This window comes from Rhipicephalus sanguineus, chromosome 1 (assembly GCF_013339695.2).
Source record: "Rhipicephalus sanguineus isolate Rsan-2018 chromosome 1, BIME_Rsan_1.4, whole genome shotgun sequence".
NCBI lineage: Eukaryota > Metazoa > Arthropoda > Arachnida > Ixodida > Ixodidae > Rhipicephalus > Rhipicephalus sanguineus.
Genome location: NC_051176.1, coordinates 130,141,476 through 130,213,564, shown reverse-complemented (window position 1 = coordinate 130,213,564; position 72,089 = coordinate 130,141,476). Strand labels below are relative to the sequence as shown.

Sequence of the window (72,089 nt, the reverse complement as noted above, 5' to 3'; positions counted from 1 at the left end):
AAGCGAGCGTGCCTTTTCAGTGGCGGTGGGGGGGGTGTCTGTGTTAGAAGGGAGCGCCTTCTGCCTGATCATGTGGAGCAACTCATATTTCTTCATGATAACATCTAGTCATTACTTTCATTGTGCCGTGATATTTGCTTCTGTTGTGATGTGCATTGTGCTAGCCTGGACATTGTGTTCTGGAGATAGCAGTGTATGTTGTGTTGCCGGTCAGGCTGTTAATGTTTTTTTTTTTCAAATAGCTACATGTTAAATAAAATATTGCTACTGTGGAGGCATTTTTCCTTTGATATTCGATATTCGATTCGATATTCGAAGGTGGATATTCGTATTCGATTCGTATTCGAAAATTTTGATATTCGCACACCCCTAATTATTTGCAAAAGTAATTGTGATACCTGAAGTAGTTTGTGTAGGCAACGTCGAGTCTGATCCGGTGAATGCAAGTTTCGTCTTGTCTGCTGAGTCCTCGAGGCATACAGCAGTTACAAGACATTGGACAGTCGGGCTCTCCAATGTGCTCAGCATGCAATACTCGGGAAGACTTAAAACACGTCCTGTGTGATTATTCTCGGTATCACACATAGCGACAGATTCTGAAGACAGCCATATTGCCGCGAGTCTTATATTTCATGAGTTGAAGCTTCACCCGCAAAGACTGTGGGCAACGCGCTGCGCAGGCCTCGCCGTGATGTGTAGGAAGCTTCGCGATTGTTTTGGAACAATCTGTTAAGATTGCGCGCCGCACGAGAATGTTCCAGCTTTGTCGAGAGATAACGCCGCCAACAGCGATATCGCTGGAAAGTTCGATAGCGCCTGTATAAAAGCCGACGCGCTTGACTGCTTGTCAGTTGATCGACGAACGACGCCCTGTTCGCCGCTATCATTGTACAGCGTATATTGCTGTAGGTCCAGTTCTCATTTTCCGGCCACAAGTTCGGCCAAATAAACAGTTTCATCCTGCAAACGCCGACTGCTGTCTTCGTGGAGGTGCTGGTGGATCTGGTGGAGGTGCTGGTGCTATCTGGTGGAGGTGCTGCTTCATGATTCGGACGCCACCGCGGAGCGCTGACCCAAGCCCAAGCCGCGAAGAAGACGACTCTAAGGACAACCCCGATCCTCGAACCAGCCGCCGGCAGAAGGGACTGCAATCAGAGTACGGTCTCCTTCCCGAAAACGCCAGGCAGCCGAAGACCGTCACATTGACCGCCGAGACGATGACAGACCCCCTGCCACCTACAACGGTCGTGATGCAGCCATCCAGGGAGCCGCCGACGTTTTGTGGTTCGCCATGTGAAGACCCCGAGACGTGGCTCGAGACCTTCGAAAGGGTCTCAACATTTAATAACTGGAACTGCGAGGACAAGCTGCGCCACGTATACTTCTACCTTGAAGACGCCGCGAGGACGTGGTTCGAGAACCGAGAATCCGCCCTACAAACATGGGATCTCTTTCGGACGACGTTCCTAAGCACGTTCACGAGCGTGGTCCGCAAGGAACGGGCCGCGGCTATGCTGGAGACCCGTGTGCAGCTTCCCAACGAAAATATTGCCATCTACACGAAAGAGATGAATCGCCTGTTTCGACACGCCGACCCAAGTATGCCCGAAGAGAAGAAAGTGAGGTTCCTCATGCGGGGTGTCAAACAGGAACTCTTCGCTGGATTGATAAGGAACCCGCCAAAGACGGTCACTGAATTTGTATCGGAGCCTTCCACGATCGAGAAAACGCTTGAGATGCGAACGCGGCAATACAACCGCAGCTTCTCGGCTACAAGCTACGCCGACGTTCAAGCCCTAGGACCCGCCGACCTGCGTGAGACGATTCGAGCAATCGTGCAAGAAGAGTTGCGAAAAATTCTACCTTCGTGGCAACCTCAAGTAGAGTCCATCGCCGACGTCGTGCGCCAGGAGATCCAGCATTCACTCGGCGCGCCTCAGCTAGCAGAGCCGCAGCCGCAAGCTATGAGCTATGCTGCTGCAGCCCGCCGTCATGCTCCTCCTCCGCGCCCCCGCCAACACGCCACACCGCCGCAGTACCGTCGCCAGACGCCGCCGCCGCCACCGACACCCTACCGACCACCTGTCGGCCAGCGCAACACCCCGAGGAAGACCGATGTCTGGCGTGCCCCCGACAACCGCCCGCTCTGCTACCACTGCGGAGAGGCCGGCCACACGTACCGCCGCTGCCAGTACCGACAGATGGGACTACGCGGATTCGCCATCAACGCGCCGCGCCCGCAGCCAGGCGAACGGCCGCGCGACATTGACGACTACCTCACCGGAACACAGTGGCAAGAACGACGACCTTCCCGCTCTCCGTCGCCCGGCCGCTACATGTCACCGCACCGCCGACCGTACACTGGCCCAAGCCGGGGCCGGTCGCCTAGCCCGTATCCGGAAAACTAAGGGCAGCAACCGATGGAGGTGCGGTTGCTGTACGACGAACTACCGAAGATCCTCCGCCGCCGACGACGACGCCGCGACGAAACCTTCAGAACACGACGCGAACCAGACAGACCCCTGACGACGAGATCTCGCGGACTGAAGAAGACCCGACGACGCAAAATGGAAGCAGCGGAACACACCGACGCAGCCGTGACCCCACGCCACGACCTTACTGCAGCGCGAGACGACGAACTAGCGACCTCGACGTTCTTATCGACGGCCACAGCGTCACAGCTCTCGTCGACACCGGAGCCGACTATTCTGTCTTCAGTGGACCGTTCGCCACCAAGCTGAAGAAAGTAAAGAGCGCTTGGAGTGGACCCGAAATCCGGACAGCTGGAGGCCACCTGATAACGCCGATTGGCGTCTACACGGCGAGAGTCACCATCAATAACCGGACTTATCCTGCGAGCTTTGTAATCCTACAAAATTGCTCTAGGGATGTGATACTTGGAATGGACTTTCTAAGTGACCATGGCGCCGTCATCGACCTGAGGTCTGAGTCGATGACGCTAACCTCAGACAAAGCGCTCCCGCCCCACGCGACGCCAGGGAACCATGCATTGAACGTGATAGAAGAGCAGGTAACCGTTCCGCCGCGCTCCAGCGTCATTATTTCCGTCGGCACCGAAAAACCTGCTAACCTTGAAGGCGTCATCGAGGGCGATCAGCAACTACTCTTGAACCGTCAAATTTGCGTCGCAAGAGGTATAGCCGAACTGCGTGACGGTAAAGCAAAGGTAGTGCTGACAAATTTCAGCCACGAATATAGGCACCTCAACATTGGTACGACGGTCGCCTACATCGACGAATGTGTGGCCGCCAGCAATGCTTTCGCCCTCTTCGATGCTGCCGAACCTGCTTCAACGAATCGAGGTCCCGAACCAGATTTCGACGTCAACCGGAGCCTTCCGAAGGTCAATCAAGACCAGCCGAAAACCCTGCTCCTGCAATACAAGGACTGCTTCTCGTCGTCATCACGAATTCGACAAAGTCCGGTGGCGAAACACCGAATTATAACGGAGGCAAGTGCGAGGCCCCTCCGTCAGAGCCCCTACAGAGTTTCGACTCGAGAGCGCGACGCGATAAAAAAACAAGTCGACGAGATGCTACGCGACAACATCATCCAGCCGTCCAAGAGTCCGTGGGCGTCACCCGTGGTGTTAGTGAAGAAGAAGGACGGGACACTGCGCTTCTGCGTTGATTATCGGCGCCTGAACAAAATCTCGAAGAAGGACGTGTACCCTCTTACCATGGGTAGACGACACCCTGGATCGACTACACAACGCCACGTACTTTTCGTCGATGGACCTCAAGACCGGCTATTGGCAGATCGAAGTAGACGAAAGAGACCGAGAAAAGACCGCTTTTATAACACCCGACGGCCTCTTTGAGTTCAAGGTCATGCCTTTCGGTCTTTGCTCGGCACCTGCGACGTTCCAGCGCGTCATGGACACCGTGCTGGCTGGCTTGAAGTGGCAGACTTGCCTTGTTTACTTGGACGACGTCGTTGTGTATTCCTCGAACTTCGACGAACACCATCACGCCTTGTGTTGGCTAGCTAACTTGAAGGACCCTTCAGGTCGCCTCGCACGGTGGAGCTTAAGACTTCAACAATTTGACATTACTGTCGTGTACAAGCCCGCAAGGAAACACTCCGACGCCGACTGCTTGTCTCGTGCCCCCGTCGACCCACCACCGCCCGACGACCAGGATGATGACAGCTTCTTGGGAGCCATAAATGCCGAAGACTTCGCCGAACGACAGCGAGCCGACCCGGAACTGAAGGGTCTAGTGGATTACCTGGAGGGCAGGACCATCGCTGTCCCAAAAGTATTCAGGCGAGGATTGGCATCATTTTCCTTGAAAAACAACGTCCTCGTAAAGAAGAACTTCTCTCCGGCCCGAGCCAGCTACCTTACCGTTGTACCTTCGGGACTGCGACCAGAAATTCTGCATGCCCTGCACGACGACCCGACGGCTGGACACCTCGGACTTTCCCGAACGCTCGCACGAGTACAGGAAAAGTACTACTGGCCGCGCCTTGCAGCCGACGTCACTCGCTACGTAAGGACGTGCCGAGACTGTCAGCGACGGAAGACACCGCCCACAAGACCAGCAGACTTCCTTCAGCCGATCGAGCCTCCTCGGCGACCATTCCAGCAGATCGGGATGGACCTCCTGGGGCCGTTCCCAACGTCGACTTGCGGAAATAAATGGATCGTCGTGGCTACCGACTACCTCACCCGCTACGCCGAAACAAAAGCCCTGCCCAAAGGCAGTGCCGCTGAGGTAGCCAAGTTCTTCGTTGAGAGCATCGTCCTTCGACACGACGCCCCGGAGGTTCTCATCACCGACAGAGGTACGGCGTTTACGGCTGACCTAACTCAGGCGATCCCGGAATACAGCCACACAAGCCACCGCCGCACCACCGCGTACCACCCACAGACCAACGGCCTCACCGAGCGTCTAAATAAGACCATCGCAGACATGCTGGCAATGTACGTCGACGTCGAACACAAGACGTGGGACGCCATCCTTCCGTACGTGACCTTCGCGTACAACACGGCCGTACAGGAAACGACGCAGATGACGCCATACAAGTTGGTCTACGGACGGAGCCCGGCAACGACGCTCGACGCCATGTTACCAAACATGGCCGACGAGGAAAACATCGACGTGACCACCTACCTACAGCGCGCCGAAGAAGCACGACAGCTCGCCCGCGTACGGATCCAGAACCAGTAGACGACTGACAGCCGCCGCTACAACCTTCGACGACGCCACATGGAATACCAACCCGGTGACCGTGTCTGGGTCTGGACGCCAATACGACGACGCGGACTGAGCGAGAAGCTTCTTCGACGATACTTCGGACCGTACAGGGTACTTCGACGTCTCGGCGCACTCGACTACGAGGTTGTCCCCGACGGCATCGCGAACTCTCAGAGGCACCGAGCTCGACCCGAGGTCGTGCATGTGGTGCGCCTTAAGCCGTACTATGCTCGTTAGCGCACCTGAGGACTCTAATGTTTGCTTTCTTTATTAGTTTCATTTAGTATTGCATGTGTTCATATTCTGTTTTTAAGCATCGGGACGATGCTTTTTTTTCAGAGGGGGGCATTGCCGCGAGTCTTATATTTCATGAGTTGAAGCTTCACCCACAAAGACTGTGGGCAACGCGCTGCGCAGGCCTCGCCGTGATGTGTAGGAAGCTTCGCGATTGTTTTGGAACAATCTGTTAAGATTGCGCGCCGCACGAGAATGTTCCAGCTTTGTCGAGAGATAACGCCGCCAACAGCGATATCGCTGGAAAGTTCGATAGCGCCTGTATAAAAGCCGACGCGCTTGACTGCTTGTCAGTTGATCGACGAACGACGCCCTGTTCGCCGCTATCATTGTACAGCGTATATTGCTGTAGGTCCAGTTCTCATTTTCCGGCCACAAGTTCGGCCAAATAAACAGTTTCATCCTGCAAACGCCGACTGCTGTCTTCGTCGACGTCACGACCACGTGACAATATCGACGCGGCTTGAGGTTGGAGCTGCGGCACCTCCTCGGCCCATGGCAAAGCAGCGAATTTGCTATACGCGACAAGAAGGCGCTGTTGATGTTTCTAAGGGCTACGCACCGAACGGAAGGCCATCCTTTGATCCAAAGCACTCAGCCATATTTCTAGTCCGAAGTTAACAGGGTAACATTAAGTTCGAATCCCCGCCCTTTATTTTTTCGAACTTTGACTATTAAAACATGAAAGGGTGCAATAGATTGTTAACGCCCCCTTGTAAGTGTCTCTTGGTCACCGGCGAGGCACTTGGCTGGTATTTTTACTCCTTGTGTTGTGTCACTACGACTCACTCTCTCGCCAGAACAGGAATTGGCCTCCCTGGTGCTGTATCCAGCCAACACCTCCCGAATGAATCTCTCAACAACAAATGAATGCTAGTTGACAAATGATGTCAGTGGGAAAGCAATTACTCTAGTATTGGTCACAGTATGCTGCTCAGTTACACGCCGCATAACAGAGTCCTTTGATTTATAGAGTTTACCAGTGCTCTTCTATTTGCGCGCGCGCGTGTGTGTGTGTGTGTGTGTGTGTGTGTGTGTGTGTGTGTGTGTGTGTGTGTGTGTGTGTGTGTGTGTGTGTGTGTGTGTGTGCGTGCGTGCGTGTGTGCGTGCGTGCGTGCGTGCGTGCGTGCGTGCGTGCGCTACGTGCAAGTGTGCTCTGTGAGCGCGAGCGTGCTTGCATGTTTTATAATGCTCGCTTATAATCTCTTCAGTGTTTTACCTTTGGAACGAAATTTCGTATTGGGTAACTGTTTCTTCCCATTTGAATGTGAAACCAGACATCTCCAAATGCCAGCTGATTGGGTGGCGCCATCTACACCGGCGAGCGTGAGTTGCGACGGCTTTATCCAACTGCAACACGCGAGAGCGCGGAATTCGTGCGTTTTGACACTGCCGCCAAGTATGAATAAAGCAAGCTAACAGACGATCAAGCGTTCCCCTGCGATTCGATATTTCATGCACCATGTAATTAGTAACTTGCGCATTATATCTTAATGAATTATATATTGTGAAGTACGTAGTACCAAACGCTTAAATACGCTGGTTATGATTAAATGCAAACTAAAATACGTTCTGCCAAGAAGATGCAGACTTGATCAGCAATTGACACACACGCGCGCACGCACGCACGCAGGCGCACACACAGACAGCCTCAATCTACATGCAGCCGAAGACAAGAACCCGTGTCGAAACGTTTGTTCCGAGCTGAGGATTCCCTCGTTATTTCACTTTTCACCACACCTCTTACAATGGTGATGATCATGGGAACGAACTTTCATATGCATATCTCGAAATGAATCCTCGTGAAAGCCGCCGTTAATAACAAAATACAGGTTCCTTGAAGATAAAGTAAGAGTAACTTTAACGACTACACGACGCTTGTTAGACACCAAAAGTCTGTTTTGTGCAAGCCGTTTTGTTCACTTCGATGAACAGTTAGACTCACGATGATGATGATGAAATAAACCTTTAATTTGCCGCAACAGTGTTCCCGAGCTCGTAAGCTTGGGATCACCCTAGGTGGGAGGGTCCCTTAGTCCAGGAAACGCAGAATTGAGAGACTTCCCAACGAGTTCCTTGCTACCGGCCACATTGTTGCAGTTAATAGCGCACCAGATACATTACCTTTTTGCAATAACTTACTCAACAGGCGTACTGCTTTCATTTTACAGCAAAGCAGCATATAGCTAGGCGAAACAGAAATTCGTCCGTCCTACGTACGCAAAAACTCCTACAGCGTCTGCGCCACAGAAATTGGGCGAAAAATCCCACTACTCCCTGCTGGTCCACTAAATATGAAGAAGGAAACATGCGGGCGTCAAACACCAATTCAGATTTCTGGACAGACTTGACCAATAATTTAGAAAGACTTTAATGAACCGTTGGAATTAACCCAGTGATAAGCACACGCCCGTTTCAGCTTCGTTGATTAACCATCTGTATGGAGTGCTTCGGCAGTGATCTCGCTTATAAAAGCTTCTGAGAACATCCACCTTGAGCCTTAAAAACTTTGGAGAGCAGAAGAAACATGTGTACGGTCGCCATTTACGAACCTGCAGCTAAAGTTAAGAAACAAAAAAATAATATCAAGAGCAAGACGTTGAATAGCAGTTCCAGCAGTCATCGTGTCGGCGGCAACCTCAAAGCATCCACGGTGTTCAAGTTACGATTTCGCAAAAGCCGACCGGACGCTCGGCTCTGTCTGCTGACTCCTTGGAAACACTCGCGCTATCTCTTTTAGACCGCTGAACAGGCGGAGCCGTTTGTGACTGTGCGCCCTCAGGCCCGAATAATCTTACTCGCCTTCAGCGTGATTTTAGATCCGCTATGAACGCCCCGTGCGATAAAAACAAATGAAGAGACAAACCGGATCAGCGGCGACAATGCTTCAAGTAAGGTGCCCTCTGCAGAAGATTCCGTCGGCGCCGTGGCTTAGGTGGTTAAAGCGCCTGTCTAGTAAACAGGAGATCGTGAGTACGAATCTCGCCGGTGCCTTTCTTCTTTTTATTACGCGTTCATTTTAACATTACTGATCGGCCGCCATATGCTGAGTGTACAAGCTACGTTTCTTGCTGAAGCCCCAAATAAATTGTTGTATCCTGTTGAAGGTTGTTGTTTCTTAATTTATATATTAAATGTATCCTCGAATATAATTAATATTTAGTTCCATCAAAGGTGGCGGTCAGGCCATTACTATTACACATACTTTTTGTTCTACGGCTGTCAGCTCATACCTAAACCCCATAATCTCACCAATTTTTAATCTCTGCTCATTTATTAATTACAGGTGGCACCAGCAATCTATCAGCGCACGTGCTATTCCGAACGTTGCTATTCCCGTAGAAGTGGTTTACGGCTATATCTTCCGCAGATTTCCTGTATAATGATGAAGCAGACGTCATGACCCTTATGGCTGGGCCCAATCTTCCCACTTCAGTTCGAACTCCTACCATTCTCTGTCCCTTTTGCCCCAGGCACGGAGTGAATGATTGTAGACATTGGATCCTCGAAAGCGAGCCTGTCGCGTTACCGTGGCAAATTCCACCGAGTGAATGGCATCGTGTGGTGGTGAGTTCAAGTGACCAGCCTGGATACCTCCCGTGAAAAAATAATTTCCTGATTCCCTTTCGTTCAATAGAGTTGCCTTATCATCTCCTACCAGTTTTGCTCTAGTGCTGTTTGTTCAGAATACACAGCTGCCGGATGCTAAATAAATAAAAATTTTATCGTCCGGCAGATGACAGATTTTGATCACAGTTACGCATTGTCCTTTCAAACAATGACTTCCATGACGAGAATAGGCCCTGGCTCCTTCGTTACCTGCATTTAAGAGTCCGTGGTTACAGGCATTAAAACCAAGCGCCTGTTTGTTGTATAGGCTGTTCTAAAAGAAAAAAAAAAAGAAAGTCAATATGTAGGGGGTGAGCATAGTTTATTAATTTTCCCTTAACAAAAAGTTTAGCAAAAAAAGGATATCATTACAAAAAAAAAAAGTCCCGAAAAAAAAAAATGAAGAGGCACCGGCGAGATTCGAACTCACGATCTCCTGTTTACTAGACAGGCGCTTTAACCAACTAAGCCACGGCGCCGACGGCCTCTGTCTCGAGGAGCACCATCCTTGCAATATCGCGTCCCGTTATCTCTAAGCCCACCGTAGCGTCCACAGAAACGACAGCAAATGAGGTGTGCTGTCCGAAACACCTTTTGCGGTTTCGCAAACGACATCACTAAACACGAACTACAATTATGTCATCTTCAGGGGCGTAGCCAGAAATTTTTTTCGGGGGGGGGGGGGTTCAACCATACTTTATGTATGTTCGTGCGTGCGTTTGTATGTGTCCGTGTATATATACGCAAGCAAAACTGAAAAATTTCGGGGGGGGGGGTTGAACCCCCCAACCCCCCCCCCCCCCCGTGGCTACGCCCCTGGTCATCTTACACTACAAAGAAATTGCACTTACTGAAAAAGAAAGCTTTTCAATTAAGTTTCTAACTTATTGTCTTATTAAATAAGGCCCATGCCAAAATTTACAAACTGTACAGGGTGAGTTTACAAAGGATATCTATATATGGAAATAATTTTCTTGATGACAAAGGAGTTTCTACATATTAATTGCCAAACATGTATTGCGAAGAGGCACTTTATCGGTCCAGTCACTTAATTGTATGCTTCATTGCATAAAATACTGGAACGACAATGCATCTTTACCGCAAGTGCGATGGCGCGTATCTCCATGCAAGAATGTCATCCGTACGCAGAATTGTTTCCACAGAATTGTCGTGTCACAGATTTGCCACAGAACTGTTTCCAGCTGTTTCCCTGCAGTCGCGCTAGTTACAATTTGCAGGTTACAATATGTGCCGCAAGGTCATCAGTTCAGCTCAATTTTCAGTAATTAGTCTGACATGCATTTTAATTTCTCGTGCAAATAATGTCCGCTATGAGTAGTCCCGCTCAAGGATACTGTGTTTTCTGCCAGCGGTAGACCTTAAAAATGCCTTCCTTGAAGAAAAAATGAATTAATCATCCTGAGATGTAGAACATGCCATCATCGATTACACAGCCATCATACGAAAGATTGCTCATCGCATCATTGTCGCCAATCATCTCCAAAGGATAGATGCGCTGCCATTTTGGCGAAGATTTGCGGCATGGCATATGGGGAAGGAAGTAAAAGCTTCCTTTTTCCCGTTGCTATACGCCTTTGAGGTGCAGTTTTGCCAGTCATATTTTTTCCTCCGTATTTCTGAGTATTTCATTAAAATTTATTTTTATGGAGTGCTTCTACGACTTCAAGGAGGCAGTGAACATTGACATAACATCAGTGTCGTGGCGACGAGATTTACATGTCAAACGGAATCACTTAGAAATACTTAGAAGCACAAATGATGGTACAGTTGAACCTCGTTATAACGAACACTGATGAATTATCGGTTATAGCGAACTAAATGAGAACTTTGGTTGGTGACGTTTCATTTCGGTGACAGTTATCCGTTTTATAAGGAAACGAAACGCAAGAGTCTCCGCGATATTGGCTGTAACATAAAAATATTTGCTAAGTAATCTATAGCCTCTGTAAAAGCAAGTGCAACTCCTTTCACGTAGCGCCGCTCAAAAATGTTACGCGATAACGAAGCGGTTATTACGCGCGCCACTCGGAACTACACGTTGTCGCGGCGTTATGCGTATATGCATATTGTGGGTGATACACATGCAATATTTGATTGTTCAGCGCGCACGGGTTTGGCTACCCTCCCCATCGTTTGCCTACATCTGCATGGATGTGTCAGGTGTCACGTGCTACTCTATTAGCGCGCGTATGTGCATTCTGATCGAAACTTTGTTTCCGGCATCATGAACGTACAATTAGTACAACTCGACCCAGGAAAAGAAAACAAAAAGTGCCTATTTATGGTTTTACTTTTTCTCATAGTTTTACGTGCGATTACCACGATGTGATGATTGTTAGGCGCGCCGTGGTAGGACACTCTCGATTATTTTCGAAAACCGGTGATTACGTAAAGCGCCCCTAAGCCTAAATAACAAGTTTTTGTAGCGGCACGAGCACCGAGTGAAGCTCTTGTTTCTCTTCCAAGCATATCCGGTCGAGCACTTACTTCCGGTTTTAATAACATTAAAAAATGTCTTCTAAAAAATAGAAATCTATGGTTCTGGTTCAAGGTAAGAGTTATGTTGGATATACGTGATATCTGAGCGTAATTTTACTTAGGGTAAAGGCCAATCAACTGTCAGTATAATTAATTAGTTTAATTACTTGAGTTCATTTAAAGATTGGGAGCAACTGGAATAGTTGCGGCCCCTGGCGGCGCAGATCTCAACCACGTACTTCTTTCGACGTGGCCACTGAGATCCGCTTCGGCAGCGCACTAAACACAATGTTAAGACAAGAAAAACGCCAGGGCACGCGAACGCCGACATGCGAATGCCGCTACCGGACACCTAATCCTAAACCACGGCCTCCGAGATTGCGCGCCGGCGGGTAAGCCGTGGTCTAGGATTAGAGTCGCCTCCAGTTTCTTTCTCTCTTTTTTTTGCATTTTGCCACCATTTAAATGCGAGTGCCACAGTCGCGATCGAACCCGCGACTTGGAGCTCAACAGCACAACGCCATCAGCAGTGAGTTGACGCGGTGGAACTTTCTTTATCATTATTTTATTTTATTTATTATATTATTATTATTATATTATTATTATTATTATTATTATTATTATTATTATTATTATTATTATTATTATTATTATTATTATTATTATTACTTTAATTTTTGTGTGTGTGTGTGTGATTTCGACATATACTGATGTCAAGCTTTGCAAAGGCTAGGCAGCTGTGCCAAGTCACACCTCAAAATATGTACAGTCTTTAAAATGCCAGAATTGTGGGGACAATAAATATTTAGAGGCTGTTTGCATGTCTACGTCATACAGCCAGGCATAAGGTGGTAGGCTCTGGAGGGGTGACACATACGGGTAATTGCCCTATACCACAACACATGACCATTAAAGAAATATCAGCAAAAGTCAATTCTTCGTGGCATCATGCCTCGATAAATTACGCAATCAGAGCTGCTGAAACTGCGATTACTCTCGTGGTCTTCATGTCGCATTTAAACTCTCTCTACAAAGGCATCGATGCAAGACTGTGAAACCGGCATCTCTGAACACGAAAGTGCATTTATTTGCACCCTACTGCCTATTATCGTGATTACAATCGGCGTAGCCCTTTCTTCTTCCTTTCCCTCTAAGCGGAGTATTTCCTTTGTAATTAGGGCTGCGTGTATTCGGATACATCCGAAAAAATCCGATAAACACTCGCCGGTAAAATTTTTGACAATTTGAATTTATCCGATAAGCTCCGATTCTAAAAGGGCATTTTCAACGTTCAAAGGGCATTTTCAAAGCTGACAATCATCATTCCAAAGGAGCGCACCTCCAACAGCGGCAACAACCTCGTAAAGTATGCTTGCGTCTATTACAACAAGCTTTAAGCTTGTAATACGAACAAACGTACGTGTTTTGTATTCAAGTATTTGTGCTTGCATGTGTATGTGTTCGCGCGTTCAAATTTTCAAGACATCTAAAATATACTTATAGTGTGTTCACGTGTTTTCACGTTCAGATATCATTCCATCTAAGATTTCGGAGTATTGATAATAATAATAATAATAATAATAATAATAATAATAATAATAATAATAATAATAATAATAATAATAATAATAATAATAATAATAATAATAATAACAGGTCATTTAGTTTTCATCAAGAAGATGGGGAAGGCTGGGAGAAAAATCTGAGAAGCAGCTTGACTAGCTCCTGCTCCCCCCAAAAGCACACTTTGGCGAGTTTACAGCAGTGCACATCAACAGCCGTATTAACCGGGTAAATGAACAAGAAATGAGAAAGATATTAAAGGATGGAAAAACAGTATTATCAGCAACAGTGCAACGTATTTTCATTGTAAGTAAAATTAATAGGAAGACGTTGCAACAACTTATAATGCAAAATTAAACACCGAATTTCGGAGAATTGGAGATTTACGAGAAAAAAACTCCGATAAACGCCGAAGTTCCTTTTAAAAACTAAAGTCCGAAAAACACCCTCCGAATTTCGAGAAAAATAAACGCCGAAAACGCGGAGCCCTATCTATAATGTATCCTCACACTCTTTTCCACCGCTCAGGCACACGTTGTGAAGCACTGTTATTCCCACTCAAGTTATCAAACCAGAAATGGTTAAAAGACGTCTATAATGCAAATTAATATTCAGAGCTATTTTGTCGTGATTTATTGTTTGATTACGCAGAAGAGAGATGCGCTATTTCGAGGCTCAAAACGCCGTTATACCGGGTGATAAAAATTAAGCTTTATGGTTTTCTTCGAATTCAGCACTGGCAGGTACGTGAAGACTACCTTTGCCGATAAGTCATCTATCCAGGGGAACACAAAGTGAGATGGTCATTATCGCTCTCAGTCACCCAATTATTCAGATTGATCGAATTATGAAATTGTTTTACTGACTGCATAAGTGGGCGTGTTTGTATTGAAAAGTTAGAAGCATGCACTCGTGCTTGTACATAATTCCACTTCGGAAGAATTCTTCTAGCACGTCCGTGCTTTGAGATATCCGGCTACAAATTCTAATTTGCTGTTCCCACGTGCGCACGCACGCGTGCAGACACAAACATACACACACACAAGCGCGCACTGGAACTATGTTTCGGATTCAGGGACAATAATGCTTACGCACACAACTTCCGTGCAATTTTTGTTCACCTAAGGCATGTACCACTGCGTGTCCTATACATGTGAATTAGCTAATAAGACGGATACTACTTGGACGTCGCATCGCACTGGGACATGATATCTATAATTAATAACGTTTACCTAAGTACATTTTCAATATCTTAAAGCAGCGAGGGCTGGCCTTCATAATATTAAGATTTACTGCACTAAAACGATTGTAGACCATATTCTTAATGTCCTCTCCGCTATGACTAACCTCATTTTTAAAGCCGCTGTTTTTTTTTATTTATGGCAACAGTCTTTTTACAATCGCAAATTTGACATGTTTTCATTGCTGTTTGATTCAATAATTATTGTCATCATAATACCAATAAAACTTCTAACTACGGGACCTCCTCCTGTATATACATATCTTGTAATTCGCACCGTTTTATTATCATGAACAAACTGATTTTGATTCTAAATCTTATCGCACGCAAAACACTTCTGGTGTTGAAATGAAGCAATAATTCTCACCAAATTAACAGCTATCAGAGTGGCAGAGTCGCCATCATGCTATACTTGAGAACAGGACAAAACTTCGCTTCGCGTTTGGGGGAACTTGCAACTCTCACCTTGGCGAGGTGTCCTTGAATATTGACCTTTGAACTAGACCACCAAAACACATGTGCTCTCAGACTCCATATGCGGCAACTGTATGCTTGCTTACCTTTGCTCGATGGGACGCCAATGTAGCAGGGTTATGCGCGAACACCTGCATGCAGTTTCAGAGAGTCGACTGAACATTTATTGAGTTAGTTAGTTAGTTAGTTAGTTAGTTAGTTAGTTAGTTAGTTAGTTAGTTAGTTAGTTAGTTAGTTAGTTAGTTAGTTAGTTAGTTAGTTAGTTAGTTAGTTAGTTAGTTAGTTAGTTAGTTAGTTAGTTAGTTAGTTAGTTAGTTAGTTAGTTAGTTAGTTAGTTAGTTAGTTAGTTAGTTAGTTAGTTAGTTAGTTAGTTAGTTAGTTAGTTAAAGGCATACTGCGGTCGGAAGACCAAGCAGGGGGAACCACAAAAGTAATTTACAAAATATAATCATACAATAAACGGAAAATGAAAACTATGAAAACACGGTGCAGTAGTAGAGCACGCGCTAAGAAATAAGTACAGTTAGAAGTCAGAGAACATAGCAAACTAGCCAAGTACATTTGTGTGCATTATGAACTGGGCAACCCATATAGTCTGAATCATGTGGTCATGAGCAGAAAGAGACATAATATTCAAAGTCAGGGCCATCCTTTTGATAAAATTATTCCAGCGGTAACGTTCCATTCATTGACATTCCGAGGGAACAGAGAGTACATGCAAATATTAGTACGTGCGAAGTAACATTCAAGGTGGAAAGCATGTGTATGTCCACTTTATTTAGAAATTCGTCGTCTTGAGCAAATATCTGGACTAATGTTAAATTTACGAGGATAAAGCGAGTGGAGAAGTTTCAGCCTAGCAATTTCTCTTCAATATTATAAATCAGAGATGTCATTAGTGGACATGAGCATTGATGAGTCACCCATCTGGTAAGCATTAAAGATAAAACAGTTTCGTCGCTTAGTTTGCTTTAAGTTCTTGCCTCAAGCATCCTAATTTTTTTTGTAAGCAGATAAGTATGCTTTATTAATATGACTTGGCCAAGTTGGCCGCTTTGTAATTCTAAAACCTAAATATTCATGCTCATCAACTTCATTCAGAGCGCAGTTGCTGAGAGAATACATATGATTAAGAGGACATTCATTGTAATACGCATGAAGATGGATTTATCACTGTTTAATTTTCATAGACCAACGTCCACAATACTTCGAAACGGCATGCAGGTTGGATTGCAAGAATTCCTGGTCGTTCGGAGTAAGACTGGTTTTTTTTAAAAATATGCAGTCATCTGCAAAAAGTATTACATTTATCTCTGACGTATCTATCGAAGTAACAATGTAAGTTATGCGCACAAAATATAAGGACAGGTCCCAGAATGCTGTCCTGGGGGACTCCTTATGGGACTAGTAGCAGTATGCGAAAATGCAGTCATAGTTTTCGATTGGAAATGTAAGAACGAATCCCTGTAATCAGTTTAACGTGTAGGCCTACGCTATGTAACTTAGGAAGGAGTTTGCTATGCGTGACAAGGTCAAAGGCCATACAGAAATCTCAGAAAATCGCAAAGAGCGCACGCCTGCGGCATCGAGGAGAACTTGCAGCATATCTTCTGCGACTGTCCTCGCTACTCTGCGCAGAGACGATCCCTCTCATTCGCTCTCGCTCGTCTTCACAACAGAACGGTGACACTAGAAACAATTCTCCAATGTCATCCTGAAAAGTCATCGAGAATGGACCTTTTTCACGACAGGTAGAGCGCCCCTATCGGCGAGAGCCAAAAGCAAATATGGTGGCTCACGGCCACCTGGATCGGGGCTCGCCGCGCGCCCCGATCCAGGTGGCCGTGGGTGGCTTTCCGGTCGACGTGACAGCGTGGGACCTTGTGCGTTCCTTCGTTACCATGGCCTCCAAGACTGCGCGCCGGCAGGTTTCGGAGGCCGTGCGCCACCAAAAATGTTTCGGGGTGGCGCCGTCGAAGTATTTCCGGTGCGCATGCGCAGAAAGCGCCCGTGAAAAAGGTCCATTCAAGCAACCAAGGCATTGCTCAAATTCCTAAGGGCAACAGACTTGCACGAGCGGCTATTCGCAACTTCCAGGTACCGTGGCGCCCCCGAGTGGTGGCCGCCGGAAGCTCTGTTGAGATTATTGAAATGTTGGACCCGCTTGAGTCAGCGAATGTTGCCACTTGTTTTGTCTCGTTTGGGGTCGTTTTGCGACGGTGTGCACAGTCTCGATACGTGACACTCTCGGTTCCTCAATGTGAACGGAAAATAAAAGAAAAAAGGCAACTGATTTTACTGCGGGCCTCGGTGCTCACAGCGGGAGGCAAAGCAAAAGCCTCCCCTTCAGATTAGCGCCTCGAAAAGCCGTCATTGGTTAAGCGGGTTAAACTTCGCAAGCAAATAACCAAGGCCCATGAATGTATGCAGAATCCCATTTTTGTGTTTGAGTATATGTCTACTACCTCATATCACCTTTCTCGCGCTTCGTTCCTCCGCTCGAGACAGTCGCTGTGCAGACAGTACCAGAACTGATAAGGAATGCGTTCCGCCTCAAGAATATAATGAAAAGTCCGCTTTCAAAGCGTCCATTGCACCATTCCACGTCTGAAGTGGCTGTGAAGTGCCTCCGTGACCTTCACATCTCCAGCTCTTTTTGTTCTGTATTACTTGCTGATGGCGCTGTTTTTTCGTCCCTGTCCCGTACGATGTTACTTATTGCACTTCTCATAAACACTGACAGCGCAGGATGGTAACAGAAACGTCCCTTCTTAAACGTGAAAATTGTGTCTTGCGCTGGTTTCATTCGCTGCTTGTCAACCTATTGTGGCATTCCGCTGGTTTTTTTTTTCTCTTTTTTACCCAGAAAGCTCAATAAAATCGTATTTCCGATAATCGCACATGCCTCAAGTGGTTCTTGTGCTTCGGTCTCGAAGGGCAACACATTATTTTTTTTTCGTTTATTTACATTACTTCGTGGTTTGAAGGGAGCTGAGCAAGCTACGCGGCAGAATGCAATGCAAGCAAAAATGAGATAAAGCATGTCTCCGAGAATGTCTCTGATATTACTGAGACATCCTTACTCAGTCTCCTACTACCATATCGTGCTAACAACACAGCGGGGATTGCAACGCGCGGTTAAGCGCCGCAAGCAACGCGACTAGTGTGTTTGCTTTATTTACAATTGTGTGCATATTTATCTTCCTAGTGAGGTTCCAATCACGTACCCGACATTCGTTTACTTATTATAATATGTCACCGCAACCCTGCTTTCACTAAAACATAAATCGGAGTGGAGCCGAAGCGCAAAGAACTGAACTCTTCGCCAAACATGTACGTTCCTAAATCGTCTGCAGCGGGCCGATAATCTCAACGACCGCCATGTTGGATGTACAGTCGCGCCAAAGTTGCGAATAGGATGCGCATACCGCACAAGACTGCCGCTCTGCGCTGTGAAGTTATGTGTGTTCGTGTGTGTCCCCCTCTCTTTCCCTCTTTCTTTACTCTTCTTTCAATCTCCCCCATCCCTTGCCCCTGTGCAGGGTAGCATACCGGTTATGCCAAACTGTTTAACATCCGTGTCTTTCCTCTCTCTCGTTTTCCTTCCTTCAGAAAATCGCAACGCTAGAGTTTGTAGTGGAAGAACCTTCACAAGCAAGGTCCATCTTGTCTGACTCCAAGGCAGCCTTTCAGTGTCTTATGTCACCACTTCGTTATGGATCTAATGAGCAGTTAGTTGCTGATATAAGATTTCCTCACCACCATGCAATCGAGAAACAACACAGAATAGCGTATCGGCGGATACCACGCCCACGGAGAAAGAAGTATTTGAGGAGGAGAAAATGCTCGGCCGCCGCAGCGTGCGACGGCGGCGCAATAGCGTCACGGAGGAAATGGGGTTTTCGCCGCAGCACGATAGATGTCGCTTCCGGCGTGTTGCCATTTAGTGCCCGATTCCGTGACTTTATTAGGACGCCCGATCGAGCGCAGTTTCTCTTCCTCAAGAATTCTTGCTCCATGACCAGGCCATATTGCAGTATATTCAGTAACGACCGTGCAGATGAAGCCGCCCGATCAGCACATAATGGTGTCCGCTCTACAGCTATACCATTCTACCATACCAGCGCACCCCCTCCCTACTAAGTCAATGTATGGGGAAGACTTTGCGCTCCCCCCTTTAGGTAACTAGGGGGGGGGGAGGCTGTCATACACTGGGCAGCTTCACAGCGGTCAAACAGAAGCACATGGTATGCATACTACATGAACTAAATAAATGAGTGAACTACCTCGGTCGGAATTAATAAACAAGGTTATCGTGGAAACAATTCGCACAGTTGAAGTGAAAAAAAAAAAAAAAATAAGGCGTAGTGATGAAGACAGAGGAAAAGAAAAGGCAGATGAACTCATGGCAGCAGAAGCAATCACATAAATATGTCGCGTAGCTTTTTTAGCGACAGAACAGATACACTGAGACCATTTTCTTTGTGTAATCGATTTAGAACAGTCGGCAAACAAAACTGTAGCATTTGGTCACCGTATTTAGTTCTGTTTTGGTTAACAATCCAAGGTTCTAATTGACGAAATTTATAAAAAAAAATTATGTTGCTTTAAGGATGCCAGTTGTGTCAAAGCGTCAGCTTTCTTAACTTTTCAAATTCTATACATGCGACAAAGCCTATATGTGTACAAAGATTGAATTCTTACAGTTCTAAGCTTTGTAGACAAAGGAGCAGTATGGCAAAGACATGGTGCCCTGGAGACAAGGTGTATTGCTCTTTTGCAGTACCAGCAGTTTGTGAAGGTTTTCAGCTGGAGTCGTCCCTCAGATAGAATACCGTATTGAACTTAAAAAAAAAAGAAACATTGAATTATATAAAAGCATATTAATGCATGTAGTAAGATAGTTACAATGGCGACGCATGATGCGTCTATTAGCGAAAGCCTTCCCAATTTTCTGCTCGCTGCTGCGAACCCCTCCCACTCGCCGTTAGTGAGCGTGCACTGGCCACTAACGGCGCTGTGCCGTTAGTGGCGAACTAGCACTAAAAACTGTGCAGTCACCTTCAGTTTGCCAATGTTTAACGTTCTTTTGGTCACGTTTTTTTGTGGCACCTCGTCCTTTGACAACCCTCTACCTCAGCGCTCTCATGCAAACTTTATTTTTCTTACCTTGAAGCTAAACGAGGACAGTTCGTCGAGGTATAGACTGGGTCGATCCCTTAACTGACGTCACAGGCGCTGTACTGCGGCTTTTGCGCACTCCGTGGAGCTGCTAGTCTGGGTGTTCACCCTTTTCAAGCGTTTTTATTTTATTCTAATACATACATATCCGCACAGCGAAGCAGATGTTTCGCTTTGCACATGCGGGTGAAAACGCGGCAGAAGGACAAGCCGGGTTTGACAGAACTCGCGCTACATGCAGTCAGACTGAGCACAGGTGTCACGCCCGAAAGGTACGTGCGCTTTTTTGCTGGATGCTTGCAATAGCAGCACGGCGCCCACTGAGCGGTATAATTGTGAGACTCTAGGCGATACTGAAACGAAGATCAGTTTTCATGCATGATTCAACAAGTGACAATCGTTACGCACACCTGCCGTGGTAGCTTAGCACGTTAGGTGTCGCGCTGTTGAGCTCGAGGACGTGTGTTCGATTTCCAGCCACGGCGGCCGCATTTCGATGGGGGTAAAATGCAAGGACACCTATGTACGCTTAGATTCAGGTGCACCTTAAAGAACCCCAGGTGGTCAAAATTAGTACGCAGTCATCCACTAAGACGTGTCTCGCAATCATACGATGGTTTTGGCACGTAAAACTGCAGATATTACCCACCCCCAGGCCCGTAGCCAAGGGGGAGGGGTGTCGTGCCCCCCCCCCCCTAAATTTTGGTGAAGTAGGTGTTTTTACCAGAAATAAATAATGAAAATAGGTGTTTTTCTCAAATAGTCAAGGTTTTCAGCAAGTGCCCCCCCCCCCCCCGAAAACAATTCCTGGCTACGGGCCTGCCCCCCCCCCCCCCCCACACACACACACACAGAGACAAATATTTTTTGTTCATTGTGAAGACGTGGCAATTGAGGAAAAAGACACATGTGCGCTGAATGTTTCGGGCGCGGAGTACCTTAAACACGGTGAGGATTTAAAATCCTCCCGGATCTCGTTTCTGTACCCACGGCGTTGTAATGACTGACAGGCACCCCCTTCTCATAAGTCGTTGAACTGCCACTCTTTCACGTGAGATCTTGCATGCGCAGCCTTGTTCATCTAATTCCACTGATAGCGTCACTTCAATTGATGTGAACACGTGTCAAGCAGCCTGCCGTCAGAATGCCATAAAAAAAATTGGCCGCGCATCTGCGTGCTTCGCTGCAAATGTCGTCTAAAGACGATAGAAGAGGCGCTGCGTGAGATATGGACGCCATCTGGCAATACGTCGGGAAACATGAGTGCTGTGTTGCGGGCTGGTAGTCCCGGCGCAGCAGCAGGCGAAGACTGGCGGTGACCAACGCGACCGGCGGGGACGCCAGCCAGCCCGAACACGTGGTTTGGCGCGAAGCGCTGAAGCAGAAGAAACGTCCGCACTCAACGAGTACTCTCCACACACTCTTTTATTTACACGTCGCCTGTGTAAAACAGGAATGTCAGAGCGGCGCCCCATGGCATTCGTACAGTGAAATACAGAACCGAAACCGAAACACAACAATGAGCTCGTGCAGAGGGCACGGAGGAAGGCAAGTTTCAGCGCAGTCGCATTTTCAGCAGGCAGGCAGGCAGGCAGGCAGGCAGGCAAGCAAAGAACTTTATTATCCGGAGGCGGCGCTCGACCCCCTTTAGCGCAGCTTAAGAAACTAGGGTCTTTAGAATTACGTATGTATGCATTTTCTGTTAAAGGAACACACCACCTAATACTTACCTAGTGATGTTGTGCCTCAGATATGCGTGATATTTACTTCTTGACCGACGACGTTCACAAGTATGAACAGCCGTACCAGTTCAAGATTGCTGGCCCTTGGGCAAGTGGTTCAACTTTGGCGGAGTGGCTGAATCGAGTGACGTGCCGACAAACAGAAAGACAGACAGACCAAAATTTCTCCGATTAAGTATCCCAAGAAAGACTATCGTCTTTAAAATTGTCACCAGTCTCTGTCAAATGCGAATGAGTTGCCGTTGTGAGGTTCCTATCAGTATAGTAGCCGTGCAATATAATAACATATGCTTTCTACTTCTTTACTATATCCGCGGTCCTGCCAGCTATTAGTCCACTGTGCACTGCAGTGACACGTATTTCTACTGATTTGGAAGCTCCATGGGGCCTGGGTGACATACACCCTCTGCGCCTTTTTTTTTTACGACTCGACGAATCAACTGTTTTGCACTCTGCGACGCTAGAGTAACATCTCACACGGGAAATGGTCTGAAACTTCCCACCGAGCACGCACGCTGCGTCCGGATGTATTTCAAGCGACGTCCGGCGATGATGTCGCCACCCCGTCTCCCGCCAGCTGGCATGTTCCAGTCTCATTCTGCCTACTGTGTGCGTGCCTTCTTTCTACACTGTTGATTGTCCTCGCACCTATACTCGTACCCTGTGACTCCCGTACAGAAAAAACAGCGCATCCGTTCAGGTGTGTTGCGCAAACAGACGACGAACAAATGGCCTCAACGGTAACAGACGGTAGAAATGGGTAAATTGATACAAGGAGTTTCCTCTGTCGTATGCAAGCAGTACGTAAGAACCGACACGTGCAGTGCTCACGGAATGAAATGCGTCATTTTAGGGCACAGTAATTCATGAACTTTCGCTTCCACAGTCTTTAGTTCGGGTCATATCGGCGTACTACTGGCTCGTACCCTTGCACCAGAGCCAAAATCGTCTTTAGTGGCCAGATTCGTAGCGACATGACGTGGTCATCTCAAGCAAGTTCGCATAGCAGTTGCTATATAGGCTTGATGTCTTGATGTCGCGTTTCATTCCTTGACCGCTGTACAAACATTATACAGGACCCAGGAAACAAAAGCAGTCGCCCCCTAAAGGCCAAATATTCGCAGTGATAGAAAGGTCTAGCGTTGCGCTCGAGCTCCTCAGACAGTGCTGTCGTAACGCTGGCGTGATGAGACATAGGCGTTTACAACCCTCCGCGTACGGGCAGCACGTACGCGCAGCACGTACGCATTTTAATAAAAACATTCAGTGCTTGTCGACATCGTCTCGCCTAACCTAAAAAAACAGGGTACTTTTTTTCAGACAATACGGAATTTTCATAAAAATGCTACGACAGTGAGGCGCATGTCGTCTTCGTTGACGAAATCTGCGTGGAGACGGACCAAATTTGCCGCTACTAAAGTTGAAACAGAAAATGAACAAACTTTTGTATATTGCATTTTTTTGGTAAACTTCAGCATAATTGTTCATATGAAAAATTTATAGAATGCCGCAACTAATGGTACACCCATCCTTTTAGAAATGCAGGCTACGAAACCGAGCGCGCTGGCAGCGCATGCAGAAGAGGCGGCAAGTCTGTTACGTCAGACGCGTAAGCACCGTGTGTTGAAGTTTGAATGAAGACGCTCCGCAGCAGAATTTGGTCGGGAAAAAACGGCAAGTCTTATAAAATGGAGAAATAGACCGTTTATTAAGTTGAAAGTCATAAGTGCCTTGAAAAACGCGGCGTGCGGTACAAAAACCAGCGTGCATGCTGGTTTTTACGATTTTTACGGGGCCATGGCCTCGTAAAAATTAGATGAAAATCAGGGTTCGAACCGAAATCGAGCCCAAGTATTCTACCACAAAGCCATGCCAGCGCTTGAGACTGTTTTGTAAAAAGACCCTATGCATTGTCGTGCCGGGCGAGCAGTTAACAGACGTAATATTGCGTGCCAAAAGCGTATAGAATCCACCAGGCGTCACACCACGTGAATCGCGTAGCGACTGATTAGTGTACAGCTTCCCCATTACAAAGGGCTCAGCAATAATTCATCATCATCATCAATCAGAGCATCAACATAGTGTGTAGCTACGAAGGTGCGCATATGTCCCTACAGACGCGCAGAGGGCACTTCGCTACGGTCGGCACACCTTTGCAAAAAAACATACAAAGACTAAAGGGTGCTCGTGACGCGTTCAAAGGGTTGCTAGATAATACAAAACATATCTAACTTGGTCGTTGCGGCTTATTTGTCTTGCATGAGTGCAGCCAGGCTTTCGCCTTCTAGCGTTACAAGAGTGTAACACCTGCTGAATTTTTCCTCTGGGTGTGATCTGGGGTGCTGTGTAGTAACTAGTTCTATTCTACAGTTATAAATAGGCGCAAATCGCCATTTCCCCTGTCGCACTGTCAGCAAGAAGAAGCGCCCCAATGGCTTTCCTAAGTCACGGTGTAGAAGAAGAAGAAGAACCTTTTTTTTATGGGGAAGGGAGTAAACGGGAATTCAGGAAGTAATCGGGTGGTGACCCAGGTCCACTGCTGCACTGGCTTTCGCCGCCCGGTGGACGTCATCTAGGGGCGCGAATTGTGTTTCCGGGTCCGGGCTGGCGAGATGAGCCGCCCACTCATCCTTTTTAAAGTCTATGCTGTGGTTTAGAAATTTATCTAAACCTACTGTTTTTAGTTCCCACCCCCATGAGATGTGGAAGAGCGTTGGCCTGCCGCCACAGACGTCCTCGCACAGCGTAGGATGGATTTTATGCAATCTCGATAGATTTGTATAGACGTTCATTTAGATCTTTGTACGGTCTGCGGCATTCTCGCTTTCTAAGGACTTGTGAGTCATGGTGGAAGATATTATCTGTCTGGAATTTCGGTTTAGCGGAGGCAAGAAATACGCGTGTTGGCAGCTTGAGAACAGAAAATACTGTCGTTTATTCACAAGCCGCGTGGCAGCTCGGGTGTTTCGGTGTTTGGACGGTTGTCTCCTTACAAGGGGATAGCTTCGCGAGTTGACGTACGGCGACCCCTATACAGCCGTAGAACCGTCGAGGTGATGGCCACGGGCACTTGATTCATAGAAGAGAGTGACCAAGAAGCGACGGACGGTCGCTACATATGTTACGCCGTGCCCTGAGTTTTACGTTGTACAGTGAAAGAAAATGTGGAAATCGCTGTATTACAGCATGAAAGAAACATAAGCTTCAAACAATACGCGCAATGGTAAAGCAATACGCTGGAACAAGTGAGATAGATGACTTGCCGCTTTTCCCGACAACATAATGCGGCGACGCGCCTTCATTCAAATATCATCACCTATCGTCACGTGGAGTTCCAGTCTGACGTTACACATCGGCGCGCAGGGGGCCTTGAAGTTCGGTTGTGAATTACGAATCTCAAATTACGTGAGACATTTTGCACGCCATGAAAAATATCTATCTATCTATCTATCTATCTATCTATCTATCTATCTATCTATCTATCTATCTATCTATCTATCTATCTATCTATCTATCTATCTATCTATCTATCTATCTATCTATCTATCTATCTATCGCGCGCGCGCGTGTGTGCGTGCGTGTGTGTGTGTGTGTGTGTGTGTGTGTGTGTGTGTGTGTGTGTGTGTGTGTGTGTGTGTGTGTGTGTGTGTGTGTGTGTGTGTGTGCGCGCGCGCGTGTGTGTGTGTGTGTGTGTGTGTTTCGTATTCAATGTGACCGGGTTTAACGAGTAAAACTAGCGCTCGCGTTATTTCACGGCGGTCTAGTGGTTACGGTGCTCCACTGCTGACCCGATGGTCGCGGGATCTTATCCCGGCCGCGGCGGCCGCATTTTCGATGGAGGCGGGAATGCTTGAGACCCGTGTACTTAGATTTAGCTGCACTTTAAAGAACCCCAGGTGATCTAAATTTCCGAAGCCCTCCACTACGGCGTCCCTCATAATAATATTGTGAGGCACCGCTTTATTCGAGTCTAGCTCGAGCTGTTCTACAATGATGATGATATATACAGATGAGGAAGTTGCACAAACGATGATGATATGTCGAGATGACAAAGATGAGTCACTGATTTGTTACGCTCACACTAATTCCCCCTCGCGCTGGAAGCGGCCGCCTGGCCGCGTGACAGTATTACGTAAGGCGGCGGGTATACGGCTTTAAACGAGAAACATGCACTATTTCTGTCCCCCGGCAACGGCGATCGGAAGGAGTTGTAAGAGGTGAAATACGGTAATTAACCGGGGAGGTTTGCTCAACGACCGTGTAAGGTCCAAGAAAGCGCCTCATGAATTTTTCGGACAAGCCAGGAACGCGCAGCGGAGTCCATAGAAGAACTTCGTCTCCAGGGGAAAAAGTCACAGCACGGTGAGTGGAGTCGTAGCGAGACTTGCGAGCTTCCTGGGAGATGCCGGTGTTGATTCGGGCCCGATGACGGCAGTGTGCGAGGCGAGACAAAAAGACTTCGGATAAGGGACCTGCGGAGGGTGCGGGAGCCGAAAGGAACGAGACGTCCAGAGCGAAATTCGGCGAGCGGCCGTGGACTAGGAAAAAGGGAGAAAAGCCAGTGGTGCGTTGCGTAGCCGTGTTATGAGCGAACGTGACGAACGGCAGGATTGCGTCCCAGTTCGAGTGGTCGGGGTTGATGTACATTGCAATCATATCAGAGAGGGTGCGATGAAAGCGTTCCGTCAAGCCGTTGGTCTGCGGATGGTAAGCAGAAGTTGTCTTGTGAATGGTGTTGGCGGCGCGCAGAACCTCGTCAAGAATAGAGGAAAGGAAGACTTTGCCGCGGTCACTGAGCAGAACGCGTGGAGCTCCATGGCGTAAATATATGCTGCGCAGAAAAAAATCGGCGACTTCAGTGGCAGCCCCAGATTGTAGCGAGGCTGTTTCCGCGTAGCGGGTTAGATGGTCAACAGCCGTCACAATCCAACGATTCCCATTCGATGTCACTGGTAGGGGGCCGTACAAATCTATCCCGACGACGTCGAAAGGCAAAGCGGGACAAGGAAGAGGTTGTAGGAGGCCAGAAGGAGCAGTCGTGGGTCGTTTGCGGCTTTGACAATGGATGCAGGAAGCAACATATTTGGCAACGGCTGAAGAGAGGCCAGGCCAGGTGCAGCGACTTCGTATTTTGTCATAGGTTTTATGATAGCCTAGATGACCGGCTGTGGGATCATCGTGAAATGCTTGAAGAACCTCACGTTGTAGAGAACGTGGTATGATTGGTACCCATTTGTTGCCGTCGACGTGGTAAACATAGCGGTGGAGAACACCACCGTGAAGCTTGAACTGGTTAAGCTGTCGACGAAGTCGGGCGTTCGGAGGAGCAGAAGAACCTTCGATGCGCTCCAAAATAGTGCGGCAGTATGGGTCGGTGCGTTGGTGCGACACAAGTACGGATGGGCTGCCAGATCTTAGCCAACCGAGTGCTGCGATGGGTAAAGCACTTTCAGTGGCAGGAGGCGATGTAGAGATATCATGACTGGGCAGTGGGTAGCGAGATAGAGCATCAGCGTCTTGATGCTTCTTTCCGGATCTATAGGCGACGTCGTAATCGTACTCCTGCAAGCGAAGCACCCAGCGACCAAGGCGGCCCGATAAGTTTTTTAGCGACGAAAGCCAGCACAGTGCGTTGTGGTCAGTAACTACTGTGAAGTGGCGGCCATGGAGATATGGGCGAAATTTTTGTACTGCCCAAACAACAGCTAGGCACTCCTGCTCGGTGATGGTGTAATTCTTCTCTGCCGCGGTGAGAGCACGACTGGCATAAGCAATGACTCGTTCTCGCGAGGTGGTGTCACGTTGCAGGAGAATGGCACCAAGACCATGACTGCTAGCGTCAGTGTGAAGGATGGTGGGCGCGCCTGGATCGAAGTGGCACAGTACCGGGTCGGATGTAAGGGCTTGCTTCAACGCCAGGAACGCACTTTCGCAGTCTTCGGACCAAACGAAGGGCGCGTTGCTTGCGAGTAGTTGATGGAGTGGAGACGCAAGCTCTGCGAAGTCACGTATGAAGCGCCGGAAGTAAGATGCCAAGCCGAGAAAACTGCGGAGATCTTTTTGACGCAGCGGACGGGGAAAGTCGAGAACGGCGACAAGCTTCTCAGGGTCCGGGCGAATCCCTTCTTTGCTGACTAAGTGCCCTAGAACCTTGATGGTCTTGCTTGCGAAGGTGCATTTTTTTGTATTTAGCTGGAGGCCAGCTTTTGCAAGGCAAGCGAGGACTTCTTCAAGACGTTGCAGATGCTGCGAAAACGTGGACGAAAAAACGACTATGTCGTCGAGATAGCACAAACAGCTTTTCCATTTTAGACCACGCAGTACACTGTCAATCATGCGTGGTTTTGGAACGTAAAACCCCAACAACCCGAACAGCTGCGCCTGAATGTTCTCGAGCCTTCACGTGTGTTTTCGAATGTTTTAATCAGATTGCATGCCCAACGCGAATAGTTGATTACATTCTGGAACGCACGCGAGCACTCGAGACAGCGCTGGAATGCTCGATGACGCAGGCATAAAAGCACGCGCGTTTCACCGAGGTATCAGCCTCCCGACGATCGTAGCCTCCGCTATTGTTGCGCTGCTAGTGTTTTGTTTTGCTGCACGCAAGTTCGCTAAATAATACGCTTAATGCTTAAAGGTTTGAGTGCTACGTTTTTCGCTGTCACAACTACAGACCAAATATTTGGCCAATAGAAGAGAATGCACCACAAAACGCAATCACGAGGAACTTGTCTTTGTAGAGCATATTTCAATTGTCAAAATGGCACGCGCTAAACCCGCAAAAAAAAAGTATTTTGATTTTCTCACACGTAGTTTTCTGGCGTATAGAAAATACAAAATATGTTTTGACACCAGCAGAGTATCTTGATGCGGATTCCTCTACACATCTTGGAATGATCGTGATTGCGCAATGTGAAAGAAAGAAAGAAAGAAAGAAAGAAAGAAAGAAAGAAAGAAAGAAAGAAAGAAAGAAAGAAAGAAAGAAAGAAAGAAAGAAAGAAAGAAAGAAAGAAAGAAAGAAAGAAAGAAAGAAAGAAAGAAAGAAAGAAAGGCACTCTGTAGGTCAGGCACACTTCGCTTGCCCCCATTTTTCTGGTAGGGGGAATGGCTCCTGAATTTTCAATCTTCTTCGGTACTGTTTTCATTTCGCGGCCCTTCTTTTTTTTTTTGCATACAGTTTACCGGCTCTGCTTCTCTCACTTTCTTTTTGATGAACCGAGATTGTCCATTTCCACTTTCAAGTATCTTGCCCTCGAGCGCCAGCTTTCTTGCGCTCTTCCACCATGCCATGTGTCGACGTTTATTGTGGTACACATATTTGTACCCTTCACTGCTGCCCATTTCTCTTCGTCCGTGTTCCGGAGTTCTGTTGCAAAACTAATCTTGTTTTGCACTTCCCTGACTTAATTTTAAAAAAAAACGCCCAGCCCGTGCACCCGTCATGGGCTCATTCATGGTTTTACCGCAGGACCCCAATGCTAATCGGCCTAGCGATCTTTGCTTAGCTTTCAACCCCCATAATATCTCTCATTTCAGGTACAAAATTGCAGTTGTGAACTTTAGTGGTGAAACAAAGAGTCATGTCCAAAGTCTTCGCACCGCCTTTTTTTTTTTTTTTTCAGCACCAAAGTATTCAATGTCTCACTTCACCTACATCCTCAGATTACATTGGTGGGTGTTTGAGTTGGTATTTCCTTCGTTTACGCATGCACCCACGTATTTGTATTGCTTGAGTATCATTAATGACATGCTGTTGAATTCGATACCATGTCATTACTCGGCTACGTCCCTGTTCCGCATGACTAGTGCAGTGCGTAGTTTTTGTAATGCAGCGGATGGTTCGTCATTTTCCATGCGTGATATCGGAAACTCCAGCTCGACAGGACTAACCTACAACGTACTACATGGGTTTACCACCGATGACGATCGTTTACAATTCTGTAAGGGCATTGTTCCTCGCCGTTGTGCAAACCGTTTCTGACGGGTAATCAGACTTTCGCGGTTTTCATCGCAGCTGGCATGGGGGAGCTCAACGTGGCCGGCCTGGCCACTATGGTGGCGCTGTACGTGGTCATTTTTATGGTCGGCCTGCTGGGTGCCCGAAAAAAGAGGCAGCAAGCCAAGGAGGTCGCCGGCGCCTCCGACAGCCGACTGCTCATGAATGGGGGCCGCAGCTTAGGGCTGGTCATCAGCACCTTCACAATCGTAGGTAAGAACCAATGACATGTTAGGTTTTGCTCTACTGACAAATAGAGAGTGGAAGAGACAATGAAGGTACAGCAAGCGTACGATTGGCTACTTTACACAGAAAGAGGGGAACAGTCACGTCCACTAAACTACCTCTACAGATGCGCTAGTTGCTGACACCGTTCTCTGCGCAACTGCGTAGAAACAAAAGAAAAACGACGGTAGCTGAATATCTTCAGTGCACAAAATATTATGGAAAACCAGCAGATAATGAAGCCAAGGAAGGTCAAAGAATGAAACGAGCCCTCAAAATTCTGTTCTTTCATTCATGCCGTGCACAGAGAAACATACGTCACAACCCCGAGCACTGGCGCAGCCAGGAGGGGGGGGGGGTTCAACCCCCTCTCCCCCCAGAATTTTTCAATTTTGCATGTGTGTATATAAAGGCATACATACACACGCACGGACGGGCATACATAAAATATAGTTGAACACCCCCCTCCCCCCCCAATAAAAAAAGATCTGGCTACACTACTGAACCTCAGGATCCGCCTAGCTTGGTAGGCGTGCTGATCTTGCAGATAGTGTCTTAGTGTAGCGGGCCGATACCAGACAAAGTATTTATGTAACACCGCCAAAAAGTGAGACGGACAACGTCTACGTAATGCGGAGCATTTCGTGAACCTTTGCCGCACGATCTCCTCACGTGAGCTTCTCGTGCGGCAAAGGTTCCCGAAATGCTCCGCATTACGTAGACGTCTACTACTGTTTTAGTCAACGAAGCAGAAAACTGGACGAGTTGGCGTGGATCCATAATATACGAGAAGCGCGAAGTGTAGACAAAGACACAAAGAACACAACACAATAAGCGCCCTGAGGACTCAGAGAAGAGCGCTTGTGTTGTATTTCTCTCTGCGCCACAGTTCGCGCTCCTCGTATATTTTACAGTAGAGTCTGCCACATTTTCTTTAGTTTATTTCTTTAGCGCGCGCACTTTCTTTATTTCTCTTTTTTTCCGGCCTCAGAATAATTAACGAATTAACGAAATTCCTGGGTGCTCAGCTGCATGTGAATCAGACGCTTAGTGCAGCACCACGGCACAATTCAGCATACTGAGCTTGAGCTTCCCGAAATATGCGCAAAGCTGCACACTGCTCCTGGAAATGTTATATTTTCGTAATCGTTCAAGAAGGAAGAGAGAAAGGCAAAGGAAAGAGAGGGAGGTTAAGCAAAGATCTCCAGTTGGCATGTTCATAAACTTCCAAGGGCCCGCTTATTATTGACACCTGCTCTCTTCCTTCGCGAACGAGTATAACTTCGCAAATCTAGCGGGCGCCTTTTCTTATTAAATCGTTCAGCTGGGCACACGTTGCAATTATACACCAATGTGGACGGACCACGCCCCGCTGTTTATACACCGGTTGTTGAATGTATACATATAGGATAACTAACCGTGTAAACGATTCGCAGCGCACGAGCATTCGGTAATTGCTCTGTGTCCGTGTGGAGCTTGAATAGCGCGTCCACGAATTCACGCGTCTTCGCTTTTGCGCGGACTGGGTGGAGCAACGAAAAAGCCAGAATATTGCCGTTGTGAACTCAACTATGAATCTCCGGTACAGCTCGGCTTGTATACCGAGTACTTTGTTGAGTAAAATTAATTCTACAGTTGATTTCTGTTGCGCGTACACACATCGCAAAAGGAGCCTCCCTCAATCACAACCATGTGCGTTGAAAAAGAAAAAGGAAAAAAACTAGACTATGGTTTTAGAAGCTCATGCCCTCTCAGTACAGTGCAACCAAACAGTATACAGGAAGCCGCATTTCGATCGTGCGCATAACACATTTAGGTGAGCTCGCCAGGTGGTCAAAATGACATTTGAGCCAGGGCCGGTGTTGTACGCGTTACCGAAAAAAAGTAACTAAATACGTTACTCGTTACACTAAAGAAAAAGGAACGCGTTACCGCCCTACGTTACACATAACAAAAGGTAACGCGTTACCGTTACCGTTACTGAAAAAAAGTAACGGACGTTACTTGTGCCGTTACTCCATAGTCAGAAATCTTAATCAGTACGTCTTCGCAGCAGGAACGTACAATAGCAACTTTATAAAGCTCGTATTTATATTTCCCATAAAAGTTCTAGCCGAAACAACAATTTTACTCGAAGTACTGATTTAATTTTAACGAGAGTAATTTGCACAAATGCGCTGTACCTTGGCAGTACTGCCTAAAGTTGCCTGTATAGTTAATGTGACGGCTTCTGACTCTGCGGCACATGGGGAAGTCATTTTTTCGCAAAGGGACAACAAAATAAAAGTGATCGATTTCATCGTCAACGTTCTCCGCAAATAAAACGTCACTGAGGAAATTTGCAGTAATTACAACGGCGCGCGTTTACTTACAAAATGAATGCGCATATTTTTTAGCAGTAAAGAAATGCTTAAATGGAATACATCTAGGGAAAAGTATGCGCGCATGAATATTCTTTTTTTTTTAATTTAACTTAACTTGTATTATTACCACGAATATGGCGTTTGTTTATGTGAAGGTGTTTAGCGTTAGCCTCGCTCGCACGAATTCAATAACTAGAAACGTAGTCGCAGTTGCAGACAGCAAGAAGCAAAACTAATTTTGAATACTGAATTTATGAACAGTGCTAGAGTATTGCAGGGACAACTTCCTAATGTAATTACCAAGTGCTGAATGTAACCAACAGCTGCATTTCCAAGCTGTCACCGGACAGCTTGACTCGCTTCTTAGCGAATACGTCCGCACCTATGCTGAATAGGAGCTCGACGGATGCGCTATATGGTACTCGTGTAATCACTGTCAGGAAGAGCTGGTGAATGCGCGGAAAGTTTTCCTTGAACCCGCTCAACGCAATGCCATGCGGCACCAACGGTACTGAGACAGTCTCTCATCTTCACACGGCGATGATGTCGAAAAGGCATTTCCGAAGAAGTCATCCTCCGTTGTGTTGGAGATCACACCTAGCCTTGATGTCCGTAAGCCGAGGAAATCTCGAGAACTCACTTTTGACGGATACGAGGACTGCATTTCACTTCACGTCATCGATAATCAACAACTTGAAACTCCATAGCCAATCAACGACAACTGAAACTCGATAGCAAGGTAGCCGAAGCTATAGCAAATTTCGGCAGTTTGCTCCCCATTCCAATTTCCCCCGCGCAAAAAAGGACCCCGTGCGGGGTCACTTTGTCAACGATTGGCGGACCGACAGCAGTCTGCCGCAGCGACAAAATAACTGTAGCGAGTATGAATGATGAGAGAGGGACAAAATAACGTCGGGGCGAGTTCTGAGAAAGGCGCATCGACAAGACGAACTAATTTTGTCTAAGGCTGCGAGGATAATTGGAATGAAAAGTAACGAGTAACGTGAGACCTCACGTTACCGAAAAATAGTAACGAAAGTACGTTACCCGTTACAGTTCCGAAATAGTAACGAGTACGTTACTAAGTTACTGAAAAAATTAATGCGTTACCGGTAACGCCGTTACTTGTAACGCGTTACCGACAACACTGCCAGGGACCAACTACGGCGTCTCTCACAGCCCCAGAGTTGCTAACAGACGTTACACTCAATCAATCAATCAATCAATCAATCAATCAATCAATCAATCAATCAATCAATCAATCAATCAATCAATCAATCAATCAATCGCGCAGTATTCAATGAAGTTTAAAAGAGTGGTGCCACCAAATCTGTGGCTTCCGCGTTCTTTGCTGTAAGTGTTTCCTATAGCTCCAAGAGGCATGATACACGCACCAAGATTCATGTGTTCTCGCTAAATAATTTAGTGTCGCCTTTTATGTGGACAACTTTCGGTTTCGGTTTCTGGGCGCCGAGGTTGGGCAGTGATGTAGCAGTGCAGGGGGCTTGGTCACGTGACCACACAAGGCTTTGACGCTCTTAACCAGGAAGCGATCGAAACTCGGCGAGTGATGCAGCAACCGATGCTTTGCCGGTACCAGAAGGACGCTGCCGGTACGTACGTTGCAAAGGTGGCGGAGGTCTGGAGGTCACTCACGTCACTACAGCAGATCTGGTGTGACGTCACTACAACTTTCGTTGCCCCTCCTATAGAGCTACGTCAGTGTTGGTGCGCTAGCGATGGGTCTCGAACGGGAGAATGGGCATTTAGGTACACTTTGGAAGTGAATTAAAATGCATTCTAAACGTTTGCTGTGTCCGACCCTTCGTGTGTAGTGTCCTTGCATACAGAGGGAACCCACAACAGGCTTGTTATAGCCTCGAAATTTGATGGCACAGGAGCACCAGTGAAGTGTTTTGCCTTTCAGTGGAAAGGTTTTCTTTCTCTCGTTCTGTTTCGAGGTAAACATTGTTGAAAGGTGCCAAGATCACCGCAATTTATTGTGTTTCTTGTGTGCAGCCACGTGGATAGACGGCGGCTTTTTGAACGGCACCGTGGAGGTAATCACATCGCGGGGCCTGGTGTGGTGCCAAGCGGTGTTCGGCTACTCCCTCAGTCTACTTATGGGTAAGTACGTGCCTCGTTCTTTCGCGGGCCATGCATAGCGTCGTCGTCATTCCATTCGACCAGCTTTGTGGTCTGTACAAGACAAAGCGCAACCAGCAAGTCCAGAAGGTCGGCTGGCTAGCGCTGACTGCACGTCGTGATAATACCATAAAAACGTAATTCGATTTTGCACGGTGGTAACAGGTTCGCCATTTGATCGCCCCTGGTCGAACACCACATTAGAAATCACCAAAATGAGCCCGCTCCCGCAGTAAGGGTGATCGTAGGATACACTCTCCAACTGATCGTTAATTAGCGGGATTGAAACAAGATATAAAATTTTAACATATAACCGAATCGTAATCTAACTATAAAATAGAACCATGGTTATGATCGCGAGCGGTGCTGCACAAAACTGAGTTTGGAGGCCCAACCTATCCTGCGGACAGCATTCCAGCGATCGCGCCGCCCAGAACAAAGGAAACGGAGAAATAAACATCATATATAAAGAGACGGTTGCACGATAACAAAAAAGCTGCGGAGGTTCATCGGTAAACCGTGAATCTTCCGTGAATTCTGCCCAGTTCATCATCACCGACGTGAGATCGGGCGCATTTATACTAAAGGTTCGATGAGTTATGACGACTTGCAGCTCACTTTAATTTTACATGTACGCTGTGAATTTTCATTGTTTAGAAAACCATTGCTTTAGAAAAATCTGGCGTCTTTCGTTAAGCAGCTGGCGTCTTTTCTTTCTGCTTTAGAAACATCTGGCGTTCTTTCGTTTTGCTTTTACAAAACATCTGGCGTCTTTCGTTGGTTTATTTCATCAATCAACGGCGTTTTGAACAAAATTTTTATTGTTTAATCACGCACAGGAGAAATCTCACCAGGCACTACCTTGGAGGTAAACAATGGCTGCTAATGGGAATGAGAGACAGAAGAAGTCGGCTTTCAGCTAACACTTACACTTCTACTTCTCCTAACGTTTCCTACTGGAACATGCCAATGGCTGCTAATGGGGAATGAGAGACAGAAGAATTCGGCTTTTAGTTAACGCGCACGCTGCGAATTTTTTATTGTTCAACAACGCACAGGAAAAATCTCCCACCGGCACCACCTTGGAGGTCAAAGCGTAAGACTTGTTACGGACTACGACTACTACTACTACTACTACTACTACGACGACGACGACTACGAGGGACGAACGGGTGCCGCCTTAAGGAGCTTCGCCCCTAAAAAAAAAATCATGCGTGGCTTCAACTGACTTAACATCGTAAAGGTCAATGCATTACGGCGGAGCTGAGGGGAAGCCTCAGCGATGAGATGCAAAGTGGTCTTAAGCTAGGTGAAGATGGACATGGTATTGAAGATACTTAGCGCAACTTGGCATTCACTCAAAAAACGGGCATCGGCATGGTATAGCACTGAAGGAATTTCGTATCCGCGTAACCACCTGCGCGTCTCCAACCGGCACCTCGCCTCCACTCACCTCCGATATACTATGCTATACCCTCCCTCCTCCTCACCGTCACATCACTCCTCCTCACCTTCACTTCCGCTTGCGGCCTGAATGTCCAACGAGACTGAATGTCCAATAGTGGACATTTCGTCTCGTTGGACATCATACCCAGAAATTTTGGACATTGCCCCTTCAGCTTTTTCTGGAGCTTCACTGCAGTACACCACCGTAACTGAATGGGTGGTGTTTTAAAAACACTATATCTAAATATATCAGCCGAATTTCAAGAAGTTTCAAGTAACATCGATTAGAGAGGGCTAACTTTGAATAACATGCGCAGAAACGAAACTTGGTCGTTATGCCGTTTTTGAGTTACAGCGCCATCTTGTGAGACCACGCGGTGAAGCCACATTCCAGGGAGTTCTGGTTCAACAGTTTCCAAGAGAGCGCAAACTGCATTGAAATGTGCGAAGGTGGAACTGTAAAACGATTGAAAACGGTTCGCGTTGGTATTGCAATGGCAAAACATCTGTTTGTCACTTTGTCTCGATGTGAACATAGAGACAAAGTGGATTAAGGAGGATTAAGGTGTGGGGCAGTGTGGAGAAGTTCATCAATGACAATTGGAGTGAATCGCCGGGGCTTAAGGAAGATTAAGGTGCAGAATGATGCGTAGAGTGGTATAGAGAGGATGGATCAAGGTGGATTAAGGTATGGAGCAGTATGAGGTAGTACATCAAATTTATTTGAAGTGAACCACAGTGGCCTAAGGTGGATCAATGCACGGATTAATGCGTAAAGTTGTATAAAGCGAATGGATTAAGGTGAATTAAGGTGTTAAGCAGCATGACATACACCCCAAATGTTATTTGAAGTGTAACAGAGTGTCTTAAGGCGGATTAAAGTGTGAAGAGGTATAGAGATAATGGATTAAGGTGGATTGGAGGTGCGGATTAAGGTGTAGATTAATAGAAAAGCTGGATTAAGGCGGATTAAGGTCTAGATTACTACAAAAAAGCTGGATTAATGTAAGAACGATATGGAATACTATAGAAATGTTATTTAATGTGAGTCAGAGTAGATTAAGGTGGATTAAAGTGTGAAGGGGTAAAGAGATGATGGATTAATGTGGATTGGGAACGGATTAAGGCGTAGATTAATACAGAAAAGGTCGATTAACGTGCGATACGATATGGAGTACAATATCAATGTTATTTGAAGTAAGTCAAAGTGGATTAAAGTTTGAAGGGGTATAGCGACGATGGATTAAGGTGGATTGGTGTACAGATTAAGGTGTAGATTAATACAAAAAGGTGGATTAAGGCGGATTAGGCGTGGAATATTACAAATAAGCTGGATTAAAGTGCGATACGATACGGAGTACTACATCAATGGTATTTGAAGTGAGTCAGAGCGGATTAAGGTGGATTAAAGTGTGAAGGGGTATGGATATGATGGATTAAGTTTGATTGGGGCACGGATTAACGTGTAGATTAATACAGAAAAGGTGGATTAAGGTGCGATACGATATGGAGTACTACATCAATGGTATTTGAAGTGAGTCAGAGCGGATTAAGGTGGATTAAAGTGTGAAGGAGTATAGAGATGATGGATTAAGGTTGATAGGGGTGCGGATTAAGATGTAGATTAATACAAAATGGTGTATTTAGGCGGATTAAGGTGTAGATTATTACAAAAACGCTGGATTAAGGTGCGATATGATATGAACTACTATAGCAATGTTATTTAAAGTGAGTCACAGTGGATTAAGGTGAATTAAAGTGTGAGGAGCTATAGAGATGATGGATTAAGGTGGATTGAGGCACGGATTAAGGTGTAGATTAATACAGAAAATGTGGATTAAGGTGCGATACGATATGGAGTACTACATCAATGGTATTTGAAGTGAGTCAGGGCGGATTAAGGTGAATTAAAGTGGTAAGGGGTATAGAGATGATGGATTAAGTTTGATTGGGGTGCGGATTAAGATGGAGAATAATACAAAAAGGTGGATTTAAGCGGATTAGGGTGCAGATTGTTACAATAAATGCTGGATTAAGGTTCGATATCATATGGAGTACTATAACAATGTTATTTAAAGTGAGTCACAGTGGATTAAGGTTGATTAAAGTGTGAAGAGCTATAGAGATGATGGATTAAGGTGGATTGGGGCACGGATTAAGGTGTAGATTAATACAGAAAATGTGGATTAAGGTGCGATACGATATGGAGTACTACATCAATCGTATTTGAAGTGAGTCAGAGCAGATTAAGGTGAATTAAAGTGTGAAGGGGTATAGAGATGATGGATTAAGATTGATTGGGGTGCGGATTAAGATGTAAATTAATACAAAAAGGTGTATTTAGGCGGATTAAGGTGTAGATTATTACAAAAACGCTGGATTAAGGTGCGATATGATATGGAGTACTATAGCAATGTTATTTTATGTGAGTCAGAGTGGATTAAAGTATGAAGTGTGTAGTACAGGGTGTGTCCAGGTAGGATCGGAAAACGAGGTCCCGGTCACCATTCCCGATTTTGATAAACTTGCTGTAGGTCTAGGCATTACACCCAGAACAATGCCTTCGAAGTTATTTTTGCGAAAAACAAAATTTGTTCGCCTGAAAAAAATATATAAATTTTGGCCACAAAGAACACTTTTCCGCCAATTCCGCTATTTCTGAATTTTGAGCGCACCTAGCGAAAAAACGGTGAACTTCTTGGTCGCAATATTTATTCCCCTCAAAGAACAAGTGAAATACAATCTTATGAGTCTATTGTTTTCTTTGCTTGTCGAAGTACTTTTGAAGAAAAAAATTACAAACTTGGCAAATCGCACAAAATACCTGTGTTTGAGGAATGTGTTGCTGCAAACAAGTTAAAGTGAGAATAATAAAAATCGGTACATATGAACTTTCTTACTTTCGCTCTCTTTTAAAATAATTTTCGTGGTTTTATCGCGCTCCATTTTACTCGATAACTGGGCTGAAACGTAAGTGATTTACCAAAAACGCCGAACTTTCAAAATAGTTTTCTCAAGAAGACCATTTTTAATTTTTGAAAAATCTGTCTGATTGAAGGCAAAGACGTCATCTATCATTCTGTGTAAAAAAACGTTGCATTATTTTGGTTGCTAACAAGCTATAATGCGTCAATATGAACAAGTCAGCCAAAGGGCCGCGTCGTTCGTTATGTGCTGAAACTCGGATATAAGTTGTTCAAAATACTTGTACGTGATATAATCTCATATCAGCAGCTCCACACCAACAAATGCGCAGCCAGGTGTCATGGTTCAGTAAGCACACTCTAAGCCAAAAGAGAGCAACGGGGGTATATGGGTTCCTCCTTTGAGGGAGCAAGTGCTTTGCCACTCCCATTACTCTCCTAAAAGGAGCAACGGCAAGGGGAGGAACCGTTGCTCTCCTTGAGGACGAACTGTTACTCCTTCCTGATGCTCCTCAAGGGAGCAACGGATGCTCCTTCCCGTTACTCCTTAGTTTCTTCTTGGGCCGAAAAAAAAATTCGCTTTTGATTGACTTCTAGAGCACATTGAGGTTTATACACATATTTGTTTGGATGTACAAATGATACACAGACATCTCGTTCAGAAAGAAATTTCAGAAAATTTGCAACAAACACACAGGATTCGAACTCGCGACCACTTAATCACCATGCGCGCACGCTAACCACTGCGCCACCAAACGCTACGGCGCCGTCTGAAAGGAAACGGGGTTATGTAGATACCGACGGGTCGTTGCGCGTTTGATGTTCGAAAGAGAATAGAAGGTAACAATGTACACATCTGAAAACGTCAAGGCAATGAGTCTCTCGCGAAAACACAGGCTTTGCCGTGCTCCCTTTGCGCTAGCTAAAAGGCCAGTTTTTTCTTTTTTTCTTTTTTGCCCGGAGGTGTGTTTTCTTCTTCTTTATTATCATTGTTATTATTAATATCAATATTAATAACATTATTTTTTGCGGAAGAGTCGCCTCCCCTTTGAAAAGACAACACCGCCCGAGCTGATAACGTCCGTTTGCTCTGAGATTAAACACAAATTCAAACTACCGGACCCGATTGCGATAACTGTCCTCCCGCCAAAATCAGCCAGTGACAAGGTAGAGATGAGGGGGTAGGGGAGGCAGCGGCGTTAGCTCGCTGTCAGTCTCGTTGTCAGCATAAAACCGCAAATGTAAAGTCTATCAATTGTGTACTTCTCTCAACCGCTTGTTTGTCGCGAAGTATACACGGAGTCTCGCGAAGCTTCGCATTTTATTGCCACACTCTCAGGCTATATATTTATGCCAAATGTTATACGCAAACACGCCATTTGACTTGCGACGACAACAGCTTCAGGTGCTGGCGTTCTAGTGCAACCATGCCTTTTATTGGGCCATTTTAGCTTGTATTGTGGGCTTTTAGCTTCACGTTACCGTGTTACGAGTTGCCGGAACGAATTTGCGCATACGCGGGCCTTTACGGAACGTGAACTACTCTCCGGATTGGCTTTACGTTTACGGCCCTATCTCGAAAATCCACATTCGTTCGCGGCTACTCGCGATACCCGCTTTGCCGAGGCTCCAGCCGCCGAGTGAAAAAAAGCCGTAGTGCGAGCGGTAATTGCGATCACTTTGTTTCAGCGGCTAGAGTCACTAGAGTGACCTAGAATTAGAATACCGAAGCGGTAAAAACGTGAGAAGCCTTGACATAAATACCCCGACAGGCTGGATAGGGTGACGCCATCTAGCGGGAACAAGATGAGCAGGCAAGCAAAAAATTGTTATTTCAGAAACATCGTGCGTTCCACTTCTGGTGTAAATGCCTTGCCGCGGCATTATTACGAATGAGTTACCTTTTCAATAATTTTTTTCCTCTAAAACACTAGGCGAAAACAAACGTGTCCACGACTAAGGTTGCACGAAGCGTCACAAGATGGCGACACCATCGTCGGATAACCCGGTATTCTACGCTAAAAACCCCTCGAGATATTTCTGCAGCGGTTATACAATCTTATATAAATCAAATATAATTTAAATGCCGTTATCATCAACATTTCATGGTTTATTCAAACGTAAAGGTATCGTTATGTACGTGGAGGTAAACCTTTCTAAAACAGTGTTCCGGTAACACGGGAGCATTAAAAAGTTTACGTACAAGCCAAATGTCCCTATTAGCGTGTGTATCCTCTGTTCAGTTTACAAAAACTAGTTTCCTTATGCCAGCCCGCAAGAAATCGTGGCCCATGCATCGACCGATACAGGGTGCGTCCTGCAGGAGAGCAGCGGTTGCGCGCCGAGAGAAACTGTTGCCGTTCGTCCTTCTGTTGCTCCCTTCCAACCTAACCCTAAACGCTTACTCCCCCAACTTGAGCCATGTCAGCCATCTGTTCTAGTTGGTCTTTTTGGGGAGTAACAGTTGGTCTTTAGGACTAAAACCGGCAGTTACTCTCGTTTTTTCCATTTTTGGCTTAGAGTGCATCGTCTTGCAATCAGCCGCTTGACAAATCCACAGCAGCAGCCGCTCGATGCTGCGGGCGCTCATATTACATGAGTGCCGCTTCGACTGCGGATGAGCTCCGCTTGGGTGCTAAACTACGCTCAGAAGGCCAAAGAGAGAAGGAATGCAGCATCACTGTGAAAGTTAAAGGCTCTTAAGTACCAACAAAAGCCATATTATACAATGAAAGCTCTGCCGGCAATGTCACAGTGCCCGCCTTCAATACAGCACGCATGTATTTTTTCTCCCTCCTGTTATGCCCGCAGCCACAAAATATCGTGATAAACTCTCGGCTTGCGTTGAATATTTAATCTGTGGACATACAACAATACAATATTGTAAAAGCGGCGCTTTATTGAAGCAAAGGACTTGCACTCACTTATTTTCATAGCCGGCTGACACGAGTGTCCTGGCACGAGATAAAGAACAACAGCAATTTGAGTTGTTCGACCATCGGAAGCACGTATGAGACATTTCTTTAGATGTCAATGGCTTCCTTTTGTGTCATATATTGCTGATAGAGTGAACCTAATTATCTTTAGGCCATCAGAAGAGAGAAAGCAACACATGAGCGCTCTACTGGAAGCGCTCACTGCAAAAATTCCGGCAGAGCTTTCATTGTATAATATGGCTTTTGTTGGTACTTAAGCGCCTTCTTTCACAGTGATGCTGCATTCCTTCTCCCGTTCGCCCTCTGAGCGTAGTTTGGCGCTCAAGCGGAGCTCATCGGCAGTTGAAGCGGCACTCATGTAATGTGAGCGCCCGCAGCATCGAGCGGCTGCTGCTGCGGGTTTGTCAAGCGACTGATCACAAGACAAAGCTTACTGAACCATGACACCTGGCTGCGCATTTGTTGGTGTGGAGCTGCTGATATGAGATTATATCACGTACAAGTATTTTGAACAACTTATATCCGAGTTTCAGCACATAACGAACGACGCGGCCCTTTGGCTGACTTGTTCATATTGACGCATTATAGCTTGTTAGCAACCAAAATAATGCAACGTTTTTTTACACAGAATGATAGATGACGTCTTTGACTTCAATCAGACAGATTTTTCAAAAATTAAAAATGGTCTTCTTGAGAAAACTATTTTGAAAGTACGGCGTTTTTGGTAAATCACTTACGTTTCAGCCCAGTTATCGAGTAAAATGGAGCGCGATAAAACCACGAAAATTATTTTAAAAGAGAGCGAAAGTAAGAAAGTTCATATGTACCGATTTTTATTATTCTCACTTTAACTTGTTTGCAGCAACACATTCCTCAAACACAGGTATTTTGTGCGATTTGCCAAGTTTGTAATTTTTTTCTTCAAAAGTACTTCGACAAGCAAAGAAAACAATAGACTCATAAGATTGTATTTCACTTGTTCTTTGAGGGGAATAAATATTGCGACCAAGAAGTTCACCGTTTTTTCGCTAGGTGCGCTCAAAATTCAGAAATAGCGGAATTGGCGGAAAAGTGTTCTTTGTGGCCAAAATTTATATTTTTTTTTCAGGCGAACAAATTTTGTTTTCGCAAAAATAACTTCGAAGGCATTGTTCTGGGTGTAATGCCTAGACCTACAGCAAGTTTTATCAAAATCGGGAATGGTGACCGGGACCTCGTTTTCGATCCTACCTGGACACACCCTGTACTACACACTTCGTACTTTAATCCACTCTGACTCACATAAAATAACATTGCTATAGTACTCCATATCATATCGCACCTTAATCCAGCGTTTTTGTAATAATCTACACCTTAATCCGCCTAAATACACCTTTTTGTATTAATCTACATCTTAATCCGCACCCCAATCAATCTTAATCCATCATTTCTATACCCCTTCACACTTTAATTCACCTTAATCTGCTCTGACTCACTTCAAATACCATTGATGTAGTACTCCATATCGTATCGCACCTTAATCCACATTTTCTGTATTAATCTACACCTTAATCCGTGCCCCAATCCACCTTAATCCATCATCTCTATAGCTCTTCACACTTTAATCAACCTTAATCCACTCTGACTCACTTTAAATAACATTGCTATAGTACTCCATATGATATCGAACCTTAATCCAGCATTTATTGTAACAATCTGCACCTTAATCCGCTTAAATCCACCTTTTTGTATTATTCTCCATCTTAATCCGCACCCCTATCAAACTTAATCCATCATCTCTATACCCCTTACCAATTTAATTCACCTTAATCCGCCCTGACTCACTTCAAATACCATTGATGTAATACTCCATATCGTATCGCACCTTAATCCACATTTTCTGTATTAATCTACACCTTAATCCGTGCCTCAATCCACCTTAATCCATCATCTCTATAGCTCCTCACACTTTAATCCACCTTAATCCACTGTGACTCACTTTAAATAACATTGCTATAGTAGTCCATATCATATCGCACCTTAATCCAGCGTTTTTGTAATAATCTACACCTTAATCCGCCTAAATACACCATTTTGTATTAATCTACATCTTAATCCGCACCCCTATCAACCTTAATCCATCATCTCTATACTCCTTCACACTTTAATCCACCTTAATCCGCCCTGACTCACTTCAAATACCATTGATGCAGTACTCGATATCGTATCGCACCTTAATCCACCTTTTCTGTATTAATCTACACGTTAATCCGTGCCCCAATCAAACTTAATCCATCATATCCATACCCCTTCACACTTTAATCCACCTTAATCCGCTCTGACTCACTTCAAATACCATTGATGTAGTACTCCGTATCGTATCGCACTTTATTCCAGCTTATTTGTAATATTCCACGCCTAATCCGCCTTAATCCACCTTTTTGTATTAATCTACACCTTAATCTGTACACCAATCCACCTTAATCCATCGTCGCTATACCCCTTCAAACTTTAATCCACTTTGACTTACTTCAAATAACATTGATATTGTACTCCATATCGTATCGCACGTTAATCGACCTTTTCTGTATTAATCTACACCTTAATCCGTTCCCAATCCACATTAATCCATCGTCTCTTTACCCCTTCACACTTTAATCCACCTTAATCTACTCTGACTCACATTAAATAACATTTCTATAGTACTCGATATCGTTCTTACATTAATCCAGCTTTTTTGTAGTAATCTAGACCTTAATCCTCCTTAATCCAGCTTTTCTATTAATCTACACCTTAATCCGCACCTCCAATCCACCTTAATCCATTATCTCTATACCTCTTCACACTTTAATCCGCCTTAAGACACTCTGTTACACTTCAAATAACATTTGGGGTGTATGTCATGCTGCTTAACACCTTAATTCACCTTAATCCATTCGCTTTATACAACTTTACGCATTAATCCGTGCATTGATCCACCTTAGGCCACTGTGGTTCACTTCAAATAAATTTGATGTACTACCTCATACTGCTCCATACCTTAATCCACCTTGATCCATCCTCTCTATACCACTCTACGCATCATTCTGCACCTTAATCTGCCTTAAGCCCCGGCGATTCACTCCAATTGTCATTGATGAACTTCTTCACACTGCCCCACACCTTAATCCTCCTTAATCCACTTTGTCTCTATGTTCACATCGAGACAAAGTGACAAACAGATGTTTTGCCATTGCAATACCAACGCGAACCGTTTTCAATCGTTTTACAGTTCCACCTTCGCACATTTCAATGCAGTTTGCCCTCTCTTGGAAGCTGTTGAACCAGAACCCCCTGGAGAGTGGCTTCACTGCATGGTCTCACAAGATGGCGCTGTAACTCAAAAACGGCATAACGACCAAGTTTCGTTTCTGCGCATGTTATTCAAAGTTAGCCCTCTCTAATCGATGTTACTTGAAACTTCTTGAAATTCGGCTGATATGTCTAGATATAGTGTTTTTGAAACACCACCCATTCAGTTACGGTGGAGTACTGCAGTGAAGCTCCAGAAAAAGCTGAAGGGGCAATGTCCAAAATTTCTGGACATGTTCGTCTCGTTGGACATTCTGTCTCGGTTGGACATTCAGTCTCGTTGGACATCGTTGGACATTCCGTCTCGGTTGGACATTCAGTCTCGTTGGACATACAGTCTCGTTGGACATTCAGTCTCGGTTGGACATTCCGTCTCGTTGGACATTCCGTCCCGGTCACAAATTTCACTTTTCCGTTTTCGTTCCACACATCCCAATATTTGCTGTGAAAATTTTTCGAATGTGCCCTAACATTTGCGACGTGCGTGAAAATTCGTTTCGTCGTTATAGGACGTGGCGCTGAGACTGCGTATTACGCACGGCAAGGATATATATATATATATATATATATATATATATATATATATATATATATATATATATATATATATATATATATATATATATATATATATATATAGCGAGAGAGAGAGAGAGAGAGGAGAGAGAGAGAGAGAAAGCGCAAAGACACGAGGGAACAAAATAGCAAACAAGACGCAAAAAAGAAGTATTTAGAAATAAGAAAAAAATATTTAAAGAGCTCCCTTTTGCACCCGTTTGCTCGTGTTCATATAACTTGATGCCTTTTCAACAAATCGAGTTGAAAGTTTGCGCTTTTCATGCTTTTGTTATGTGCGTCCTCCCTAAAAATATGTACCTGTAACTTTACCACAATTTAACAATTATGCAAAACCAAATAACCCGGTACCTCACCTTGTTGAGGAATCGATTAGCTTTCAGTTTTTTCTCGGTAATCCGTTAGTTTTTTTAAAAAGGTAATTGTAATCGCTGACGCTCTTTCACTGTAATGCGTACAAGTCTGTTCCCGACCCAGTTTTTTTTTTTTTTTTTCACTTGAGCTTCACAGCACTAATATCGACATCATTGGAAGAGTAATAGAAAAGCTCGTGTTCAGGCCAGTTCTGAAAAGTCCTCAAATGATTTTAAACATCATAAAAACGGTTTCATTGTCGCCAACGATTACCTGTATGCTACGTGTTGTAATGAAAAATTATTCACGCGAAGCACTTTGCAAAACGCGAGCAATTGGCTACTTCGGCACTAAACTAAAAAAAAATGAGCAGTTCGCAGCGGATGGCCTGATGCTCTCTTGACTGGCCCGGTGCAGCGGAGGTGTAGGTCACCGCTCATTGCACGTCACTCTAATGTGGTGTGACGTCACTAAAACTTTCGTTACGCTTCCTACACAGTGACGTCGGTGTCAGTCGCGCTAGCGATGGGTCTCGATCGCGAGAATGAGCATTTATACAGACTTTGGAAGTGAATTAAAATATATTCTAAACGTTTGATGCATGCAATACTTCGTGCTGAGCGTCCTTGCTTCCAGAGAAAGCCTACAGCAGGCTTTTTATAGCCTCAAAATTTGGTGACACCACCTCTTTAACGGCATGGTCTTTCCTAGACCGGCCTGCAGTTCTCTTGTAGCCGAAATGCCATGACATGTTTCCATCAAGGTAGTCAAAACTAAAACTGATATCCCACACTCAGCATGCTTCATAATCATTTCGTGGTTCTGGTGCGTAAAACCCAAGAATTTAATTTTAAAGGAAAATTTCCTCCCTAGCTTCTTCGACCCGCATTCTTTAAGAGGAAAGAAGAATTGTTCTAGGGGCTCGTAGAAAGCCAACAGTCAAGCCAAGGAAAGCATAGGTACGTTATTTATTGATCTTTTTAACTGTAGTGTAATGAATATGACCTAAATTGAAAGGACTTAAATGGGACGAAAAAGCACACTTTCTTTCGGTGGGATTCGAACCCACAACTTTCGCATTACGCGTCTGATGCTCTAACAATTAAGCTACGACGGAGGGCGCTCCCTCGTCCACTTTGTTGGGTATTTACGTGAGCTTGATCCCTGGGAGTGTTAGCAAGCGCAAATCGTCGCCGTAATTATAAGGTTGCGGGTTCGGATCACACCGATGGAAAGGGTGTATTTTCGTCTATGGATTCCTTTGCATATGGGTTATAATTATTACATCGCAGTTAAAAAAAGCAACAAATAATGTCCCCAGTGTTTTATTTGGCTTAATTGGCTGTTGGTTTTCTAACAAATAACTGAGTCTCTCGAACTATTCTTCTTTCGCACTTTCATAGCAAAGGATTCGTCCTGCCTCGTGACGCTTTCTGGCAAAAATAGTGTTTCACACTCGCCGCCTTAGCTACGAGTGGCGCTGGTAACACTCTCAGGGATTAAACGCAGATAGATACCGCACAGAGTGGACGAGGGAGCGCCCTCTCTCGTAATCCTTTAAGGGGCTGTGATGTCCGATTTATGACAAAGATAAACAGGAACAGCAAAGTATGCAAACAACCAAAATAAAGCATTAAAGTAACATATTCAATATACATATGAAAACTAAAAATACAAAATAGAAATAAAACTAACAAAACTTGAAATTATGGTAAATGCAGTAAAGCGAATAAGGAAACAAAAATACGACGCCCGACGCCACAGACAGTCAATATTTGCAAAACACACACAAAAAAATGCGATCTTCCGTTAGGCTATCTTAACCCAATGAATCAGTTGTCTGAGAAATTTCAAACGAGGACACGTTTATCTCTTCTAAATTGGACATTCCGTCTCGTTGGACATTCAGTCTCGTTGGACATTCCGTCTCGGTTGTACATTCCGTCTCGTTGGACACTCCGTCTCGTTGTACTCAGCTCGGAACGACAGTGCCGCTTGCGATACTGTGCATCCTCAACAACAGCTGAGCTAGTCGGGCTCCAGCTGGCTGCAGACCTCCTGCGCAATTCGCCGGCCGTCACGAGCGCAGCAATCTTCTGCGACTCGAAACCTGCCCTCCGCCAGCTCGCGAGGGAGGAACGAGGCCCCCTTCTTGCTCAGCGTGCCGCTCTCAGCCTGCTGGCCCTCCAGGAACGAGGCTGTGATGTGGTCCTTCAGTGGCTCCCTTCACACGTCGGCATCGCGGGCAACGAGGCTGCAGACGAACTCGCAAAACGAGCACACTCCGCCGAGACTTCGCTGACGGATTACGCCAGCTCGTTCGACTCGGCACGCAACAACCTTCGCCGGGAGCTGGTGCGCGAGCATCCTGACGCACGGGTCGCCTCCGGACACCCCCCTCCTCCCATCCCAGCCACTGGTTTCACTCGCCGCGAGCGCGCGCTTCTTCTTGCCCTGAGGACCGGTTCTGTGTGGCCCGCGGAACGCAGGCATCGTCTTCGCGGCGCCGCTGCACCGAAATGCACCGATTGCGGCGCGATCGAAACCCTGTGCCACCTATTGTTTGACTGTCCTCTCAACACTGCGCGGAAGCGGCTCGCCATGAAGTACCGCCTCGTCGGACTGCCGTGTGCGACCCTACAGGACTTGCTCCATCCCACCGGCCACGTGCACCGTCGCCGATCAGCCCTTGCGGCCCTACTCGCTTTTCTCGAGGATGCCGGCCTAGTCGAACGAATTTTCTAGCCGCTCACCACGGTGACTCGGACGCCCGTTCTCCTGCCCCCCCCCCACCCCCTCACTGTTTTTTTCCACTCACACCTTTCTTTTTTCCTTTACCATACTCTTTTCACTCTCACTGTCCCTTTAATCCCCATTCCCCCGTGAGTGTATCGGTTGAGGTGTCCTCACTTGAGAGACAGTTATCGTATTCATTCTAAAAAGAGACAGGGCGTGCAAACACGGACACAAGAAAGAGATCAGGACACCACAAACGTCCACAAACGGCGTTTGTGGTGTCCTGATCTCTTTCTTGTGTCCGTGTTAGCACGCCCTGTCTCTTTTTAGAATGAATACGTTCCATTTTCATTTCCTTCTTCCTTTTAAGAATCACCTCCCCCCTCTCCCATTTCCCCTCTCCCTCTCGACTACCCCTCTCCCCTTTTCCCATCACCCTCTCCACTTCCCCTCTCCCATTTCCCTTCTCCCTCTCCCCTTTACCTCCCCTCCCCTCTCCACTCCCCCTCTGAAACGCGGGCTCTACATGCCGAAACGCTGCTTCGCATCGCCTCATGGTCCCCTTTAGAGAGAGATGGTGTGATTTTTTGCATTTCGCATCCAAAAGAGCGGCCGTCGTGGTCAGAACCGATCCTGCGTCCTATAGCTTAGCAGCGACCTTAAAGAGGCCCTGCAACACTTTTCAAGCATGCTCAAAAAGCGCTGCCGATCGGTAGTCGAGGCTCCCGAGAACACGCGAGCCAAATATTATAACGATGCGCACGGCCTGGAATTTACAATAAATTCTCAAAGTCAGCTGAAAATCGCTCCCTCTTCTCTCGACAAATGATGTATGTATTAGTCCGCAAAATATGACGCGATTGTCGGCAGTTCCACCATTGGCTGATGTTATAATCACTATAACACCCTCATTATTACTTTCGTTGTTAATTTTGAGTTCAATAAGTAGATAATATGTATGTTTATATTGTTATCGCGTTAAAAACACCGAACAAACATTAATATTAGCACTTCCGGTCTCACCGACAGCTCGTCTGCTCGTAGTTGCGTGGTTCCGTTTTCTTTGCCATGCGCAGTGCCGAAAACGTGAATATTTCTGTGCTTTTGACCATCGCCGGTTGCCGTTGAGAGTGGCAGCCGTTCGAGTGTTGCCTCGTCAGCTGGGAACTGCATCGTCGGCACGTTCTCACGACCGACTGAGGCAGGGGCGCAGCATGTCTCCGATAACAATGCTGGCGTCCGGTAATGGCGGCGCTTCGGGGTCGTCTGCCAGTGCCGTCTTACGAGGTGGTGTATCGGAGTATGGGCCGAAACCGATCTCAGCTGTCATTCGTTCCAAACGAGCGCGCAGGTTTGCTTCCATGGTTGGCAGAGCGATGAAAACACTACGGCGTCCGAGGTGCACACCCAACATTACCAAACCGACGCGCAGTTTTCAAGCACGCGCGATACACAGTGCGATCGGCTCCGCTCGACGAGAACGACGCAAGCCGACCGGAAGTGGCGGCACAGACCACGTGGTTGCGCCCAGACGTCAGACAGAAAAAAATGAAGAAAAAAATTCCGCCGGCGCTCTTGGGCGGAGCCTCGCTCCTCTGCGCTCCCTCCCTCGACTCGCTGCCTTGCTTTCCGCGCGCTCGCGGCGTAGAGTGGAGGGCGAAAGCTGCGGAACGTGATTTCTCTAATTTGGTAACACCACTTAGACTTGACGGATTCGAAAAATTTTTGCGGCATATGACTCGTGAAGAGTCATACGTCAATAATGCGACTATTCCAATATAACTCAGAAAGGTGTTGCAGGGCCCCTTTAACCACTAAGCTACTCAGGCGGGTAAGCTTTTCTTTAATCTGAATACATTAGTACAGGTAATAGTTACTTCAAGTTTACGTGCATTGTCTATCCGTGGAGATTTTTGTGGAGTACACTTTTAAAGTACGGCCACTACGGCTGTTTCGTTAGAGAAAATTAAGAGTAATTTAGTTAAGTGCATTTGAAGCACCAAGACCTTCTATCTCAATAACACAGTAGCAGACAGCGCACATCTCAGCTGTGGTGCACTGCTGTTACCTTGAGAACCGTCCAGTAAAAATTAATAGCTTTGCTTGCGGCTCTGTACTGGCGGCCTCTGCATTGACCCTGGCTTTTTCTATTTCTTTTATTTATTTATTTATTATTTATTTATTTATTTATTTATTTATTTATTTATTTATTTGTTTGTTTGTTTGTTTGTTTGTTTGTTTATTTATTTATTTACTTACTTACTCACTCACTCACTCACTCACTCACTCACTTCCTTACTTACTTACTTACTACTTACTTACTTACTTACTTACTTACTTACTTACTTACTTACTTACTTACTTACTTACTTACTTACTTACTTACTTACTTACTTACTTACTTTATGACCTTTTTATTTGTTTTGTTTTATTCCTTCGTCTATCTCACCTTTCTCGTACTTAGTAAACTTATTTACCATGTTTCTGTATTGTAAAAAATGTACACTGCCTACCTGTGGAATTTGTCCCAATTCTGATATTCCCATTGAAAATGCCGCGAATTGTATTTAACTGGCCTGCCCTGTATTTCACTCATGTAATACCGCCACGAGGCATCCCTGATGGTTTTTTTCACTTTGAAACCTCCTCGTGTAACCTTATGTACAATGTCGCTTGTGTTTTACGATGCCACAAAAAAAAACTTCAATTTCAGCATGCACCGTGCATCCAGACCCTTTGTTGAAAGCACGGCGAAATCTCGAATTTTCATTCGCACGTGTAGAACGTTGCCCGTGCTTCACAAGGAAATCAACATCATAATATACTTGCGGCTTCATTATCCAAGGTAATGCGCCGGGTGTGTGCGACATTGTACTATATGGAGCGTCTCGCAAAATTCAGGCCACGAGCAGAGGTCGTGTAGGCCTGCTTTTTATTCTCCCCCTTTCTTTTTTCGCTTTCACTAAATCTGTAACCATAACTATCATAGTTAATATGGGAGGCGGAACTTTTCAAGAGCTGAGCCAGTGGTTTGATCGCCAAGGTAACAGCGGGCGCCACCATGCGCTCAATACCTCTGTGACTGAAACATTTCTTCTCGATGATTCGAAGGCATGAAACGGCTCATTGAGCGAAAAAGCCGGCATCTGTTGCAGTGAAACGGCACCTAGATTCCCACCGCTTGCGACGCAGCGTCACGTGTTTTGCCTCAACGGAACAGAGCGGAAGAAAGGGAAGACTTGCTGGCGCACCAAGTGTTGCGGGAGGGAAGAGGGCATCGCCGCTTCACCCTCGCGCTCGCCTGTGTTATCCGCGCGTTCCTTGCCCGAACGGATAAGAAAAGTATTGAAGGTTCTAACGTTGCCTCCATAATAGCTACAAAGGAATATAATATATAAACACAGAGTAAAGTTGAAATGAACAGCGTTGCCGTTGGCATGTTTCGAACCTACGACCCCACACTCAGAATCCTAGTGCATCACCCACTGGACTCAACCGACGAGTTCATAACGTTGGTATAGCCTGTTGTCTGACACAGCCTAACCTCCCATGTTTATTTTATTTCTTCATCTAAATAAAAAAGGAGGGATGGGGGAGGTGTCTGCCGCTCACGCGCAAACAATATTTATCCGCCACCAACTCTGCCCCTACCATCTGTCAAGGCTGCATCATAAAAAAAGGTAAGGCGTGCAAACGCGGGCACAACAGAATATGAGAACACAAACGCCAGGCTGCTAAGGTCACTGATTAGCCACCGCGCGCACTAACAAAGGACAATTAAATGTGTGGACGCTGGGTGGAGGTATACGCAGATGAAGTAATTGTACGCTTAGCATGACATAGTCAAAAAAGAAATACGAGGGCTACCCATCTGCCGTATATGCGTGATCAACCAAATTAATGACTTCGCTACAACGTTGTCCTCGTCTCTTGCGTTGTCCAATCAAATTAAAGACTGGACGACTCAATGCATTCTCCTTCATCGTTCGGTCTTAGAAATATTTTTCAAAGTACAGGTACCTCAAGTGTAAATGTGTATACCAGGCCAGCAAGAGCTGCTCTACAGAGGTACACGTCGGTGCAGGAGGCCTGATCATCGCAGGCCCCGTGTGGCGGGCGGGCTACGTGACCATGATGGACCCCCTGCAGGAGACGTTCGGTGCCACCATGGCCAGTCTGCTGTTCCTGCCTGCGCTCGTCGGAGAAGTCTGCTGGTGCGCGTCCATCCTCGGCGCACTCGGTGCGTACGACACGCATTGGACTCTCTGTCATCCCACTGCTGACGTCGTGCAACTACTGACGGCAGTAGTTGGATGTCTATGTCGTTAGCCTATTGATATCTGTTGGCAACTGTCGCTGAAGCCTCGCAGGGATAGCAGCATGTTCGCAGCCACATATATAGCACGTACTGATGGGCTCATGGCCCACGCATAGATATTTCACTGCACGTTAGGCCGACGACAACAAGAAAGAAAATGGAGACAGGTCAGGTATTTGAAGCTAGAACACACTTGAATTAAGCACGCATACACTATGACACATATGCATGCCATAAGGCAACTATACAGACCACGTAACGAGAACAAGATGACAGTGCAAGTCGCGAAATGCACATTGAAAAAAGAAAGATAAAAGGTTGTTTTAAAGTGAGCTCGTGCATTAGATTTCCAGTCACGGCGGCCGCATTTCGATGAGGGCGAAATTCAAGAAGGATCGTGTGTAGAGCATTGGGTGCACGTTAAACAAACCCATGTGGTCAAAATGAATCCGAAGGCCCGCCACGGTGCGGGAAATAATCATATCCTAGTTTCGCACGGAAAGGAAACAAAGGTCACGAAATGAGGATTTGAGCCTATATAGGATCCCTAAACTATAGAGAGCAGCTAGTTGAACTCACTTTGCATTAACCGTGAGACGCTCTACTTATACTCTACATTGATACTTAATGATACATACGCTCTACATTGACGCCCTACATTGATACTTTATGACATGTATAGTCAGTTATGATCCGTCAAGGCTATACCTGCAAACCACTGCCCCTTTTATCAGACTTATCACTCTGTTCTCATGTGTAAGCGCTAGGGAAAGCCGAGATGTTATGTTAAAAGTGAGGTGAAAGTGTCCCATTTTACATTCGTTTTACACTGCGGTTACAACCCATTCATATCGTTCAAATGTATTCACTTACTGCAAGCATGGGTGTCTAGCCAAATAGCTAACACACTCGCTTTCGAGGCACGGGCGCCCGGTTTCAAATCCAGCCGTGCCAAGAAACCTCATTTTCTTTTATTCATGTATTTCTTTATTGATCAGGCGTTTTTTTCTAATGCATTAGTTTTATCCGTCACTGAGAGGTTCAACTTTAATGTTTTAAATTCACCACTGCTCCCTTGGTGGCGCTAGGAGTTTCTGGTCTTCGGCAGGTTCGGCGACCCGTTACAAAGGGAACGGCACCACAACATTATCATCATCATCATACGCACACTCGGCGATCCGCTGGAAACTAGTCTAGCGTATAACAGCTCTGCTGTAAAAACCGACATATCTATGCGCAGCATTCGACGAATCGATTTTTTAACATGGCACCTTTATTTTTAAGGCTGTTGCTTCTTTTGGTGTTCTTATTCAACCTGAAATGTTAGTTTCTTGTTTTTGTGCTTTCTACAATGCATTTCAGTTCTGGTTAAAGCTCGTTTTTTTACTTCCTGAGTCGCTGTTTCCCCTTCTTCGCAAGTATCGCTATACAGCACCTGATAGACCGTTTCCGACTTCACAATTCAACGCTTAACTCTCTCTCTCTCTCTCTTGAAGTCTTCCAAAATTAAGACCCACAACTTTGAACGCTCGGCAGCAGCGCAACTACACACTGAAATCTCTACATAGCATCCTCAAAAGCTCTCACAAATCGAACACTGAACTGTGAATCATTCCGTTCGCTGTTATGCGCTGCCGCCGAACTGGTCCAGCGTCGGTTGTGATGCTGTATCTGACAGCTGTCAAAGTCAAACGGACGGCGTCGCTTTTGTGTATTGGTCCCTCCTGGAATTCTCTTTCACGCAGGCATCGTAGGCGTTGAGGCCACATCCCTTGTAGCTATACACGGAACGCTTCACGGTGGCATCTTGGTTTTGGCACGTAAAAACTCAAAGTAAACTTCAGTTTTAATCACAGCCGTGTTTCGCAGGCAGCACGGTGAGCGTTGTGACCGGGCTGGATGACCGTGTGTCCGTGGGCGTGTCAGCGACGGTGGCCGTGCTGTACACTGTCACTGGTGGCGTCTACTCGGTCGCCTACACCGACGTTGTCCAGCTGTCCTTCATGTTCATCGGACTCGTGAGTATAGCGCAGCTTTACGTAATTCGTCGACTGCAGCCGTGAAATGTGACGCTTATACCTACATCGAAACAGTCACACATTTGTTCGCCGCATATATGCTTTCGCGCGCGAACGAACCGTCCCTGTATGTATATTACAAACCCAAGTCTGTAAAATCTGTACAGACCTGGGTTATATACATAGACATTGTAATGTATATTACAAATCCAGATCTGTACAGGTCTTGGAGGGAGGGAGGGGATAAACTTTATTGAAACGAAATGGGAGTGGAAATAGGGGAGCCAGCCTCCGCTGTGCTGACACTACCGAAGCGCTCCCTGTCGGCGCTCATTAGTAGAGGCCGGACTTTTAGGCATTAAATGACCTCGTTTTAGGCGCCAAAAATAGGCGGGCAAAGCAACGTTTTAGGCCTCCAATATTGTAAATATAGGCACAGTAAACTTTCACATAAATGCAAATAATTTCAATCGAAGATGGGCGCGACCTCTACCTACGACAGGATAACAATAATTTCACTGCTTAAGATGGCAGAAAGACACCAACAGTTGAACATAGCCGTACAATTGTGCTTTGTCCCGCATGGTTCGCAGTTCTGCATGGTGAGTCAAGTGTCCACTGTCGAATCAACGCACTCGTGGGTGTCTTTTCGGCATGACTTAGAAGGGCAGAGCAGGAGTAGATAGACAGATCGCTAAAAGACCAGAGGGGAGGGATCCCTCCTATAGGCCTCGTGCGCTCAGTTGATGGCGCCACCGCTCTCCGAGTGCGGAGCGCCAATGCGGCCACTTAGCGCATTTTGTCTCTGTTCCCTTCCCGGCGCGTAGCTCGAAGTTGTGCGCGGCGAACGTCAATGCATGAAAATGGAAACGCAAAATGAGCCCGCGCTTGCTTTTTTGCGGTTACGGACGAGTAGCAAACGTTCAGGAATACTTCAAATGAAGTAGTTCGCTTTGGCGTGGCGACTTGTATGCCGCTAATCATGCACTGCGTGAGATAAAAACTGCACAGTGCCGTCGGTCCATCAGAAATATTCGGAAAATGCCTCGCACGAATAAAGAGCGTGCAGTACGACGTGCGTTTAGAAGCGAGTAAACTTTTTGCCCGGCATATGATAGAAAATACTTTTTATCGGCAGCCTCTCGCGTCGCTTGTCCTATGACCGGCGCGCATTAGCACAACGCTGCGATAGGACATATTAGCAACGATAAAAATATAGAGACCGCATGTAGTGCCCGTCTCTTAGTATTCTAGCGCTGTTAGTACGTCGAACACTGCTAAATTATATTTTTGAACATGTGCAACTGTGTTTTTCGTCTAGGTCCTCCCATCATAAAGCAGATACTGAGGCCCCTCAGCCCGGCAGTCGTGCACAGCCGACTAAGTGGGCACTGCAGAGGACTGTTTTGCGTCGCAATGGTTGCCACAAATCTCCGTTCGGGCTAAGTAGGAACAAGGGAACCAACAATGTGTCAATATTACCTGGAGCAGTAGCGTAGCCAGAATTTTATTTTTTTTTTTTTTGTGGGGGTTCAACCATACTTTATGCATGTTCGTCCGCGCGTTTATGTGTGCGCATGTATTTATACACATACTCCCCTCCGCCCGAAAATTTTAAAATTTTCGGGCGGAGGGGAGTTTGAATCCCCCCGGTTACGCCAGTAACTTGGATAGAAAGCGAAAGAAACCGTGCGAAGACAGGACGCATTTGCTTATCGGGCTCGCCGATCACCCTCGTGCGACTTCCGTGAAAAGTGATAAAATTTCACCTTCGGCAGTTTCCCGGCCGTGTTCTTGAAGCTGTTATGACATGCGAACTCGCAAGAGCAGATAGCAGTCTACTTTTTTTTCGCCGCGACACACGCTTGCGCTGCTAGAGGCCGTTGCCAACCTGCTGCGGCCAAGCGCGGCGATGCGGAGGGAACAGGGACATTTTGCCAGCAGCCGCCGCAGTGGCGCTGCATGTCTAATTTGAAACAGCAGCGCACGAGGCCTATAGGGGTATTCAGACGGGGGAGAAATGCTCGGGGGGTAAAGGCGGAGCCTAGTGACGTCAACTCGCGAGGAGAAGTCTCCACAAATGCCCCCCACTCACACGGACGGGGCGAACGGAGGGGGAGACCAGTGTTACCAGACTAATCCTGTGGCTCACCAGCTGCTGACGACGATGACCCCGGCTACAGATGACCCCAACTGCATACTGGACACCCACTGCCGCTCTCTGCAGGAGCAAGTGCAACAATGTGGCCAAACAAGAGCCCGAAATTCCTCCACATCCCCCACCGCCGGGGGATCGTTTGTCCTTTCGGGGAAAACGTCTCCGTCTCCTCCGAGGAGGCGCGGGGGGGGGGGGGGGGGGGTCACGCCCACTCGCTAATCCGTGACGTCGCGGTTACGTGATCCGCAATCCCCCCGTCTCCCCCGAGCACTTCTCTCCCTTCTGAATACCCCTTATTGGCCAGGTCGAATCGCGTAGAGCCAATTTCTCCCCTGGCAGTGAACCATTAGCATAGCCAGGCGGAGTGGCGGGAGTTCTGTGGGGTTCAACCCCCCTTCCCCCCGAAACTTTTAAGTTTTGCATATGTCTATATAGACGCACACATACAAAGGCACGCACGAACATACATAAAGTATGGTTGAACTCCTCTCCCCCTGCCCCCCCCCCAAAAAAAAAAGATTCCTGGCTACGCTACTGCAGTGACACCTCAAAAATTAAATTACAAACAAAACAAAAGCTGCGTGCTCATCAGACTTTTATTTCTTTTTTTGCCCTTCACTTTCCTTTGCGCTGACGGCTTTCAGCTATTTCGCATTCGCCAACCGCTCGCGCCATTTCAGCGCGGCGGCGAATGCTTGCTGCTAGCGGTAGTTTCCGGGAATTGATTGAACTAGAGGGCTAGGTTGAACCTCATAGTTCCGAACAGTCAATGTTGCGCGGTAACATGAATAAGGGTCTCAAACTGCACCCGGGAGCGAAACTTGAGGCTAAATAGTTTTCATGTAAGCGCCAATTGCGAAAATAGGCATTTATAGGCATTTGTAAGCATTTAGGCACGAACGCCAAAAATAGGAATTTATAGGCGCGATAAAAATACTAAAAAAGCCTTTCTTAACCTCTAATTCATGCTCATATATCAAAATGGCGCGATAGGAGCGGAAGGAACAAAATAGGCATTTGCCTAAAATCCGGTCTCTAGTGATGAAAAATAAAGTGAGCAGACAGTTTGCGCTTGTCCGCGTTTTTTATCGTTGTGTCCTTGCGTACAATTTGCGCATACCAAGTTACCTTTCAAGTGATCGTGTATGCAGCGCACGTGCATTCCGTACACCTTTTTTTTTTCGTTCTTATAGCGTTAGCGGAGATCGTGAGATGTAGTGCGACACGGACAAACTAACCGATCTTGCTTTGCAGTGGATCTGCGTGCCGTTTATGTTTCTCAACGGGCACATAGACCCCATTTTGACCCTGCCGAAGGATGAGCTGCTGGGTTCTGTGGCCACGAACGAGATACCCAGCTACGTGGACACCATGCTTCTGCTCACCTTCGGCGGCATACCGTGGCAGGTAAGAACGCCATCACCATATGCCTACGTCCACAAATGGTCTTTCAGCAGGTACACGTATGGGGTCACAAACTTGGGGGCATCCGCCTACGGGTCCTTATTCTCGCGTTGTTCTTTGTCCAGTGAAGCAGAAGTCGCATCACAGGATTTTCACCCGCGCGTGAACTAGCGGAAATTCTGGTGACGTATAGCCACAGAGTAAGGCCCTCATTCACAAAGAAAGAAATGTAACAGTTAAAGTGTTTGTAAGAGAAGATACCGGCCAATCGTTAAGTTGAACATACAGTTGAAGCTGGATTTAACAAGGCGATGACTTTGCTCGAATTATTTCGTTAAATTGGGAAGTTCGTAAAATCGAGAAAGGAATGTTTCGGTCCTTCGAAATCTGAAATTTTAACGTGGTGATACCCAAAAGCTACCGCGGCATTGTATTTGTCGCTAACCCGCGCCAGCGCGTGAGAAAAATCCGTGAGGGCAGCCCGGACATGGAGCCTCCCATGTCCGAGCGATGCAGGCCTGGTAGACAGTCACGTGAAGCTATGATAGACGACCGATTTGCAAAGACGGGGAGAACGAATGCATGGATTGTGCGAGCAGGCCGAGCAATTAAGTTGCGAGGAGACGATCAGTGCCATATGCCGTATAAACCATGAAATAACGAAAGCAACAAGCGCGGTGTTCCTATGGAAGCATTTGCAAGGACCATAACCCCCCGCCCCCTTTGCGCCATCAGGGCCTGATGATCAGGCCCGTGAGACCGACTGTTGAGTCAAATCGTTCCCCGCATGGGCGCGACGTCTAACCTCGTCAAAATAAAAACCAGGGTCATGCCTAGGGCGGCTAGACGTTTTAACGCGATGACGTTAGAGCGCACACTCGAAGAAAACCCCGTCTGTGTCAAAATTAGAAAGAAATCGCCATTTTTTACGAATTTATTTCAGGAAAAACTTCGTTAAATCGGCTTTGGTGCCCAATTACTTTCTTTAATTCGGGTTGATGATAAGATTGAACTCTATGGGTACCTGCCGGGGAATAGAAATTTCTTCCTTAGATCTAGAATTTCATAAAAGCGGGTTTCGTTAGATCGAGTTTTAACTGTATTATAGCGAAGAACGCATGCGAGCAGAAACCTTTGAGAATTCGTCCCGAACGCCTTGCACGATATACGCATGGCTCGTGAATGCCTGGAGCCTTTAACTATCTCACTTTTTTTTTCTATTTAGGCGACCGCATGAGCGCGCAACACCCTTGATTATCTACAGCGCAAATCCATCAATAGTTTCTGTATAAGAACATGCCAATCGAGATAATAACTAGCTTCTACAAAGATCAATATAATTTTCTTGCAGTGTTACATAAGCCACTAGAACGATTTATTTTTATTTTTATTTTTTCCGTGAGCGCTATATCATGCCTTATATGTGTTTTAGGTCCAGTCGAAACTTTCGAAATGATGCGACGTAGTAAACTTTACGATATCTGTAAAATCCTACTATATAATAGTTCCTTCTAAACTAATTTCTCACGCGATAGGCTGAGCGACGTTGCGATGGTGCATGCAGACCTCGTCATTGTTTTGGGATTATACTTGCGAGTGACGTGTCTGCACACCTTCTAAACAGAAGGCGTGCTGACACATGTGGCCCTTTCGTTGATTATAGCCTGACCCTCTATAATCTCTCACGTGCTTCTAACCTCGATGGTGTGATAGCGCGCGTCACATGGCGCTAGATGGATTGTGTAAGTGCAGGCAGGATTTTTTTAAATAAACTTCAGTTGCTAGAGGGCTTCCATTTATCATTATGTTCTTGTTCTTCTGTGTGCCTCACTGTGTCATTATCTTCTTCAAGAGCATTCACAAATCAGGTAGCCAAGCGGATACTTTTCTGGTTGACCTGCCTTCCTGCCTGCCTGCCTATACTGCTCAACGCAGAAACTTGGGCTAGTTGGTGGTAACTTATACATCTTAACAAGCGCAAAGCAACAATCATACAAGGAAGAGAGGACGGGCGCCAGGCATCAAGTTGATATCTAGCGCCCGTCCTGGTTACATGTCTCTTCCTTGTGTGATTGTTGGTTTGCACTGTTATGATGTATAAGCAGTATAAGTGCTGCTGCCTTCTGCCTTTCTATTTCCTTCCTTCCTTCGCGCGGCCAGCAGAAGATCGAAGCATATACATATTTGAGAAAACGGGTGAATCTGTCGCTGAAAAGAACGTTTAACAGATCAATTCCGTGATACTGAGGCATCGTGAGAAAAAAAAGAGGAAAGCAAGCGGTGTTCTGCGCAAGCTCATCGGTGTGTACCCTTAAGTAGGGGCAGTTATCGGTACCCTTTCTGAAATCTTGAAGCCCTCTTCTTGAAGCAAGGATACCCTTGAGGCCACAATTAGCGGAAAATTTTGCTATGTCGTCTCGCCTTGCCGGTCAAGGGAGGCCCGAAGACACTTTTATACCTTCTATTTCTCCCACACACGCACCTTTCGCATTTCGGGAGCTAAAATAAGTGATAATATGTATCTGACGACTCCATTAACTGGTCTCTGAGTTATTGACCTGTTCAAAAGCCAAACGCTCGCAGACCAGCCTAAGTAGCGAATAGCTCCTTGTCTTCGGTAATTTGTGAAGCACGGGTGACACACCGAAGCAATGAGACGAACGCCCTCTTTTTATCCTTGGCCACACTTTCCCACTCCAGCATCCCCCCCCCCCTCAACCCCGCCGGTTTCGTACATAATTCACACGGTCCCATATGCATTCGCCTAAGACGACTCGAAGGCGAAAGCCATCGCAGGCATTGCAAGCTTTCTGCACCTCACGGGATTTTGCGATGCCTCCGAGATCAGCCGGGATTAGACAAACAATGATGCCATGTGATGACGTTATCATGTGACGTCAAATTATGCGCCGTCATAGAGGCGTCACGATGGCGTCACACATTCTCTGTGAGGTCATAGTGATGTCATATAGGGACGTTATCATATGATAATATTTTGCATCACTCGTGTTGACGCCGACCCCGACGGTCAATTTTCGCGTTTTATAAGGCATCCAAAGCTTTCGCCTTAAGAATTACTTCTATTACAGTAATGTGACCGCACAATTTTCGTAACACTTTCTCTTCGCGCTCGCCGTTTGTCCACAGGATTATTTCCAGAGGATATTGTCGACCAAGAGCGAATTCCGCGCCAAGGCTCTGTCGTTTGTAGGCTTCGTGGGCACCCTTGTCATGGCTGTGCCACCTGTGCTCATAGGTGTTGCATCGAAAGCGACAAGTAAGTACTCCAGTTTTATTATTTGTTTCATTAATTTGCACATCCTGTACCACCTGCTCTTCTATACTTTCTGTTGTTATTTGATAGTTGTCGATTCTATACTATATGGTGGCGCGGTCGCGTCGACCACGACGAAGTGCGGCCAAGCGGTGCGAGAGGAGCGAGCGCTTGAGCTGAGATAATAGAACAGTTGGGCTCTTGCTTCTGAACGCGGTGGCATCTGTCTGCCCTCGCCGCCGCTGTAGACGCGTAGTATATCATTGAAACAAGAGTGCCTCTAAATATTGTTTAATGTCGTGCAATACCAGAGACAGCGGCATAGCGGTTGAATTGACATTTGAAATTAAGCCGCACACCCATCATGCGTAATCGTGTCGGCCGAAAGACATTGAAACTTTTGAATGGCTTGAGTTTTTGGAGGCTGTCAAACAGGCTAGCAGCACCTCCGACTTCATTACTTGAAAATTTAAACGCTCGCGCGCCTGCTAATAAAACCTCTTCTTATGAACCTTTCTACGTGTGTTCGACACACAGCTGTTGCGGTTGCTGAGCAGTTACGTCAGCATATCAAGCGGCGCGCTTCTCCTGAGTTCCATTCTTAATTTGTGCGTAAATTGAAGCTGATAACGCATGCAGTCTAATGGTTGTCGTCTGTTGACCCAAGCCGGTAGTATACCTTGAGCGTAAAATGGAGGCCGTCACTGATGAGCTTGTTATGATGAAAATGCGGCCACGTTGGTTTTCATTATACAGGTAAGAGAAGGGGAAATAACGAAAACGTATGTAAGACTTACATTAACGAGGCGCAACTTCCAGCAAGTTTATTCAAAGCAAAAAAATATACTATTTATGCAATAGCTGGGTGCTCCCACAGCACGTCAGGGCACAGTCACGTTCAATTAGTATTTTTTTTTTGGCGACAATTATATGGACGCTGCCTTCACGAAAAGCCCGCTTGCTTCAAGTATTCATCTTGTCTCAATTAACACTATCACCCACTTCTCTGTGCATCTAGAAATAACAGAGCCACGCCCCACACTTTGGCATGCACCTACATTCCTGAGAATGAATTGCCCATGGGCCTTCCCTTCCGTTCCTGAGCCTGTCGGGGTGCTTCCACAGCGCATACCTTACAAAGATTGCTCTGTTCGACCCACGTATTTTCTGCTGCACAACAGATGTATTTCATACACCAGGCCCACCTCACATGCGACAGCACTTGTTTTCTCGTAGTTTCTGACACAAAATTGGTGCTTTGCGGAGACAGCGGTCGGTCGCCATGAAGAACTTATCTTCAAAGGGGCAGAGAAAGTTACCTTTACATCTGGGCACTGTGTCAACTTTTTCAATTTTTGTGAAACAAGGTGCATTTGAAGAATCACGGCTAACTTTTCCTTTTAAGAGGCTCTACTTCAATTACTTAGTGAATTCGTGACTTCCCTAGCTTCATCTTCAGCCGCGGAAATAATGTGTTATCGTCGCGCCTGTTACACAAACATTATGAACGTGGCCCATGGGGCGTAGGCAAAAATATTTTTCAGTGAGAGGGGGGGGGGGGGGTACCTCCTTGCTCTGAAGTGGGCGCCGGTCAGGCAGATGTGGTCGAGTGTCATTTTGTGTTCTGTATGCCATTGCAAATAACAAAAAATTCGGGGCGGGGGGGGGGGGGGGGGGGTGAGGGCACGGGTTGGTGTGCCACCCCGTGGCTACGCCACTGACGTGGCCTGACCGGCGCTTGTTGTGCACTCCTCTGCGCAGGGTGGAACGAGACGACATTCCCTAGTGGCGAGGATCCGACGGACGACAAGTACGCGCCCATGATGCTCTCTCTGGCGCTGCAGTACCTCACTCCGACTGCGGTCTCGTGCTTGGGGCTGGGTGTGGTGGCGGCAGCAGTCATGTCTTCCGCCGACTCGTGCCTTCTCAGTTGCGGATCCATTGCCGCCAGGAATATATACGTGCCTCTCATTAGGCCAAAGGCATGTTTTGTCCACAAGCGTGCACATTGGTTGAAGTCTTAAAGCTTAATTGGTCGATTGGCTATAGTGCATTGTGGTGATGCTCACTTACGTACCACATAAAGGGGGGATATGCAGCTTAAGCGCTGAGCTTAAGGCTTAAGTCAGCCCTCTGTGACTCTAATCCCCCCCCCCCCCTCACTCCTTATTCCTTTTTCCGCCGTAGTACATGCGCGTGTGAATACCATCAGAATGCGCGCATTTGTATGCGAGATGCGCGAATGCGTACGGTATGCGTAAGGTCACAGGTATATATATAAAGAATGAAGAAAGAGACTACGACTTTCGTTGGTTTGGCACTGTGTATTTTCACTAACGTTTCGTCTGGTGGACCAGACTTTGTCAAAGTCTGGTCCACCAGACGAAACGTTAGTGAAAATACACAGTGCCAAACCAACGAAAGTCGTAGTCTCCTTCTTCATTCCTTATTCTATCGTGGTCTGCGTGATTCTTTGCCCACTACATATATATATATATATATATATATATATATATATATATATATATATATATATATATATATATATATATATATATATATATATATATATATATATATATATATATATATATATATATATATATAATCTGAAAGAGAAGATCGCTTAGCAGCGGCTCTGCTACGCGCAGATCGTGGGTTGTTGGAACGCGGTGCGAGCTGGCATACCGAAGAATAAACGCAGGATCTGTAGATATTTCGGTCAAGATCCACTTTCGCGGTCGTATTATCCAATTTCGGGCAAAAATGTGATCGTATTAAATGCAGGAAAATGCATTATTTCCAAGGGACGTTGGCCGGGAAGGTTTCACTGTATATATTTGCTATAGATTAAGCGTTAAAAGAGGGTTTGCGATGATCACAGTGCAGTGAAGCCAACTGTCTCTAGAACGCTCCTAATTTTCTTTCAATGTGAAGGCTGCCCTTGAGACGCGCACGACAAAGTGGCCCTTTTCTGTACGCACTCGTGATGTGGAAGAAAAAAAAAAAACAAATAACACCAGGCACACCAGGGGTGCTATCGCGGAACGATTCTGTTTTTTATTCCAATGCTTTTCGTGCTTTTCGCGCTTGGCCATTGGTCAGAACGACGGTCCGTCCGCGTTATCAACGCGATCAGCCAGCCGCGAGTGGTGGATGATAAGAATAGCATAGAATATGGCATTGGAATCGGAAATAGCATCGTTCCGCGATTGCACCCCAGGTACACCAGGTACACCAGGCACACCTTGCATCAGGCGCCCCCGTGTGGCAGGAAATGCAGGGGGTCACTCCACGCGCCGCAGTTTAAAAGAAAAAGAAATATCTAAGAGCATCTGATTCTCCATTAGAGAGTTTGAGAATTGGGGACCCAAGACACTGGGTCACCAAGCTGCGTTGGGTAGGCTGCTCTTGCATACGGAGGATAGCAGAGTTTGAGAACTGGGTCAAACGCAAGCTGCGTTGGCGCGATCGCGCTTCACGACGCGCGCTGACGTAACTTCTTTCCCCCGTGCCATCCCTCCCTGTGTAGCTTCCAGTGCGCTCGTCGGGACGAGGAATGAGAGAAAGCGCTGAGAGCGTGCGCCAAAGCCCCGTAACTCCGCTCGTTCTTGACGGATTCGAGAACTTTTTGCGGCAATCGATTCGGGACGCAGTAAACTTCGATACGTGAGGTCATTAGATCCATTACTTGGAACTGTGGTTCGTGACTCCGTTAAGTGCCAGAGCATGCTCGTAGCTGTATAGACCACGCACCTGACTAAACTCAGTGTATCTCTATCGGGCAGGCCTCGGACACCGAGGTGGTGTGGGTCCTGCGGCTGTGCGTGGTTGCCGTGGCCGCCGCATCGGCCAGTCATGGCTGTGGCGGTGCGCTCGGTGTACGACCTGTGGGCGCTGAGCGCCGACCTGGTGTACGTGCTGCTGCTGCCCCAACTTCTCGCCGCCGTTTTCCTGGGCCGACGGTGGTGCAACGCGATCGGTTCGGTGAGCGCCTTCTCTCTGGGCCTGGCGCTGCGGGTGCTGGGCGGGGAACCTGTGCTGGGCATCCCAGCTGTCATGCACTACCCGCTCTACGACGGAAGCACGCAGCTGTTCCCCTTCAAAACGGTCACCATGCTCCTGTCCGGCATCACGTTACTAGCCGTGTCCCGAGTGGCCGATTGGGTCACCGGCTCCAAGCGAGCCGCTCGCCTCGAGACCCCGCCTTCGCCGGCGTGTGAACGGCCTAAACGCCCGGCTCTCACTTCCAACGACTTGTGGAAATAGCTTAGTCATCTACTGGTTCATGTAGGCCACTTCAACATTGCTTCATTGTACTGACGCTTCCGTAAACGGCACCAGAGACTTTTAGGGTTGGAAATTGACAAACTGCAGCAAAACTAGCGTTGCTTGACACATTTCATCCCATGCCTCTGAAAATTGTCCGGAGAGGGAGGCGCTGGACGTCGTAGCGAATACAAAAGCAGGTCTCTTCACGCCGACACACGCCGCTCATAATTGTGGTGGGCACCTGTCCGTGTGCATGCTCCATGGTTGCTCTCCTTATGTCATCTTGTTTATTTTCCTATGAGCCAACCGAAAGTGCGTGTAGTTAACCTTGTTGCTTTTGCTATCTTCGCGGTCCCTCTCTTGATACAGCGTATAGGCGAGCAGCTTACTGCGCATAACCATGTAGTTAGCGTTATGAACTGTTGTGTGGTTGCAAGTATAGTACTGTAGCGCGCCTGCAAGCATGAAGGTGTATATGTACATAAAATAGTAGTACGTGCGGTTGTTAGCATAAGTTCTGATATGGATTATGTCTTCGTGTGTGCTATTAAGCCGCTGTCAGGCAGCTTCAAGCCGCTTCCGGCTATCTCTCTGTTTTTGTCTGTTTGTTTTCGCGTGGTTGTGGCAACGTGTCGTGAACAGCAGCCGATCGAGGAGCGGGACGGCAGAGAAGTGAGATCAGAGCCATTCGATCCGCCATAGAAATACTGTGCGCGTCCGGAGAGCAGGTCGGATGATGATCGAGTGAGGAGAAACACAGTGTATCATGTGACTAAAACAATCGAAGCCCCAGCATTCTCTGCTGGGGCTTCGATTCGAAAACACGTGAAAACACGTGAAACACGTGAAAAATCTGTCGGTCGCATGTTCACCGCTATTCCCGTTGCCGAACACGTACCTTAGCACAGCGACGCACCCAGCGTCCCTGGGCGATGGAGCGGAGCGCAACAGGAACCGACCGTTGCGGTTTTTAGCCGCCGGGCGCCGCCACCGTAGTAGACCCGCCGTCGCGTCGTCACTCGCGGAAACAAATGGCGTGGCTGCATTCGAAGATGCTATATGGCTCAGTTTTCGGCTGTATTCGCGTTGTTTAAAGTATTGTAACGACGCGGGATCGACGATCAAAAGGAGAACGACCAACAAATACGCTTTATCAGTAGCTGAAATGACAACAACGTCTTCTTCGTCCTTGCACTGGGGCCAGTGTCCTCGCGCTGCTTCATTGTCGACGCTACTGGCACATACGCGCGGCATTATTCCCCCTTTTAAAAAAAAACATCGCACCCGATGATGAAAGCCCAGAAAACACGGTACAAAACACTGCGCAGTTAGTCACTGAAAGTATGGCTTCATCCGAAGCACGTGGACGATTTCTGGTGAATGTCTTCGGCGTTTGGAACACTGAAGGCCGCCCGGAACAACCTCGTAATTGACGTCACTGATGCGTCGGAGGACTTCGTAAGGCCCGAAGTATCTCCGCAACAGCTTTTCAGAGAGCCCACGACGACGAATAGGTGTCCAAACCCACACTTTGTCGCCCACGTTGTATGTGACGGGTCTGTGCCGGAGATTGTAGTGCCTGGCGTCATATTCCTGTTGTTCGGTGATTCGCAACCGGGCAAGTTGCCGAGCTTCTTCTGCTCGCTGCGTAAATTCTTCAGCGTCCGTCTCTGTGCCATCATTTTCATCAGGGAGCATCGCGTCTAACGTAGTTGTAACTTCACGGCCGTAAACGAGACTGAAGGGTGTCTTCCGAGTGGTCTCCTGACGAGCCGTGTTATACGCGAATGTGACGTAGGGTAGGATGTCGTCCCAGTTCTTGCGCTCTACATCTACGTATATGCTTATCATGTCAGCCAGGGTCCTGTTGAGACGTTCGGTTAACCCGTTGGTCTGTGGATGATACGCCGTTGTCTTCCTGTGGGCGGTACCACTTAGTCGCAGAACGGTGTCAAAAAGCTCGGCCATGAACGCAGTACCTCTGTCAGTGATAATAACTGCGGGAGCACCGTGCCTTAAAACGATGGCTTCGATAAAAAATCGCGCCACTTCAGCCGCTGTTGCCCGTCGCAGAGCTCCTGTCTCGGCGTATCGGGTGAGGTAATCGGTGGCGACGATTATCCATCTATTTCCAGTAGTAGACGTGGGGAAGGGGCCCAGAAAATCCATGCCGATTTGTGCAAATGGCGTCGTCGGCACATGAATAGGTTGCAACAGGCCGGCTGGCTTGATGGATGGCGGCTTGCGGCGCTGGCAATCTAGACATGTCTGCACGTAAGTTTTCACGACCGTGGCAAGTTTCGGCCAGAAATAGTTCTGCCTAATCCTTGCCAATGTCCGAGTGTAGCCCAAGTGACCAGCGGTCGGATCGTTGTGGCAGGCGTGCAGGACCTCACGTCGGAGCGATGAGGGAACGACGAGTAAGTAGCTGCTGCCACGAGGTGAAAAGTTCTTTTTGTAAAGAACGTCGTTGCGCAAGCAGTACGACGCCAGCCCCCTTGCAAATAATTTCGGCACGCTATTGGTTCGTCCTTCAAGGTAATGAATGAGCGGCAGCAGTTCAGCGTCGTCCCGCTGCTGTCGTGAAAAAGCGGCAGTGTCCACGACTCCCAAAAAGGCCGTGTCGTCGTCGTCTTGGTCTGCTGTTTCAACGGGAGACCGAGAAAGACAGTCGGCATCGACGTGTCGTCTTCCCGATTTGTAGGCAACAGTGAAGTCGAACTCTTGGAGCCGAAGGCTCCAGCGTGCGAGACGGCCGGATGGATCTTTCAAATTAATTAACCAGCAGAGCGAATGGTGATCGCTGATAACGGTGAACGAGCGACCGTACAAATACGGGCGAAATTTGAGGACTGCCCATACCATTGCGAGGCATTCTTTCTCGGTCGTAGTGTAGTTGGCTTCTGTTCGGGACAGCGTCCTACTGGCGTAAGCGATCACCTTTTCGCTGTCGTCCTGCCACTGTACGAGTACTGCTCCAAGGCCCACATTACTAGCGTCTGTGTGCAATATCGTTGGCGCGTCTTCATCGAAGTGGGCGAGCACGGGAGGCGTTTGCATGCGTTGGCGAAGCTCGTCAAATGCCCGTTGCTGGTCTTTGCCCCATGCGAATGGGATATCTTCCCTGGTAAGCTGGGTCAATGGCCATGCGATGCGCGAAAAATTCGCAATAAATCGCCGGTAATAGGCACAAAGTCCCAAAAACGTCGCACTGATTTTTTGTCCGATGGGGTCGGGAAATTCGCCACGGCAGCAACTTTATCCGGATCGGGCCGGATTCCTTGGCTGCTGACGACGTGACCTAGGAATTGAAGTTCGTGAAAGCCAAAGTGGCATTTTTCGGGTTTCAATGTCAGACCGGCCGAGCTTATTGCGTCAAAAACTGTTTCCAGTCTTCTTAAGTGCTCCTCGAACGTTGCAGAAAAGACAATCACGTCATCGAGGTACACCAGGCAGGTTTGCCACTTAAGTCCCGATAGTACAGTGTCCATTAGACGCTGAAACGTTGCTGGCGCCGAACACAAACCGAAGGGAAGCACCTGAAATTCATAAAGTCCGTCGGGCGTGACAAAGGCGGTCTTTTCACGGTCTCTCTCATCCACCTCAATTTGCCAGTAGCCGCTTTTTAAATCCATTGACGAAAAGTAACGGGCGTTTCGTAGTCTATCCAGGGAATCATCAATACGCGGCAGAGGATAAACATCCTTCTTTGTGATCTGGTTGATCTTCCTGTAGTCGACGCAGAAACGCAAGCTGCCTTCCTTCTTTTTCACTAGTACTACAGGCGATGCCCAAGGACTGTTAGATGGCCGAATAACGCCATCTTCCAGCATCGTTTTCACCTGTTTTTGAATTGCCTCACGCCCCTTTGGGGCAACGCGATAAGGATTTTGCCGGATGGGTCGGGCATCGGAGTTTGTGATGATGCGGTGTTTCGTGAGCGGTGTTTGACCAACTCTGGAAGTGGATGAGAAGCAGCCGTGAAACTTGTGGATCAGCGCAAGAAGGCGGTCTCGCTCGATGGCCGATAATGTCGGGCTAACGTCAACAGGTGCCGGTGTATTGATAGTAGACGGTGCCACCTTCTCCGCCAGATGGCAATCTTCGATTTGCGCAAGTTCCGCAAGTTCATCGAAATAGGCAATGGCAGTGCCACTAACGATGTGTCGGCGTTCCTTGCTGAAATTCGTCAACAAGAGTTCAGCGCATCCATCGCTGATATTGATGACGGCCCTGGCAATAGAAATGCCGCAAGTGAATGTTAGCTCACTGATGTGTTCAGCGACGCCAGTGGCGCTCTGCAGTGGAGCTTGACGGACCTCTTCCCGGACGACATCAGCGACAGTATAATGAAAACTTGTAAACTGGAATCATGAAGCACTTGTCCTGGGCAACCAGCCCATTTCGACCAGTGTCTTTCGCGGCTATTTGATCGAGACGCTCGACCGTCGTCTGCTAGCCCGATACCAGAGAGCGCATGCCAGTGATGAGCGGAAAATTGTTTTGTCACCGTTACGTTCGCTTGACTGAGAGTGGGTTTTTGACTGTCTGAAAGTCGATTTTCGAAAGCAGCATTTGCCAAGAGCTAATACTGAAACCTTGGGCGCTTAAAGTTCCCCGATGCGGGCTACCGTCTACTGGTGTAGCACACTATACGCAAGCCTGGAGTTCATGCGCTAAATAGCATGAAATGTCACTAGACTGCTTCCAGGGATATACGTGATCGCCCGTTCCCTTCGTAAAGCTTTTGAGAATTACATTTGTTGCCACCGGGAGAAAGCAACAGCTGGTGCCAGAAAAAGAGGAATTATGTCAAGCTAGTGATTCCACCATTTCAGAGCGTGGTACGAAAAACAAACAAAAACAGCTACATATGCCGCGCGCTTCCTGCAACACTGACCGATCTGTGTGAACCAGGGGCGTAGCCATGAACCAAGCAAAATTTTGAATTTGCTTGCGTATATAGGCACGCACACATACAAACTAACGCACGAACATACATAAGGTATGATTGAACCACCCCTCCCCCCGAAAAAAATTTCTGGCTACGCCCCTGGTGTGAACAGACGCTGTCGTTCAAGTATGAAGTCGTAGTGCCGACTCTCAATTTGAGCCAATGCGAAAGGAGTGAAGAATGGCGCGCCCTGTTGTCAGTTGCTTGAGCTCGTCTTTGTATTTGTCGACGGATTGTTGTAGCCTCAGTATCTGGCTCCTCAGGTATCTTTCTTTTCTCTTCCATTTGCCCTTTTCGGTAGTGAGCAAAGTATAGAGGCCGAATGGCTGTCGACCTGGACGCTTTTGTCGCATGGGGTAGCCTGCTCAGCCTTGTGCACTCATTTATTGTGACACTGTACATAATGATTGTTGGTTGTTTCGCCGGTAGCGCATGTGGTGTCCATGGGCTCCGATTCTTCTGCTTCGGGACCGAATGTCAGCGCTGCATGCACATGGAGGCGATCGCGAGGCAGCGTTGCTACTGCTACTATGTGCGTTCGTTGATTGTCCGGACGCAACACGGTCACGTTTAGGGATACTTGCCATGCTTGGTTCAGTTGTTACCTTGGGCTGCAAGCGTGACGGGTAGTCTGCAAAGAGTGACGCTACTGCATCCTTCTTAAGCCGCCGCTTCTTATATTCAATGAAATCTTCGCGTCGTAAACGAAGGCTGCATATTATAGTGTAGTTTGAAGATGTATTAGGAGACCAATTATCCCGCCTAATTACTGCAAGCCACCTCTACCAAACACCAGCGGCAGCTGGAATTTCATGGAACGACAGCCGAACAGT

General features: G+C 46.8%; 1 protein-coding gene and 2 non-coding genes across 3 annotated transcripts; 2 read left to right on the top strand and 1 right to left on the bottom strand.

Moving 5' to 3' along the window:
• The first annotated feature begins 8,436 nt into the window (after positions 1 to 8,436).
• On the top strand, positions 8,437 to 8,510 carry Trnat-agu (transfer RNA threonine (anticodon AGU)). Its single transcript has one exon. It is a non-coding gene; the product is annotated as a tRNA-Thr (tRNA).
• Positions 8,511 to 9,530: 1,020 nt separating this feature from the next.
• Positions 9,531 to 9,604, bottom strand: Trnat-agu (transfer RNA threonine (anticodon AGU)). The gene has a single exon. It is a non-coding gene; the product is annotated as a tRNA-Thr (tRNA).
• A 20,232-nt stretch (positions 9,605 to 29,836) lies between these two features.
• Positions 29,837 to 66,820, top strand: LOC119397952 (high-affinity choline transporter 1-like). The gene is made up of 8 exons (XM_049416445.1): positions 29,837 to 30,036; positions 34,431 to 34,538; positions 52,943 to 53,098; positions 55,046 to 55,194; positions 58,607 to 58,759; positions 61,904 to 62,033; positions 63,792 to 64,012; positions 65,819 to 66,820. Exons 1-8 carry the CDS (start codon positions 29,847 to 29,849, stop codon positions 66,251 to 66,253), a joined length of 1,542 nt encoding a protein of 513 aa, XP_049272402.1. The 5' UTR covers positions 29,837 to 29,846; the 3' UTR covers positions 66,254 to 66,820.
• Positions 66,821 to 72,089: the final 5,269 nt, after the last annotated feature.

Coding starts and splice junctions, on each gene's coding strand:
- LOC119397952 (XM_049416445.1), top strand. CDS start 29,847: ATGGGGGAGCTCAACGTGGCCGGCCTGGCCACTATGGTGGCGCTGTAC. Junction 34,539..52,942: donor CTCCCTCAGTCTACTTATGG/GTAAGTACGTGC, acceptor ACGTCGGTGCAG/GAGGCCTGATCATCGCAGGC. Junction 58,760..61,903: donor TCGGCGGCATACCGTGGCAG/GTAAGAACGCCA, acceptor GTTTGTCCACAG/GATTATTTCCAGAGGATATT.